This window comes from Neoarius graeffei, chromosome 3, assembly GCF_027579695.1.
Source record: "Neoarius graeffei isolate fNeoGra1 chromosome 3, fNeoGra1.pri, whole genome shotgun sequence".
In the NCBI taxonomy this organism is placed as follows: Eukaryota; Metazoa; Chordata; class Actinopteri; order Siluriformes; family Ariidae; genus Neoarius; species Neoarius graeffei.
In genome coordinates this window covers 97,877,022-97,929,380 of record NC_083571.1, presented here as the reverse complement: position 1 = coordinate 97,929,380, position 52,359 = coordinate 97,877,022, and the positions used below count along the sequence as shown (strand labels likewise).

General features: G+C 41.3%; 1 protein-coding gene across 1 annotated transcript; it reads right to left on the bottom strand.

Annotated features, from left to right (window-relative positions):
• Positions 1 to 10,202: 10,202 nt before the first annotated feature.
• Positions 10,203 to 24,220, bottom strand: LOC132882634 (opsin-5-like). Its single transcript, XM_060915721.1, is given in 6 exon segments — positions 10,203 to 10,236; positions 10,238 to 10,323; positions 10,326 to 10,574; positions 13,798 to 14,123; positions 17,175 to 17,468; positions 24,151 to 24,220. Coding segments are annotated over 6 exon segments (1,059 nt in total).
• Between the last annotated feature and the right edge of the window lie 28,139 nt (positions 24,221 to 52,359).

Below are 52,359 nucleotides of genomic sequence, written 5' to 3'. Positions count from 1 at the left end.
AGATGTCAATATTTTTTCATCGAAACAACTAGTTATATTCTAAAATGGTTATTTATTGACATGAATCAGTTTGATTTGAAAAAAATAAGTAGGTAAAGCTATGAAAACTCACTTCAAAGTCTCCCGTGAATCATAACATCAAAACTAGCTGACAAAAAATTTTGCTGACTACTTCATCAGAAACAGTGAGAGCGAGAGAACATCCCTATAAAAGTTATCTGATTTGATATTCACAAGTAATCCAGTCGGAAACTGATCAGAAGAGAGAGCGAGAGCCTGACCGCTTTCCCGTGATTCAGAAAGCACCGGCAGTTTCCCGACATCCTGTGAGCAGAGTGTACTCTGTTGTACCAACTTCAACCTGCCGTTACTCCCAAAGTACCGAACAGATCTTCTCATCTCATCTCATTATCTCTATCCGCTTTATCCTGTTCTACAGGGTCACAGGCAAGCTGGAGCCTATCCCAGCTGACTACGGGCGAAAGGCGGGGTACACCCTGGACAAGTCGCCAGGTCATCACAGGGCTGACACATAGACACAGACAACCATTCACACTCACATTCACACCTACGGTCAATTTAGAGTCACCAGTTAACCTAACCTGCATGTCTTTGGACTGTGGGGGAAACCGGAGCACCCGGAGGAAACCCACACGGACACGGGGAGAACATGCAAACTCCGCACAGAAAGGCCCTTGCCGGCCACGGGGCTCGAACCCGGACCTTCTTGCTGTGAGGCGGCAGTGCTAACCACTACACCACCGTGCCGCCCTCCGAACAGATCTTAACTAGATAAATTTCTTTGGAAAGCAGAGATTATAAGCTTTTTAATGATAGTATTCACCATAGAAAATATTCAAGAATTAAGTAATGGCGGATTTGGAAACTTAGATGAGCGTCTGCATGCAGAATTTTCACAGCATGGCCACCAAGCGTCTGATAAGCCTACAAATAGACCATGGTGTTGAAGAAGCAAGTCTCACTTTTTTGTGTATATCCAGGCTGGTGGTAGATCCAGAGCCTGTCCCAGAAACACTGGGTGCATGGTGTGAATATACCCTGAATGGGATGCCAGGCCAATTGGCAAAGCATCATGCACATGCATTAACAAATTCACCTAATGATAGGTTTTTGGGGAAGTGGAAAGAAAGCCACATGGGCACAGAGAGAACATGAAGAGAAACTCCACAGGGAATAACCTGAAGTCAGGACCAATCCGGGGACCGTGAGGTGGCAAGGCTACACACTGCACCCCACATGAAGATCAATAATGCACCAAGTAAAATGCCTGGTAAGACCATAAGCTTTTAAGCCACTTAAAAGGACTTGGACCTTCCCTCTAATCTCCCTTTCAATCAAAAAAGTCAATCAGTGTAATACCTTTCCTTTGAATTTCTCTTGGTATTGATCCGTCTGGAGTTAATTATAATGCCTGTAAAATAGAAAGGTCCGAGTAACAGTAGTTCTTCTGCTAAGCCTGTATGGAGTAGAAGCAACATGTTGCTGCATAAGGAACAAATGTCAATTGGGCTATTTGAATGTCACTCTGTTCTGGATGCTGAAATGCAGGTCAGCAAATTACTCTCACCCTCCGTCCATTCAGAGATGCAATCAATTTCAAAGATGAACCTGTCATGTGGACAATTTTGAATATATGGTTGATACGATGTTTAAGACGATGTTTTTCAGTAAAGGGTCCTGATTGGTTGCAATAATGTCAGACAAAAACTGTTCTTTAAAAGTATGAGAGCAAGACAAACCCTTTTCTGTAATTGAACAGAACATTATTTTAATATTTAACAGTTATTTTCACACAACACTAACTATGTAGACTTAATTTAACACCACACTAAACATCCGTTCGAGACACGTCTAGCTGATTTGTTTTGTTATTCCTCTAATGTGCACAGTAGATTACAGAAAGTAAATGTTTTCATGAAGCCTGCATAGCATAATGAAATTGAATCGGTGAGCGTACTGATAACACATCAGATGCATTCTCTTAACAAGCAAGCTCAAGGAAACTGAAGAGCTTTCACATTGTGAGCACAATAACTGCATGCAACAATAATGTATTTACATACATGAACACCACTGCTTATTTCTTGCTGTGTCAAAGAGAAGCCAAGCCAAGAAGCCTTTATTTGTCACATGTACACTACCGTTCAAAAGTTTGGGGTCACCCAGACAATTTTGTGTTTTCCATGAAAAGTCACACTTTTATTTCCCACCATAAGTTGTAAAATGAAGAGAAAATATAGTCGAGACATTTTTCTGGCCATTTTGAGCATTTAATCGACCCCACAAATGTGATGCTCCAGAAACTCAATCTGCTCAAAGGAAGGTCAGTTTTATAGCTTCTCTAAAGAGCTCAACTGTTTTCAGCTGTGCTAACATGATCGTACAAGGGTTTTCTAATCATCCATTAGCCTTCTGAGGCAATGAGCAAACACATTGTACCATTAGAACACTGGAGTGAGAGTTGCTGGAAATGGGCCTCTATACACCTATGGAGATATTGCACCAAAAACCAGACATTTGCAGCTAGAATAGTCATTTACCACATTAGCAATGTATAGAGTGGATTTCTGATTAGTTTAAAGTGATCTTCATTGAAAAGAACAGTGCTTTTCTTTCAAAAATAAGGACATTTCAAAGTGACCCCAAACTTTTGAACGGTAGTGTACACTCAAGCGCAGAGTGAAATTTAACCTCTGCATTTAACCCATCTGAAGCAGTTAGCAATGAACACACATACCCAGAGCAGTGGGCAGCTATACTACAGCACCCAGGGAGCAGTTGTGGGTTTGGTGCCTCGCTCAAGGCCGTCCCATATTAACCTAACCACGTGTTTTTGGGGGAAACCAGAGCACCCAGAGGAAACCCACACAGGGAGAACATGCAAACTCCACATAGAAAGGCCCCCGTCAGCTGCTGGGCTTGAACCCAGAACCTTCTTGTTGTGAGGCGACAGTGCTAACCACTACACCACCACTGTGTTCATCTATTAATTACAAAATGACATTCATCTAAGCAATAGTGTTTGATCAAAGTACAACAGGTGCTTACATTTAAAACATACAATTCATTAAAACTGATAAATAAATAGCAGTGATTGTATACTTCTCAGTAAAAAAGCAAAGACACATTGCCACAATATTAAATATACAAACACAATAACCAGATAATTTGATCAGCATATTTGATCTCATATACAGTACCAGTCAAAAGTTTGGACACACCTTCTACTTCTCCCCCCCCCCCTTATTTTATTAATTCAAAGACGCTTTATGTATTAAAGTAATGATGGATGTCATTTCTCTTTACTTAGTTGAGTGGTTCTTGACATAATATGGATTACTAAGTTGTGGAATAGGGCTATTTACTGTATGATCTCAAACACATTAAAAAGGCAAGAAATTGCATTAATTAACTTTTGACGAGGCACCTGTTAATTGAAAAGCATTCCAGGTGACTACCTCACGAAGCTGGTTAATATAATGCCAATAGTGTACAAAGTGGCATCAAGGTAAACGCGGGCTACTTTGAAGAATCTAAAAATGAAACCTATTTTGTTTTTTAACACTTTTTTTGTTCACCACATAATTCCATATACCCTCATAATATCCACGCCTTGTAGTGGTGTGAGGTAGGGTATTAGGCAGAAAAAGAAATTTACCAGTCAAAAATAATATTTTATATAATCCTGATAAGCGCCGCAGGTGCGAAGACGAGCGCCGCAGGCGCGAAGTCCCTCTAGGGGGGTCTGGGGGCATGCCCCCCCAGAAAATTTTTGAAATTTAGACTTCATTTCCTGCATTCTAGGACATTTTCAGGGTGAAATGGCGTGTAATTTTTGATCAGAAATATTGCATATTTTTACTTTGTATTTTTTTCAGTTTCACTCCTGAATGTATCAGATGTATGTATGGTGTCTGATTTGGTAACAAAAGTGAAAAGAAAATAAACAACAATGAATTGTATATAATCTTTTGATCTAGTTACAGTATTTAATAAAAAAAAAAACCAACAGTATTCTATTTTACCATACCCCAATGAACCCCCCTTGTTAATCAATGTATCACACATACCTTTTCTGTCTTTTTGTGGAAAAACGAATCAGTTTTTGTCACATTCAATTTGGGGCGTTTGTTGGGATTCATCTTGATCCAGAAGAGTGAGTCAGCAAAAAAAAAATGCGGTTCTCCCGCCAAGAAAGAGGAAACTACAACGCAGGGTGTTTGGCAATTTTCGACCAATCAGAATTCGCGATTTATTCAGTCCGCATGTTACAAGATTCAGTGCGGACCAAAATGGCGGAAACGATGAAATATTCTGATTTTTCATTTCAAGTTTTCAGTATTTTTCGTATTAAACTGTGTTTCTTACGATTTGTAAATGATGGCGGAACCACACACGGACTGGCCATCGGGAGTAGCGGGAGTTTTCCCAGTGGGCCGGTGGTTCAGTGTGGGCCAGCGGAGAAAAAAAAAAAAAAAACAGTTGCGCGCTGGCCTTTAATATGATAAGCAATGTTAACAGTTTCTTTAACAAACTGTTAACATTGCTTATCATATTAAAGGCCAGCGCGCAACTGTAATAAGCAATGTTAACAGTTTGTTAAAGAAACTGTTAACATTGCTTATCATATTAAAGGCCAGCGCGCAACTGTTTTTTTTTTTTTTTTTTTCTCCGCCGGCCCACACTGAACCACCAGCCCACCGGGAAAACTCCCGCTACTCCCGATGGCCAGTCCGTGTGTGGGCGGAACATAACTGGATTTATCGGACGACATGTGGGAGTATTCATGTGCGAAAATTTTCGGCATTATCGTCCGTTTCAGTATCCGTCTGTGTGTATACTTGCCCGTTGAAATCGGCAATCACCCGTCAAATTTACGGGTGGACGGGTCTCTGCCTAATACCTTAGTGTGAGGGCTTGAGTGCCTCAATGACCCGAGAGCTATGCCAGCCGGAGTGCATAGCACTCTTGGCAGGGTCACCCATGCTGGACAGGTCAAGGGGTAGAGGCCAGACGAAATGTGGACCACCTCATCCCTGAGGTAAAAAAGGGTTAGCGTAGGGCCAACTACTCTACCTAGAAAAAAGATGAGTTACAGAAGCACCGATGATAAGAATCTGAGAAAAACTCGTCATGGGAAAGGAAGGGACTCCACACAGGAGGCTTATGACGCAGGGCAGGGAAAGCCGGAAGGAAGTTGCAAGGCCGACTCCCCTTCTGATGCCCAAGACAACTATAAGGGCAGAAGAAAGAGAGGAAGGCCAAAAAACAGCTGGAGAAGGGACACAGAGGAGGAGATGAGGAGTATAGGCAATAGCTGGCACGACCTAAGGAAGAAGGCCCAGAGACGAGTGCAATGGAGGAACATCATCGGTGGCCTATGCTCCGATCGGGGCAAAGGGCCCAAGTAAAGTAAGTACATAATTCCATGTATGTTCCAGATTTCATTTCATAGCTCTGCAATGATGTGGCGACTTGTCCAGGGTGTACCCCGCCTCTCATCCATAGTCAGCTGGGATAGGCTCCAGCTTGCCTGCGACCCTGTATAGGATAAGCAGCTACAGATAATGGATGGATGTTATTTCATAGTTTTGATGTCTTCAGTATTGTTCTACAAAGTAGAAAATAGACCAAATATAGAAAAACCTATGAATGAGTAGGGGTGTCCAAACTTTTGACTGCTACTGTACTTTAGAATAACTACATCATCTAGCACAAAAAAATTAAAGAAAAAAATTCACGATTAATTATTTTCCAGTGTTCGTGAAGTGCAAAACCAATGACAATCATGCAGAACGTCAGTGTACAATAAAGTTAGGCAAACTCATGCATGAAATAATGAGGTTTAAAAAATTTATCAGTTTATTAGCAAAAAAGACAATCTCCTTCCTTGCAAATAAAACAGACTGAATTATATTTAGTGCTTCTAGTCCATTAAATTTTTTGATATACATAAATCTCTAATAATAGAAATAACTGTGCCAATGATGTCTATATCATCGTCAATTCAACTTCAATATAACTTTAACCTGTGCAGGTTTACACTAATGGACACCTGACCATCACACCCATATGTGCATTTTGAACATCCCACTGTTCTGGGAAGGCTTTCCACTAGATTTTAGATGAGGGTGAGGAGGTCTGGGGTGCAGCCAGGGTTCTGGTTCATCCCAAATGTATTCAGTGAGGTTGAGGCCAGGGTTTCTTTGCAAGCCACTCAAGTTCTTCCACAGCATGTCTTCATGGACCTCACGTTGCAATGCTGGAACAGGTTTGGGCCTCCAGTGAAAGAAATCTTAATGCTACAACATACAAAGACGTTCTAGACAATTATGTGCTTCTAACTTTGCGGCAACAGTTTGGGGAAAAAGTACATATGGCTGTGATGGTCAGGTGTCCACAAACTTTTGAACATATAGTGTGGATTTTGTAATATGAAAAGATGAAATTAATTAGATTAATAATAAGTGTATACCTCACATTATACAAACTGTAAATTTTTAAGGTTTTACCTGGAGATACAGTGCCTTGAAAAAGTATTCATACCCCTTGAGCTTTTTCACATTTTTCCACCTTACAACCACGAACTTAAAAGTTTTTTATTGAGATTTTATGTGATAGACCAACACAGAGTAGCACATAATTGTGAAGTGAAATGAAAATGATAAATGGTCTTCAAAATTTTAAACAAATCAAAATCTGAAAAATGTGGTGTGCATTAGTATTCAGCCCTCTGTACTCTGATACCTCTAAATACAATCCAGTGCAATCAATTGCCTTCAGAAGTCATCTAATTAGTTAATAGAGTCCTACTGTGTGTAATTTACTCTCAGCATAAATACACTTGTTCTGTGAAGGCCTCAGTGGTTTGTTAGAGAACACTGAAGAACAAACAGCATCATGAAGACCAAAGAACTCACCAGACAGATCAGGGATAAAGTTCTGGAGAAGTTTAAAGCAGAGTTAGGTTATAAAAAAATATCCCAAGCTCTGAACATCTCAAGAAGCACTGTTCAATCCATCATTCAAAAATGGAAAAAGTATGGCACAACTGCAAACCTACCAGGACATGGCCGTCCACCTACTGTAAACTGACAGAGCGAGCAAGGAGAGCACTGGTCAGAGAAGCAGCCAAGAGGCCCATGATCACTCTGGAGGAGCTGCAGAAATCCAAAGCTCAGGTGGGAGAATCTGTGCATAGGACAACTATAAGTCGTACACTCCACAAATCTGGCCTTTTTGGAAGAGTGGCAAGAAGAAAGCCATTGTTGAAAGACAGGCATAAGAAGCCATGTAGGGGACACAGCAAACATGTGAAAGAAGGTGCTTTGGTCAGATGAGACCAAAGTTGAACTTTTTGGCCTAAATGCAAAGCGCTATGTGTGGCGGAAAACTAACACTGCTCATCACCCTGCACACACCATCCCCACTGTGAAACATGGTGGTGGCAGCATCATGCTATGGGGATGCTTTTCTTCAGCAGGGACAGGGAAGCTGGTCAGAGTTGATGGGAAGATGGATGGAGCTAAATGCAGGGCAATCCTGGAAGAAAACCTGTTGGAGGCTGCAAAAGACTTGAGACTGGGAAGGAGATTCACCTTCCAGCAAGACAATGACCCGAAACATACAGCCAGAGCTACAATGGAATGGTTTAGATCAAAGAATATTCATGTGTTAGAATGGCCCAGTCAAAGTCCAGACCTAAATCCCATTGAGCATCTGTGGCAAGACTTGAAAATTGCTGTTCACAGATGCTCTCCATCCAATCTGGCTGAGCTTGAGCTATTTTGTAAAGAAGAATGGGCAAAAATTTCAGTATCTAGATGTGCAAAGCTGGTAGAGACATACCACAAAAGACTTGTAGCTGTAATTGCAGCAAAAGGTGGCTCTACAAAGTATTGACGCAGGGGGGCTGAATACTAATGCACACCACATTTTTCAGATTTTTATTTGTTTAAAAATTTGAAGACCATTTATCATTTTCGTTTCACTTCACAATTATGTGCTACTCTGTGTTAGTCTATCACAAAATCTCAATAAAAAACTTTTAAGTTTGTGGTTGTAAGGTGGAAAAATGTGAAAAAGTTCAAGAGGTATGAATACTTTTTCAAGGCACTGTATCCCATTATAAACTTACAGCTAAATGACATTTTTTGTCATAACTTATTATCAGCCAAATTTCATTTAGTTTGTCTGAAATTACAACTATTTGTACCAGATTATATCAAGTCTTTTAATGTATGGCTAACATCATAAATATGTTGAATTTACATGAACGTAGTGTTGTAGTCGAGTCACTAAACCTCGAGTCCGAGTCCAGTCTCGAGTCCCCAGTGTTCAAGTCCGAGTCAAGTCCAAGTCATTAAAGAAAATTTCAAGTCGAGTCTGAGAACAAAACTCCAACCGCACCATTTGACGGTGGCTGTTGCTGCCTTTATGTGAAAGCATTTCTGCTACTGTATTGGACTAACATTACTGCCTGACTGCCCCATTTTAGTTAATAGGCTACAGATAAAAAGCATGTCGATCACTCAGCAAGCCCCGCCCACTATCAAAAGGGCAAATAACATGAGAGAGGGTTAACACTAGCTAGTTCATCGCTCAGCAAGCAAGCCCCGCTATCAACAGAGCAATGAACATAGCGGGTCACTTCCTTCTCTGGGTGGAGTCTTGCCAAATGACGATTGAAGTTCGAGGTTGTCCCCGTCGTCTGCTCAATAGTTCTTCTACATATGGAACACGTAGCAGTGCATTTTTTTCCCCCACTGCACGAGAAGTCTGTATAAGCAAAGCGGAAAATCCTGGGGCGTTCTCTCCAGGCATTTTAATCCCATTAACATTAGTTTGTTCCTGAACACGACGTATGAACAGATGAATGTACATTTTCTTGCAGGAAATTAGTATAAAAATTAATGTAGATATAAATATCTTAGGCGGCACGGTGGTGGAGTGGTTAGCGCTGTCGCCTCACAGCAAGAAGGTCCGGGTTCGAGCCCCGTGGCCGGCAAGGGCCTTTCTGTGCGGAGTTTGCATGTTCTCCCCGTGTCCGCGTGGGTTTCCTCCGGGTGCTCCGGTTTCCCCCACAGTCCAAAGACATGCAGGTTAGGTTAACTGGTGACTCTAAATTGACCGTAGGTGTGAATGTGAGTGTGAATGGTTGTCTGTGTCTATGTGTCAGCCCTGTGATGACCTGGCGACTTGTCCAGGGTGTACCCCGCCTTTCGCCCATAGTCAGCTGGGATAGGCTCCAGCTTGCCTGCGACCCTGTAGAAGGATAAAGCAGCTAGAGATAATGAGATGAGATGAGATGAAAATCCGAGTCCTCGTCTCCAATTTACAAGTCTGAATGCAGTTAATGCACAAGTCTAAGTCCGAGTCAGTGCTCAAGTCCAAGTCAAGTCACGAGCCCTTAAAATCAGGGCACGAGTCGGACTCAAGTCCAAGTCCTGGCCTCGAGTACTACAAGCCTGCGTGCACATAATGCAATTTGATGCTTAAATTCTAATATTACAAATATTGAGTAAATCCTAACAATCTATATAAACTGATTACAGGTGTTTGGATTTTTCCTTTGAGAATCTCGCTTGGTGAAAGACCTAACAGACAATGGGGCGACCCTTTTAATGATTTTATGGTGCGTTACCCAAAAGTGTGTCCTTCTACTCTGCCAGAAAGCTTGACTGAAGCAACAACAGGCACATTCACTGTGATTTCTATGAACAAATCTTATTTTCCTGGACGGCTGTAACATGTTGACAATTATAATAATGGTAGTAAAATATAGCTTCTGCAATTTACAATCATACTGTCTTCTCATGATTGTGCAATTATATAATTATATACAAATTATACAGAATTATAATCATTAATAATTATTTAAATAAAGACATCTCATTTCGCACATCTTATTTTTTCCACATCTCTAAATGTCAGTGGTTTTTAAACTGGACACGTTTATCTATTAACAATTTTTATTTGACATTTTGATCTTGTGTCTTGGAGTATTTTATGGTAAGTATTTGGTTTAATGAATAATTTTAATGTTTATATTATTTTTATTTTATTGCTTGGCAACACTGCCAACCTCAGCATGTTACTGGTTCCAAGAAACAGCTGGTTAAACAGCAGACGTACAGGAAAATTAATAAAACCCACGAGTACATGTAAAAGAAATTCCAGAGTTATTGATAATCCAAAGGCATGAATTGTGTATCAGGATTTGGGCTTCTGAAATGAGTGAAGATCTTCTTTGATTGTGGTTCCTCCACACACCATGTAGTTTGTATTCTCTGTAAGGTTACTGTATTTGGCTGAGAGCCACGGCTTGCCTGGGATCTAATGCAAACATGAAGAACCTGCTTCACCTCCTGTTTAAAAGGCTTGCTGAAGGTGTAATAGATTAGCGGGTTGTACACAGTGGAAGTCTTGGCAAAGAGGCAGGGCAACATACTGACTTGGGGAGTGACGGAGGAAGCCGAGTAGATTGACCATAAGCTCACTATCCCATAGGGTGTCCAACAGCAAATGAAACCAGCACTGATCAGAACAGCAATCTACAAGAAACAAGGTAAAAAGTAGAATTTTATTTACTGTATATACAGTTTTATCACTTACATTTACCATGCATAGTACTTTTTGTTACAGAAACTTGCATTTGATTTCACAGCCCAAGGATAATTAAAAAGAAGATATCCTGCAATGTAGGGTGGCACAGTGGTGTAGTGGTTAGCACTGTCGCCTCACAGCAAGAAGGTTCTGGGTTTGAGCCCAGTGGCCGACGGGGGCCTTTCTGTATGGAGTTTGCATGTTCTCCTCATGTCTGCCCGGGTTTCCTCCGGGTGCTCCAGTTTCCCCCAAAGACATGCAGATTAGGCTAATTAGTGGCTCTAAATTGACCGTAGGTGTGAATGGTTGTTTATCTTTTAGCTCAGGAGTAATAGGGTTATACCCGGAACAAATTAGTAACAAGCTGAAAATTTCAGAATATGTTCAGAATACCTTTAGGAATAACATACTAAAAGTCCCCGGAAATCCCCCTTGTGCTCTCTGAGAAATTCAAGATGGCGTCCAAAATGGACACCAAATGGAGATCTGCCCATATCTCAGGCCCAAAACAAAATATTAATGCAATTAAAAGGTCAGAATATATGTTTTGTAGGGTAGGAGAGTAAATTCCAACATGTGTGTATTAATTACATTGTGTATTAACATTATATAATAACAATGTACACATTATTATAACAGTATATTTGTGTATAATGTGTTCGCTTGCCATGTCTGGTTAGATTGTCATATTTTTGGCACTTCACCAGTTCACATTTATGAATGTGCACAGTACTATGAATGTGTGTAGGTTTCATCCAGTCCGATCCTTGAATCAAGTATCAATCTTGAAACGCCCTGGCCCATAAATTCACATCCAAGAAGAAATAACAATGACTGTTATGACAAAATAATCGTTATGGTATCATGAAGATATCTCATATGTTTTTGAAATGGCTTCAGTTCTTAATGTTTAAGACTAATAATTACAGACTTATAATTGTAAATCTATACATGTGCTATTTAATGTACACTACCGATTATAGAGTGTGGATCCATTGGTTACTCGTTCACTCCGTATCATCCTATTCTGTTCACAAAACAACAAACACAATTACTAGGGGTTGGAGCACTTATTTTCATTAATATTAATTAAAGTAAATTGGTGGTGTAAAATGAAAAATGGCATGTTAAAAGGTCATGCTGAGTTCAGTCATTTTTAAAAGGTCATGCTGGGTTTAGTCATTTTTTGTCTGAACACACTGGCATTTCTAGTAGTAAAGACTGGCGCTAGAAACTCAAAGATTAATTTTTTCCACCCTTAAACAAGCTTGAATAAATTCCCTACTTCACTGATGGTACAACAAAGGTCCAAGCATTACAACTGAGGCACTGAGAAGTGTTTAAGTCTACTCATTGTTTATAAGCAAGAGCTTTTATTGAGGCAGACCTTTTTGTCATGAAAGTCGACAGAATGTTGAAGAAGTGTACTGAAACAGTTTGCCGTTGTAGTTTTAGAAGATAGAGTTCTGAAATTTAATTTCCCTTTAATATTTTATCAAAGCTTAAAGATGCACTAAATATTAAGGAAACTGATGTCTAATTGTTGTCTTACATTATGTTCATATATGTAGGTAGCCTACTAAGCTAATCTGTCAATCATGTCAACCATCAAATTCCATGTAATTTCCACATTAATGACCTTGTAATCTTGGTTAATTTTAATTTTAACAGTGTGACAATGGTGAATTTGCATTGCTTGTATGAGAGAACATATAATTTAACATTTTAATTGCATTTATATTATGTTTTATCCTTGAGATATTGAAAAATTTCCAATCGGTGGCCATTTTGGACGCCATCTTGAATTTCTCAGAGAGCACAAGGTGGATTCCCCGGGGACTTTTAGTATGTTATTCCTAAGGGTATTCTGAACATATTCTGAAAAATTCAGCTTGTTACTAATTTGTTCCGGGTTGGACTCAATTTTGAGCTAATGCTCTTGGGCTATTTATGTGTCAGCCTGTGATGATCTGGCGACTCGTCCAGGGTGTACCCCGCCTCTCACCCATTGTCAGCTGGGATAGGCTCCAGTTTGCCTGCGACCCTGCACAGGATAAGCGGCCACAGATAAAGGATGGATATCCTGCAATGTTAAATATTTTATTGGAAGGTGATTTATGTGATGCATGTAAATGATGCCTTTGGTGACATAGTATTATTTGCTAAATAAGATCATTATTAAATACCAGCACTGAGTATCAGTTACGGTATATCTACAGTACCAGTCAAAACTTTGGACTCACCTTCTAATTCAATGTTTTTTCTGTATGTTTATTAATTAAAAGACATGTCATGACTTAAAGTAATGATGGATGTCGTTCCTCTTTACTTAGTTCAGTGGTTCTTGACATAATATGGATTACTACAGTTGTGGAACAGAGCTATTTACTGTATTTTTATTATTTACTATTTACTGTTTGATCTCAAACGCGTTAAGAAGGCAAGATACTCCACTAATGAACTTTTGATGAGGCACCTGCTAATTGAAAAGCATTCCAGGTGACTACCTCATGAAGCTGGTTAAGATAATGCCAATGGTGTGCAAAGCGTCATCAAGATAAACGATGGCTATTTTGAAGAATCTAAAATACGAAACTTATTTTTGACACTTTTTGTTTACCACATAATTTCATATATGTTCCAGCTGTTATTTCATAGTTTTGATGTCTTCTGTATTGTTCTACAATGCAGGAAATAAGTCAAAATTCAGAAAAACCTATGAATGAGTTGGGGTGTCCAAACTTTTGACTGGTACTGTATATTGAGATCAGGTTGCAATCTGTTGCATGATAATAAAGTAAATATTTCAGTCTGGTACCAATATAGTTAATCCATCCATCCATCCATCCATCCATCCATCCATCCATCCATCCATTTATCCATTGTCTATGCTGCTTATTGTTCAGGGTTGTGGGGAAGCTGGAGTCAATCCTAGCTGACTTCAAGCTAGAAGTAGGTTTCACCCTGGACAGGTCACCAATCTATCGCAGGGCTACACAGAGACAAACAACCATTCACACTCTCATTCACACTCGTGGGCAATTTAGAGTACCCAAGTGACCTAATAAGCATGTCTTTGGACTGTGAGAGGAACCCAGAGCACTCGGAGGAAACCCACACAAATACAGCTAATACAAATGTAAATGAGATTTACACGTTTATATAACTCACCAACATGAGTCGGTGTTGCATCTTAACTTTATTCTGGATGACGCTGGCATTCTCTACAGACTTGAAGGAGAAATGGAGTCGGAGGGCGATGCCAAAGTAGCAGCAAATGATAATTATGGCTGGGATGATCAGGACCATGGCAAAAACGCTGATGACAAAGGATGGGCTGTGCTCCTTCATTTCTGCCCAGGCCAGTGTGCAGGACAGGCCGAAGGGCTCAGGTCCATATGCTCCCCAACCAATCAAAGGAAACATAGCCCATAAGAGAGCATACAGCCATGTGCCTGCCAACATCATCCACACGGTCCTTTTACTAATTTTCTCTGCTAAACACACAAACACAGACACATACATACATATGTACACAGTGAAGACTATGGACTGAAGAGTCTGGCTTTCACTGTCACCAGATCTCAAACCAAATGAACATCTATAGTGTTCGGGACTCAGACACAGTCTCAGCGTTTAAGTCTAGGCTGGAAACGTATCTGTTTAGTTAAGCCTTTTGTTAATGGTGTTTATAAGGTAAAGGAGTAGATCTGGAGGGTCCTCAGACATAGTGTTTGGTAAACTGGGATGTATGGATGTTGTCAGTCCCCACTCGCTTGCTCACTCGAGTTTGTTGTCGGTGTAGTGGCTGGCTGCTTTATGTCCCGGGGCTCCCTCATGCCTGTGTTACCTTCTGGCTCTCCCCTTTTAGTTATGCTGTCATAGTTAGTTGCCGGAGTCCCTGCTTGTACTCAACGCAAAATGTATACTGTTCCTACTTATTCAGGTGACATTGGGCATACCTAACAACCTGTGTCCCCCCCCCACCTAATCTGTCCCTCTGAGTTACATGTCAATCCTGAGATCGAGATGCTGACCTCTTCTGCTCCTCAGACCTGCCTGATCCATCCTGGTGCCCTGTGTCTGGTCGGAGTCTCATCACATCACTCCTGTGGAGGACGGCCCCATATGGACAGTTGAAAGTTACACTTGGAAGACGCTCTGGACACTTACAGTAATGCTTTTATGGCTGAGGACTACAGTTGACTTGCTAACTTTAGGACTGCAGTTGTCATGAACAGTTTCGCACTCAAGTTTCCATCAATGAAGAGTTATAACATCAACAAAACTGACTTCATGTTACAACTGTTAATGTTATAGTCATGTTGTCTGTTGTTGCCCAAATGAGGATGGGTTCCCTTTTGAGTCTGGTTCCTCTCGAGGTTTCTTCTTCATGTCGTCTGAGGGAGTTTTTCCTTGCCACCATTGCCACAGGCTCGCTCATTGGGGATAGATTAGGGATAAAATTAGATCATGTTTAAAGTCATTCAAATTCTGTAAAGCTGCTTTGCGACAATGTTTATTGTTAAAAGCGCTATACAAATAAACTTGACTTGACTAAGGACAGTTTTGGATCAACATATGCATGAGACAATTCTCTCAAAACAAACTGAAGAAATATATATTTTAAATTTTCACAATACAAACTCATTTCTTTTGGTCTTCAAAAGATCTTGGTAAGAGCAAATTTTGTTTGAGAATTGACTTTCTATGAGCACAAATGTGTGTTTTTGTAAAATAAAAATGTCCTATGAATCAGTACAGCACTGGATTCAGATTAATAGATTTTCCCCACAGCATCTATGCTTTTGTAATCTTTATTTATACAAGTTTGAATGGGGATACAGCTAACTGAGAATAAAATTCCTGTAAGATTTGTAAGAAGTTAGCCCCATTTACGAGTCTCTTCTAGCTATGAAAAATTAGCCTGTAGTTAGCAAACAGAAAATTATACATCAGGAACGAATATACTGTCAGCTGCTATTCTGAGTTGCAATGTACCTAATTTTTTCTCCTACCACAAACTTAATTCTGAAGTACCTAATGTTCACTTCGTAATGCAGTGTCTTGCAAAAGTATTCATCCCCCTTGGTGTTTCTCCTGTTTTGTCGCATTACAAGCTAGAATTAAAATGGATTATTGGAGGGTTAGCACCATTTGATTTACACAACATGCCTAAGACTTTAAAGCTGCAAATTGTTTTTTTTTAAATTGTGATAAAAACAATAAGATGAAAAAAAAAAAACCCCAAGACATCTAGTCAATACTTTGTAGAGCCACCTTTTGCTGCAATTACAGCTGCAAGTTTCTTGGGGTATGTCTCTATTATCTTAGCAGATCTACCCACAGGGATTTTTGCTCATTCTTCAAGGCAAAAACTGCTCCAACTCCTTCAAGTTAGATGGGCTGCATTGGTGTCCAGCCATCTTCAAGTTATGCCACAGATTCTCAATTGGATTGAGGTCTGGGCTTTGATTAGGCCATTCCAAGATATTTAAATGTTTCCCTTTCAACCACTCCAGTGTAGCTTTAGCAGTATGTTTAGGGTCATTGTTCTGCTGGAACGTGAACTTTCGTCCCAGTCTCAAACCTCTGGCTGACTCAAACAGGTTTTCCTCCAGAATTGCCCTGTATTTAGTGCCATCCATCTTTCCTTCAGTCCTGACCAGCTTTCCTGTCCCTGCAGATGAAAAACATCCCCACAACATGATGCTGCTACCACCATGCTTCACTGTAGGAATGGTGTTCTCAGGGTGTTGGGTTTACGCCATACATGGCATTGCCCATGATGGCCAATTTGTTGCATCTCTGATTAATGCCCTCCTTGCCCGGTCTGTGAGTTTTGGTGGGCGGCCTTCTCTTGTCAGGTTTGTAGTGGTGCCATATTCTTTCCATTTTGCTATAATGGATTTAATGGTGCTCCCTGGGATATTCAAAGTTTGGGATATTTTTTATAACCCAACCCTGATCTATACTTCTCTTCAACTTTGTCTCTGACCTGTTTAGAGTGCTGCTTGGTTCTCATGTTGCTTGCTTAGTAGTGTAGCAAAGTCAGGGTCCTTCCAGAACAGGTTGATTTATACAGACACCATGTGACAGATCATGTGACACTTTGATTGCACACAGGTGGATCTTAATCAACTAATTTTGTGACTTATGAAGTGAATTGTTTGGACCAGCTCTTATTTAGGGGTTTCATCAGAAAGGGGGTGAATACCTATGCGCACTCCAGATTTCTGTGGTTTTTTTTATCTTAATTATTGTTTGTGTCACAGTAAAAAAAAAAAAAAGCAGTTTGCAGCTTTAAAGTTGTAGGCATGTTGTGTAAATCAAATGATGCTCACCCTCCAAAAATCCACTTTAATTCCAGCTTGTAATGCAACAAAACAGGACAAAACACCAAGGGGGATGAATACCTTTGCAAGACACTGTAAATGATGCAAATTGGGTATTCAGCTGTTAATGTGTCATCTGATCCACTTGAAAAAAGTAGATGAATTTCCGATTTGTATAGTCCATCATTAAGAATGCACTGCTGCAGTACTCACTGTGAGACTGTAGTGTCATGGACACAGTGAAGCGCACTACAGCCATGACCGTCAGGGTTGCCACACTGGCTACACCAAAGAAGAACCCCATCCAGGCATAGTAGATACAGGTGGCATAACCCCCTATCCAGGAATGATTCCATGATGATGCTACAGAAAGTGGATACATTGAGACTGCTGCACCAAGATCTGTCACTGCCAGGTTCACGCTGAGGAGCTCTGCGGGCTTCATTTGAGAAGATCTCTTGTATGCCATGATAAGAACCAGGAGATTCCCCACAATGGACATAATTGCTAAACATGACATAGAAAGGAAAGAAAGAACAAAAGTCCATTTTGTTGCAGTAAAGTGGGCATATACTGTATAAACATCAAATTTTATAGTTACTAAAACATTAAAATGGTCTTTAGGTGGCATTGAGTTGTCTGTTGGACCCTAACAACTCCATCAAGAATAGCAAGTCATCTGCTGACCCCCTGAAAGTCCCAGATTATTACTCAGTTGAATTCATCAAACTTTGTTGAACCATTCATCTCATCTCATCTCATTATCTCTAGCCGCTTTATCCTGTTCTACAGGGTCGCAGGCAAGCTGGAGCCTATCCCAGCTGACTACGGGTGAAAGGTAGGGTACACCCTGGACAAGTCACCAAGTCATCACAGGGCTGACACATAGACACAGACAACCATTCACACCTACAGTAAATTTAGAGTCACCAGTTAACCTAACCTGCATGTCTTTGGACTGTGGGGGAAACCGGAGCACCCGGAGGAAACCCACGCGGACACGGGGAGAACATGCAAACTCCGCACAGAAAGGCCCTCGCCGGCCACGGGGCTCGAACCCAGACCTTCTTGCTGTGAGGCGACAGCGCTAACCACTACACCACCGTGCCGCCCCTGAACCATTCATTTCATCTTGAAAGTTCCTCTACCCCTGGCTCCCAAGAAGCACTCAAGCACACAGTGAAATTTAACCTCTACATTTAACCCATCTAAAGCAGTGAACACATACATGCACACACAAGTGAGCAATGAGCACACACACATACCCAGAGCAGTGGGCAGCCATGCTACAGCGCCTGGGGAGCAGTTGGGGGTTAGGTGCCTGACTCAAGGGCACTTCAGCCCAATCTCAGACCATGGCTGCCCCATGCATGAGAACATGCAAACTCCACACAGAAAGGCCCCCGTCGGCCACTGGGCTCGAACCCAGAACCTCCTTGCTGTGAGGCAACAGTGCTAACCGCTACACCACCAAGCTATATTCTACTCTCTTTATCTCTGTGTCCTTGAACATTATCTATTTTCCAGCAGTCAGACTTACAATTCTCTCCACCTTATCTATTGTACCATTGTAAGCCCTTTTCATTTCTGTTTTTATACAGTATGTGTCTTTTCATGACCAGTCATTCTGTTTGAAAGGTTCGTATTTCTTGACTGCCTGCACAATAAACTGGTTCTGGGATAAAAATATAAAGATAAAAAAAGAGATAAAGATTAAAAAATATATAAATATAAGGATTTTATTTTAAATCCCTGGACATGTTCTGTATGAAAACTAAGCTGTAAAAATAACCCATTAGTTTTTCCCAGTTGTGAGTCACGTTTACTCACTGCTGCCATTCCATCAATAGAAGTTTAAACCCACACATTTATGTTGAAGCGCCAAAGAATTTTTCATCCAACACTACAGTTTTATTGAAGTGCAATACAGGGCAATCAGTCAAAACAGAGGCCATTTAACATACTGATCTTAAAGGCACAGTAAAGAAACAGCCTGCTGAATTCAAGGATCAAGAGAGATTAGAAAATCATGTAAACATGAATTATGATATAATGGCACATAAAACCACACATTATAGCATTATACAGTGGTGCTTGAAAGTTTGTGAACCCTTCAGAATTTTCTATATTTCTGCATAAATATGACCTAAAACATTATCAGATTTTCACACAAGTCCAGTATTACATATCTGTGAGTGGCAAAAGTATGTGAACCTCTAGGACTAGAAGTTAATTTGAAGGTGAAATTAGAGTCAGGTATTTTCAATCAGTGGGATGACAATCAGGTGTGAGTGGGCACCCTGTTTTATTTAAAGAACAGGGATCTATCAAAGTCTGATCTTCACAACACGTTTGTGGAAGTGTATCATGGCATGAACAAAGGAGATTTCTGAGGACCTCAGAAAAGCATTGATGCTCCTCAGGCTGAAAAAGGTTACAAAACCATCTCTAAAGAGTTTGGACTCCACCAATCCACAGTCAGACAGGTTGTGTACAATTGGAGGAAATTCAAGACCATTGTTACCCTCCCCAGGAGTGGTCGACCAACAAAGATCACTCCAAGAGCAAGGCGTGTAATAGTCAGCGAGGTCACAAAGGTCCCCAGGGTAACTTCTAAGCAACTGAAGGCCTCTCTTACATTAGCTAATGTTAATGTTCATGAGTCCACCATCAGGAGAACACTGAACAACAATGGTGTGCATGGCAGGGTTGCAAGGAGAAAGCCACGGCTCTCCAAAAAGAACATTGCTGCTCGTCTGCAGTTTGCTAAAGATCACGTGGACAAGCCAGAAGGCTATTGGAAAAATGTTTTGTGGACGGATGAGACCAAAATAGAATTTTTTGGTTTAAATGAGAAGTGTTATGTTTGAAGAAAGGAAAACACTGCATTCCAGCATAAGAACCTTAACCCATCTGTGAAACATGGTGGTGGTAGTATCATGGTTTGGGCCTGTTTTGCTGCATCTGTGCCAGGACGGCTTGCCGTCATTGATGGAACAATGAATTCTGAATTATACCAGTGAATTCTAAAGGAAAATGTCAGAACATCTGTTCATGAACTGAATCTCAAGAGAACGTGGGTCATGCAGCAAGACAACGACCCTAAGCACACAAGTTGTTCTACCAAAGAATGGTTAAAGAAGAATAAAGTTAATGTTTTGGAATGGCCAAGTCAAAGTCCTGACCTTAATCCAATCGAAATGTTGTGGAAGGATCTGAAGCAAGCAGTTCATGTGAGGAAACCCACCAACATCCCAGAGTTGAAGCTGTTCTGTACGGAGGAACGGGTGAAAATTCCTCCAAGCCGGTGTGCAGGACTGATCAACAGTTACCGGAAACGTTTAGTTGCAGTTATTGCTGCACAAGGGAGTCACACCAGATACTGAAAGCAAAGGTTCACATACTTTTGCCACTCACAGATATGTAATATTGGATCATTTTCCTCAATAAATAAATGACCAAGTATAATATTTTTGTCTCATTTGTTTAACTGGGTTCTCTTTATCTACTTTTAGGACTTGTGTGAAAATCTGATGATGTTTTAGGTCATATTTATGCAGAAATATAGAAAATTCTAAAGGGTTCACAAATTTCAAGCACCACTCTCTGTGTATATATATATATATATATATATATATATATATATATATATATATATACACCTTCAAGGGAAGGTCAAGGGTTGCGTGGTCCCCGTGGTAGTGGGGGCACTTGGGGCAGTAACCCCCAAACTGGGAGAGTGGCTCCAGCAAATCCCAGGAACAACATCTGAAGCCTCAGTCCAGAAGAGCGCAGTCCTAGGAACATCAAAGATACTGCGCAGAACCCTCAAACTCCCAGGCCTCTGGTAGAGGACCCGAGCTTGAGGATGACATGGATACCACCCCCCCGCCAGGGGTGAGAAGGAGATTTTTTTATATATATATATATATATATATATATATATATATATATATATATATATATATATATATATAGTTGTTTATACATCACGTGATGCCATACATACAGCCACTCTCTAAAGTGACTGTGGCTTTTGGCCTGGAGCCGTTGTCGTCAGACGGTGCCCAACCTTCACGGGATGTTTCAACCCTTAACCGCTACACCCTCCAGCTGGCGGGTCAGCAGTGGTGGCCAGGTCACTGCTCATCAGCTCCAGGCCTCCAGCCCCCTCCTCCCTCTTAAACCACAACCAGCATGAGGCTCTCTCTGCTGCCTCCCCAATCCTGCGCACAGCTGTCTTCCTCTCCTTACCTGATATGCCGAGTGTAGTGAGCACCAACCATACAGACTGTGCCGGGAACCCTCTACACCCCACCTCCACTGGAAACAGCCATGCTTGCCAGCCTTTCTCCCTGCACTCCATGATGAGGTCCTGGTATTTTAGGCTCTTCCTCTCATGGGCCTCATCACAGCCTTCTTCCCAAGGCACAGTCAGTTCCACCAGGATGATTTTCTTTGCCTGCTCTGCCCAAATGACAATGTCAGGCCTCAAGGTGGTCTGGACGATGGGGGGAAAAATGAGTTTCTTCCCCAGGTCGACTGACATCTCCCATCCTTGTGCCCCCTGGAGGATGTTGGTCCTAGCTCTTTTTACAGAGGATGTCTTCTCTCCTGCCCTGACAAACTGCAATGATGGTACTTCTGGCTTAAGTGATTGTGGTCTTCTCCTGGCCTGCTCGAAGATGCCAGCAATCACACTGAGCACTTGGTCATGCCGCCACCTGTATCTCCCCTGGGCCAGAGCAGTTTGGCACCCTGCTAAAATGTGGGACAGTGTACCCTTCTTCCCACACAACTTGCAGAGTGGGTCCTCCCTCAGGCCCCACCTGGCTAGGTTCACTGGCAATGGGAGTGTGTCATATACAGACCTCAAGAGGAAGCTCACACGGAAAGGTTCCAGCCTCCAGAGTTCAGTCCATGTGACCCTCCTGTTTGGGAGGTCCCATCTAGTCCATGTCCCCTGGGTTGCTAGTTCAATAGCCTTTGCCTTCCTTGTTTCTTCCTCTTGGTGATGCACTTCCGCTTGCACCATCTCCCTCCTCTGCTGGACGCTTGCCTTCCTCCACTGGGTGAAGTGAGATGTTCCCAGTCCTTGCCGGCCAGTGCAGACATTGCCAATGATATCCCTCAACTCCAAGGAGCTTTCGGCTTGCCTGACTGCAGTGTCTGCTGCCCACTTACGGCCTGTTCTTATTACGACCCCCGCATTGCTGACTCACTCGTCTTTTGAGTCTCTGAGCATCATTGCCACCCTGCATTTAGCCACCTTGAACTCTTCTACCACAGAGGAAAATGGAAGTTGGAGCTGTCCCGATCGAATGTAGAGCCCCACTGCTGTGAAGCTGGGAGGGAGTCCAAGCCACCGCCTCAGATGTTTATTCACTTTCCTCTCCACCCCCTCCACTGCAGTCATTGGGACCTCATAGACTGTCAGCAGCCACATCAGCCTTGGTAGAAGCCCATGCTGGTATATCCAGGACTTGAACTTGCCAGGTAGGCCTGACCTGTCAATCCTCCTTAGCCACTCGTGCGCCTGATTTACAGTGTCGGAGATGTTGTTTCTGTCACTGAGGGTGTCGTCATACCACTTTCCCAGGCATTTAATGGGGTTCTCCCTGATTGTAGGGATCTGCTCACCTTGGACATGCAGTTTGAAAGCATCGGTCAGTTTCCCCCGCCTTATCACCATGCTCCGTGACTTTCTGGACTTAAAAGCCATTCTCACCCATGATGCTAAAGCCCCAAGAGTCTTCAGGATCCACCTTGCCTGCACATGTGATGTGGTTGTTATGGTGAGGTCATCCATGAATCTTCTCAGTGGGGGTTGTCTGCTCCCTGCTGCTGTGACTGGTCCCTTGGCCTCTGCTGCTGCTGCTGTTATCAGGAGATTCATCCCCATGATGAACAGGATGGGGGATACTGTACATCCTGTTACAATCCCCTTCTCCAGTGGCTGCCATGTGGTGGTAAACTTGGCAGTCTGGAACCGCAGCTTGAATGACCCCAGGTAGCTATTGATCATCTGCCTGATCTTGTCAGGGATGTGGTACTGCTCCATGGCCTTGTTGACGAGGGAATGGGGCATGGACCCATATGCATTAGCAAGATCCAGCCAGACAACTGTTAGGTTGCCCTTGCTCCCCCTGGCCTCCTGGATCAGATGGCTGAGGATGGTGGTGTGTTCCAGGCATCCAGAGAACCCTGGAATTCCCCCCTTCTGGATCGAGGTGTCGACATCCATTCTCTGTCATGTAGGTCGTTATTCGTCTTGCCAAGACTGAGAAGAAAATCTTGGCTTCTACACTCAGCAGGGAGATGGTGCGGAACTGGCTGATCGCAGAGGAGTCCTTCTCCTTTGGCACAAAGCAGCCCTCTGACACTCTCCAGGTGGTAGGTATGTTGCCCTTTGCCCAAATTGTCCAGAGGAGCTTCCAAAGTCTACGTAGTAGAAGTGGACACGTCTTGTAAACTTTGTAGGGCAAACCACTTGGTCCAGGGGCTGATGCTGTTCTTGACTTCTTCACCACCTCCTCCACTTCCTTCCAGGTTGGTTCTCTGGTCTCCAAAGGTCTCAAGGGGTGTGTGGCCCTGGTGATCTTTGGGTGGCTGCTCAGATGTTCATACCTGTGTGGGTCACAGTGTGTTGACCTCAGGACTTCTTCGACCTCCTCCTTAGAGCTGGTGAGTGTTCCTGATCTAGCTTCTCCTAATAAGGCTTTGGTGAACCTATATGGGTCTTTGATGAACTGCGCCCTCTTTGCCCCTTTCTTCTTTCTCTGCTTCCGTGTCTGCTCCGCCCTTCTCAGCCTGCGAAGCCGCTCACGAAGTCCTGATGTTCGGTCTCTAATCCCCTCTTTTTCCCCTTCTGTAGCATTCTTGAACTGCCTGGAGAGTATCTTTATCTCTTTCCGCAAGCTCTGCATCTCCTTCTCCCTCCGATTCGGCTGCCGAGCATTTGAAGTGATGGTCTTCCTCTCCTCCTTATATATATATATATATATATATATATATATATATATATATATATATATATATATAAAACAGTTATTCATCAAAAGGATTATTAGATCATTATAATAAATAAAATGAATAATGCAGAAAATAAAATAGACAGTAAAAACAGCTTAATATCTCAAATGTGACACTACTAAAAATACTATTCATTAAATAGTAAATTAGGTTTTACCTATTAGCAACAGAAAAGCCCCAGCCCCATAATCCACTGCGGGAGAAAGTTTGGAAGAATAAACATCCATAAGGAACTGGATTTGTGTCTCCAAAACCAGTGGCGCAGAGATCTGCCTGATGATCCAGTGATGTGATTCACCAACAGGTCGATTCTTTGAACCGGCTCTTTTAGGTCAAGCTGAGTATCCGACACACACTGAATCCATCTGATTTGTTCATTCACTATTCTCTCATGTATTTAAGACCTTATCTAATGAGTATTATCACCACATGTGTTGGAAACAGCATCGATTTAAAACCAGTTTTATTGGGTAAGAGGTGTGTGTGTGTGTGCGCGTGTGTGCAATTGCACTTCTGTTTGTTAAAATAATGTACTGTACCATATGTAGAAGGTGAACAACAGGGTAAAATTACGTGAAACCCTGTGCTTGTGTTATACAGAGACACAGCAACACAATAATATTAATGCAAGAATGCTGAATGCTTAGGCTATTGCACTTGAGACAACATCTAATGGCCTTGTTTTCACATTTTGTTTCAGATTTTATAATAAGCACGTTTTTTAATCAGAGCCTATAATAAGATTTTATTGCTCAGTTGAAACGAGACCTATATATTTTTGACTATCTATACTTTACTTGAGTATTATTTTTTTGGGAAACTTATGACTTTAACTTCACTACATTTGAAAGGCAAATGTCGTACTTTTCACTCCACTACATTTCTATCAAGATCCTCGTTATTATGAAGCAGCTTTGAAAGTGGATGTTTTTTCTTTTCTTTTCTAAAACATGATTGGTTTTTTCGCAGGTGACACTGAGACAGCCTATCAGTAATCAGTAGGGTCATGTCACATCTGTACGTAGACTGTATAAAATCAAGCTCAGTGATTTCTCAGCAGGGTTATTTGAACACGATCATTTGATAGCAGAATGGAAGGAGGCGATTCTTCTGGAGCATGCGTGCACACATGGCCCATGAACCCATGTTTCAGTTTTCTGAAAGGATTAAAGATTCATTTCATTTTAAATGTTTGCTTTGTTTGCCTAAAATGAGCCACATCACGGCCTACAAAAACTCGCCGTCCAACCTGCGGAAGCATATTGAGATATGTTAATGTTTTATTCCAAGAGAAAGCTTGCAATAAAGTTGTCTGTGCTTTTCGAGCTAGCGATAATGTTACAATAGCTATACAGTCTGGTTAGTCAAATGACTTTCTATGGATTTGCCCACTAAGTTGCCATCATCTTGTCCATGTCTAATGTTAACACATAGCTAGTTAACGTGGAAACAGTTAGCATGTAAAAATGGAGTTATGCCAACATGCATAACGTTAACTTATCTGAAGTCCTTTCAGAAATATGTTTTAGCATAATCTTGCCAAGGCGGCACGGTGGTGTAGTGGTTAGCGCTGTCGCCTCACAGCAAGAAGGTCCTGGGTTCGAGCCCCGGGGCCGGCGAGGGCCTTTCTGTGCGGAGTTTGCATGTTGTCCGCGTGGGTTTCCTCCGGGTGCTCCGGTTTCCCCCACAGTCCAAAGACATGCAGGTTAGGTTAACTGGTGACTCTAAATTGACCATAGGTGTGAAAAGAGTTTGCTAGCATGTCAGGTGGAGTTTCACTGACTAGCTGTTAAACCATCATGATGGCACAGCACGCGTTCATTTTGTAAATCCAGTCGGTTGCTTCAGAGGCATTAGCTTTTGTAATTGTTGTGGCAATAATACAACATTGACAGAAAATGTACTTTTAATACTTAAGTATTTTTAAAAGCAAGTACTTCAGTACTTTAACTTCAGTAAAAATTTGACTGGAGAACTTTCACTTGTATCGGAGTCACATTTGACCAGTGGGATCTGTACTTTGACTTCAGTAATGAAGTTGGGTACTTTGTCCACCTTTGATTAATACCAAGAATGGGTTTTAATAAAAAAAAGGGGGGGAAGATGAGCAATTTGGTGAGTCCATCCATCCATCCATCCATCCATCCATCCATTATCTGTAGCCGCTTATCCTGTTCTACAGGGTCGCAGGCAAACTGGAGCCTATCCCAGCTAACGATGGGCAAGAGGCAGGGTACACCCTGGACAAGTCGCCAGGCCATCGCAGAATTTGGTGAATCGGCTCTTATAAATGAGCAATGATTCCTCTGACTCAAATTCCCTTCAGTACACAGAATCCATTCATGGAGCACTTTATTAGGAACACCTGTCCTCCTAAAAATTATATGCATCCTAGGTATTCCTACCTTCATGCCAGAAAGAATCAAAATTGGTGAAGAATTAAGGGAGAAGAAGCGATTTTTGTGAAACGTGGACGATGCCAGACAGACAACGGACAACATGATGGCATAAGCTCATTGCCTATCAGCTGGATGAGCTAATAATCACAAATCCTTTATTCATAGGGTTTCAAATTAAGTGACTGACTTTGATATTCAAGAACATTGCACTTATAATTTCTGACAAAAATCCCATATTTACTTTAAGTGAGATGTACTAGGTTTGTCTGGAGGAACAGGAAGTCTGTCCATTTTGGTTAGAAGCCTCTGTACATTTCAAAATGTATCTACATGTTGGGAGTTAGCAGCTACATTGTCAATAAATACAAGTAGGTAGCTCAGTGGTTAAGGCTTTGGGCTGATCAGAAGGTTGTGAGAAGCAAGAACCTTAACCTTCAACTGTTCAGGTGTATCATTTCTCAAAAGTCACTTTGGATAAAAGTGTCAGCATCCTGTTGTAATTGCATGTATAATGCTTATCTTAACATAATATTTATCTCATCTGTCTCCAAGATTTTGCCTCAGAACCCTACAGACATTAATACTGACTTGACCCATATGTCAGATATCAGAAGTGGATGCAAATGTAGAACTTTTAATGAAAGAAAGACATACAAAATAAACAAAACAGGAATCAGTAATGCAGTGAAACAAGCTGTCGAGTAAAATGGCATGAACCATATAACATACTACACATAGCAATAGGGTAAATACAACAACAGAAGCTAAGCAACACTATACAGAAACCCCAAAATTTAAATAGTGGTGCTAATGAGGTGAAACACAAAGAGGTGCAGGTAATCTAGAAGGCATGTGACAGGGTCCCGTGATTTGTTGGGGCTAATGGGTAGTGTAGTTCAGCCCATTACCTCCACTGATATGACGTGGCCATGCCCCAAACTGTGGAATGTATATTTTTTTCAAGTTTTGTGTGAAAGCCATTATGCAAGCCATCATAAGTTAGAGCTGTTTGAATAAATTAGGCTCCATCCATCCATCCATCCATCCATTATCTGTAGCCGCTTATCCTGTTCTACAGGGCTGCAGGCAAGCTGGAGCCTATCCCAACTGACTATGGGCGAGAGGCGGGGTACACCATGGACAAGTCACCAGGTCATCACAGGGCTGACACAGAGACAAACAACCATTAGGCTCCATTTCATCTCATCTCATCTCATCTCATCTCATCTCATCTCATTATCTCTAGCTGCTTTATCCTGTTCTATAGGGCCGCAGGCAAGCTGGAGCCTATCCCAACTGACTATGGGCGAGAGTCAGGGTACACCATGGACAAGTCGCCAGGTTATCACAGAGCTGACACAGAGACAAACAACCATTAGGCTCCATTTCCTTAGAATTAATTGATATATGGTTGTGACATTGTTTAAAAATGTCAACATGTTTTCAATAATTATTGAGATTATTTTAATATCAAGAATGTAAAGCTTGCCCCAAAATTCTAAGACTAGTTTGGAAAAGTATGTTTAGCATATTATGCAAATTAGCAGAAAATCCATAATCCACTGAAATTTGTAGGCACAGCCTTAATTGGGCTTGAGCCACAGAATTAGAGGAAAAACTTTATGGGTTTAGGGCTTACAGTTCTTCAGATATGGGCCACAATGTAAATTCTTGCACTATAGTGCCACCATTAGGCTGATTGGGCCTATCTCACTTACATGTGTTTGGGTACAGAGTACTGTACTACTTTTTGACGTTTCACATCTATCTGACTTTTAATTTAGTCTGCAAGATTAATTTCAGTGGAGAAGAAGAAGAAGAAGAAGAAGAAAAAAGTCCTAACAAAAATAATGAGGTTCTAGCACCTTTGGGGCTTGGACCCCTAATAATAATCATACTGAAATTTCAAACATTTCAAAAATGCATGTTAATTAATATTGCCATTACAAATACTACAAAATCTACAATATTTGTTTTCTTCCAGTCAATCAGAAATTTACGGATGTTTGGAAGAATATTCGAAATGCAGGAAGTGCCAAGGTCGCAGCCCACAAGATTTTGGAGAGGGTTTTGGTGCCCAGTGGAATACTGTGGAATATCACAACTGATAGTACATGGGACAAAGAAAGTATATCCTCTTTCAATTCTATGTTTTCAGTTATCAGGACCTAAATAATAATTGTGTGGTCCTCACCAAATTACATAAACATCCAAATAACCTCAGGTGACCACAAACAAACAAACAAACAAACAAACAAACAAACAAACAGATTTCATTAGGTAGTAATTTTTCCCAAAAAGTAAAACAATATTCAGAAACCAAGTGGGGGAAAATAAATACATATTATAATTCAGTAACATGTAGAACCACCTTTAGTAACAATAACTTCAAGTAAGGATTTTCTGGAGGAGTTTATCAGTGTCTCACATCATTTTTGAGAAATGTTGGCCCACTCTTTTTTACAACATTGCTTTGATTCGTTGACATTTGAGGATGTTCATTTATGCACACACTCTCTTAAGATCATGTCACAGCATCTCAATGGAGTTGAGGTTTGGATTTTACCTTAACCATTCCAAGACCTTGAATTGTTTCTTCTATAGCCATTCAGATGTCAATTTGCTGGTGTGCTTGGGATCATTGTCCTGTAGCATGAGCCAATTTTGGCCCAGCTTAAGCTGCTGGACAGATGGCATTACAGTTGTCTCAAGAATATTCTGGTATAAAGTGAAGTTCATCGTTGTCTCAATCACTGCAAGTTTCCTAGGCCATGTGGCTTCAAAACAAGCCCAAATTATCAACCCTCCACCAACATGCTTGACAGTTGCTATGAGGTGTTTGTGGTGAGATGCTGTCTCTGGTTTTCACCAAACATCTCCACCTTGATCTCATCATTCCAAAAGATATTGTTCCAGAATTTTTGTGGTTTGTGCAGATGCAATTTTGAAAAACCTAATTCATGCTGCCATATTCTTTTTGGAGAAAAGTGCCTTTTTCTAGCCAGCCTTCCACGAAAACCATACTTATTCAATCTTTTCTGATTGTGCTGTCATGAACATAAACATTTAAGGTGCTTCCAGAGGCCGTCACATCCTGTACCACTGGGGTTTTTCTCTGAGCATTAAACAGTCTGACCTTAGACTGAATTTGTTGGGATGCTAACTCTTGGGAAGATTGACAACTTTCTTGAAGGTACTTGATTTGTAAACAGTCCTTCTCACTGTAGAGTGCTGAATTTCAAATTGTTTGGAGAGGGCCTGATAACCCTTCTAAGATTCTTCAGCTGCAACAATTGCTTCTTTGAGATCATGTTTGAAGATTGCTTGCCTTGGCATGATGTAGGCACACACCTGAGTGCTCCAGAACACCAAACTGCCAAAAGATAATCTTTTATTGAGGTCGTCACACTTCTTGATGATTAATTCAAGTCAAGTCAAGTTTATCTGTATAGCGCTTTTAACAATAAACATTGTCACAAAGGAGCTTTACAGAATTTGAATGACTTAAAACATGAGCTAATTGTATCCCTAATCTATCCCCAATGAGCAAGCCTGTGGCGATGGTGGCAAGGAAAAACTCCCTCAGACAACATGAGGAAGAAACCTCGAGAGGAACCAGACTCAAAAGGGAACCCATCCTCATTTGGGCAACAACAGACAGCATGACTATAACATTAACAGATTTAACATGAAGTCAGTTTCGTTGATGTTATAACTCTTCATTGATGGAAACTTGAGTGCAAAACTGTTCATGACAACTGCAGTCCTAAAGTTAGCAAGTCAACTGTAGTCCTCAGCATTAAAAGCATTACTGTATGTGTCCAGAGCATCTTCCAAGTGAGACTTTCAACTGTCCATATGGGGCTGTCCTCCACTGGAGCGATGTGATGAGACTCCGACTAGAAACAGTGCATCAGGATGGATCAGACAGGTCCGAGAAGCAGAAGAGGTTAGCATCTCGATCTCAGGATTGACATATAACTCAGAGGGACAGATGGGGGGGGAAGAGAGAGAAAACACAGGTTGTTAGGTATGCCCAATGTCACCTGAATAAGTAGAAACAGTATACATTTTGCGTTGAGTACAAGCAGGGACTCCGGCAAAACTAACTATGACAGTATAACTAAAAGGGGAGAGCCAGAAGGTAACACAGGCATGAGGGAGCCCTGGGACATAAAGCAGTCAGCCACTACACCATCAACAAACTCGAGTGAGCAAGCGAGTGGGGGACTGACAGCATCCATACATCCCAGTTTACCAAAACACACTATGTCTGAGGACCCTCCAGATCTACAGCTTTACCTTATAAACACCATTAACAAAAGGCTTAACTAAACAGATATGATTTCAGCCGAGACTTAAATGCTGAGACTGTGTCTGAGTCCCAAACACTACTTGGAAGGCTGTTCCGTAATTGTGGGGCTTTGTAAGAAAAGGCTCCGCCCCCTGATGTAGGCTTCACTATACGAGGTACAGTACCAGCAGATAGCCTGCACCTTTTGATCTAAGTAGGCGTGGCAGGTCATAAAGGACCAGAAGTTCACTCAGGTACTGTGGTGTGAGACCATTCAGTGCCTTAAAGGTCAATAGTAGTATTTTATAAACAATACGAAATTTGATTGGGAGCCAATGCAGTGTGGATAAGACAGACAGATTACCTAATCTTGTGCATTTCATTAGTAAGACCTAGCTGCTAATTACTATCTTAATGCTTTTGGTAGTAGGAAGGGTATAGTTATTTATTCCTACCTGATTTCTGATTGTTGTTGTTTTTTTAGGAAAAATAATACATGATGAAACCTGTTGAGTTTTGTTGTTGTTGTTACCTAAGATTATTTGTTTGTTTGTTCATAGAAGATGGTGAGGACCACACAATTGTGATTTAGGCCCTGATAAATAAAAACATAGACTTGAAGAAGGATATACTTTTTTTCCCCCATGATTGTATATGTGTTTACTAATTAACAATGGGATTGATGGAAGAAGTGTCCAATTGAAATAGACAATACACAAGTTGCAATACACAAAAGCATGTGCACATATCCACATCACATAGATATGTGCTTGTTATCAGTGTTGTAGACCAGCTGTGGGTGAAATGTGACTAAAGGACAGTCACGTACCATTATAGCTCATCATCCCAAAGATGGCTCTGTGCAGTTCTGTTCAACACCAAACTCTGCAAATAGGCCTTGCTTTATAAAGGGAGGCATTGTACAGTAATGGTGAAACAGGAAACATCCTTTCCTAAATTGTTGCAATAAAGTCAGAAGCACATGATTCCTTAAGACTGTATGTCACTGTATTTTAAATTAAAAGGAATGTCCACATGTTGTTGCCTGTGTAGCATAGCTCCATTTACAGTGGTGCTTGAAAGTTTGTGAACCCTTTAGAATGTTCTATATTTCTGCATAAATATAACCTAAAACATCATCATATTTTCACCCAAGTCCTAAAAGTAGATAAAGAGTATGGGGTGCCAAGTGTCACCGGGCCCATTTCATGGACGAAATGCATTTCGTCCATCACAGAATGCATTTCGTCATCACAAAATGCATTTCATCGGACGAAATGCATTTCGTCCATCATAAAATTCATTTCGTCGGACGAAATGCATTTCGTCCATCACAAAATGCGTTTCGTCGGATGAAATGGATTTCGTCCATCACGAAATGCATTTTGTGATGACGAAATGCATTCTGTGATGGACGAAATGCATTTCGTAACACGAAATGCATTTTGTCCCACAAAATGCATTTCGTCCATCACGAAATGAATTTCGTCCATCACAAAATGCATTTCGTCCACAGAATGCAGTATGGTAGATCACGAAATGAATTTAATCAATCACAGAATGCATTTCGTCGGACGAAATGGATTTCGTCCATCACAAAATGCATTTCGTCGGATGGAATGCATTTCGTCCACAGAATGCAGTATGGTAGATCTCATCTTCATCTCATTATCTCTAGCCGCTTTATCCTTCTACAGGGTCGCAGGCAAGCTGGAGCCTATCCCAGCTGACTACGGGCGAAAGGCGGGGTACACCCTGGACAAGTCGCCAGGTCATCACAGGGCTGACACACAGACAACCATTCACACTCACATTCACACCTACGGTCAATTTAGAGTCACCAGTTAACCTAACCTGCATGTCTTTGGACTGTGGGGGAAACCGGAGCACCCGGAGGAAACCCACGCGGATACGGGGAGAACATGCAAACTCCACACAGAAAGGCCCTCGCCGGCCACGGGGCTCGAACCCGGACCTTCTATCATACACCGTGCCGCCAGTATGGTAGATCACGAAATTAATTTTGTCAATCACAGAATGCCTTTCGTACATCACGAAATGCATTCCGTCCACACAAGACCTTTGATTGTGCCATTTTTCCATGGTTTGTTTACGTTCGGTGCACTGGCCATGTGGCAGCCATATCCCAGAGTGCAACGCGTGTGCCCGAGCCACATAAACGGTGATGGGGTAGGCCTATAGACATGTATAAACCTTGTACAACACTGCCACCTTGCGTAGCCTACTGGTCACGCAAAATGTGCAAACAGGTCATAAAAGATAATTTGGAAAAATGGCACAATCAAAGGTCTTGTGTGGACGGAATGCATTTCGTGATGTACGAAAGGCATTCTGTGATTGACGAAATTAATTTTGTGATCTACCATACTGCATTCCGTGGACGAAATGCATTCCGTCCGACAAAATGCATTTTGTGATGGACGAAATGCATTTCGTCCGATGAAATGCATTCTGTGATTGACAAAATTCATTTCGTGATCTACCATACTGCATTCTGTGGACGAAATGCATTTCGTGATGGACGAAATGCATTTCGTCCGATGAAATTCATTTTGTGATGACGAAATGCATTTCATCCACGAAATGGGCCCGGTGACACTTGGCACCCCATAAAAGAGAACCCACTTAAACAAATAAGACAAAAATATTATACTTGGTCATTTACTTATTGAGGACAATGATCCATTATTACATATCTGTGAATGGAAAAAGTATGTGAACCTTTGCTTTCAGTATCTGGTGTGACCCCCTTGTACAGCAATAACTATAACTAAACGTTTCCGGTAACTGTTGATCAGTCCTGCACACTGGCTTGGAGGAATTTTAGCCCATTCCTCCATACAGAACAACTTCAACTCTGGGATGTTGGTGGGTTTCCTCACATGAACTGCTCGCTTCAGGGCCTTCCACAACATTTTGATTGGATTAAGGTCAGGACTTTGACTTGGCCATTCCAAAACATTAACTTTATTCTTCTTTAACCATTCTTTGGTAGAACGACTTGTGTGCTTAGGGTCGTTGTCTTGCTGCATGACCCACCTTCTCTTGAGATTCAGTTCATGGACAGATGTCCTGACATTTTCCTTTAGAATTTGCTGGTATTATTCAGAATTCATTGTTCCATAAATGATGGCCCAGATGCAGCAAAACAGGCCCAAAACATGATACTACCACCACCATGTTTCACAGATGGGATAAGGTTCTTTTGCTGGAATGCAATGTTTTCCTTTCTTCAAACATAACACTTCTCATTTAAACCAAAAAGTTCTATTTTCGTCTCATCCGTCTACGAAACATTTTTCCAATAGCCTTCTGGCTTGTCCACGTGATCTTTAGCAAACTGCAGACGAGCAGCAATATTCATTTTGGAGAGCCGTGGCTTTCTCCTTGCAACCCTGCCATGCACACCATTGTTGTTCAGTGTTCTCCTGATGGTGGACTCATGAACATTAACATTAGCTAATGTAAGAGAGGCCTTCAGTTGCTTAGAAGTTACTCTGGGGATCTTTGTGACCTCGCTGACTATTACACGCCTTGCTCTTGGAGTGATCTTTGTTGGTCGACCACTCCTGGGGAGGGTAACAATGGTCTTGAATTTCCTCCATTTGCACCCAATCTGTCTGACTGTGGATTGGTGGAGTCCAAACTCTTTAGAGATGGTTTTGTAACCTTTTCCAGCCTGATGAGCATCAACAACGCTTTTTCTGAGGTCCTCAGAAATCTCCTTTGTTCATGCCATGATACACTTCCACAAACATGTGTTGTGAAGATCAGACTTTGATAGATCCCTGTTCTTTAAATAAAACAGGGTGCCCACTCACACCTGATTGTCATCCCATTGATTGAAAACACCTGACTCTAATTTCACCTTCAAATTAACTTCTAGTCCTAGAGGTTCACATACTTTTGCCACTCACAGATATGCAATATTGAATCCTTTTCCTCAATAAATAAATGACCAAGTATAATATTTTTGTCTCATTTGTTTAACTGGGTTCTCTTTATCTACTTTTAGGACTTGTGTGAAAATCTGATGATGTTTTCGGTCATATTTATGCAGAAATATAGAAAATTCAAAAGGGTTCACAAACTTTCAAGCACCACTGTAAATAAACCAACACCTGCACTTCACCAATCATAAATGCTGCAGGTCTGCCTGAAGTAAAGCAGGGTTTAGTGGCTCAAGGTTGCTTTGTCACAGAACAACAGCAGAAGTTGGCAATAATCAATGTTGTCCTAAGTCAGCTCTGTAACTGGCTAATGCATCTGTGTAACCCATCATGCTCCAGTACTTACAGTGAAGTGCAAGGGCTTTCTGCTACAGTGCACCCTGTACTTGTTTAGTCAAAAGACAATTTCTGAGTCCACCAAAGTGGTTCATTTCATTCACATTCTGATGGATAAAACACTCATCTGGGTGACTGCAGTATGGCAATAATGAGGTGAAGTCATGGGCATCGCCACCATTGAATGTGAAGGGGACATGTCCCCTTCCCATTTCATAATTCTTTGTTTGGAACCCCCACACACACACATTTAACATAAAATATTAGTTCACCCAGCGCCATTTCTATTGCTTCGTGAAAGAATCCATTCCACTTGATTGATAAGAGAATACACATACCACTGAAAATCCACTCCGGGTTTTCCGGGCATTACCTACAACAACTCACCGCACGCAAGTGAAGTGACTCTCAGTGCAAGCAGAGAAATTTTGGTGCAAGGTGCAGCTGCTCGAAAGTGGAGGAGGTGACGTTAGCCCCATTGCCACCTCACAATGTCTAGCTTTTGCTAAAACCTTATTCTTTTGTTATATGCCCTCAAAATTAACCCTAGGACACGTTAAATTAATGTTCAACTAAACAATGAAATAAGCTTAGCCTAATGGGGTATTCTTGGTTGATGATGAATTGTTTGCAGTATTTGCTCCCTCCCCAGACACAATGGACATAAGGAAATTCTTTACAAAGAAGTAGAAAGTAAGTCAAAATTTCCCCACAGGACAGGGTTTTTTTTTTTGTCCCAATGGAAATGGTAGTGCAGTTAGCTGGCTAGTCAATGTTAGGAGATGTATCAGCTAGCTTAACGTTAGCTATCATTTAATTCAAACCCAGTAGGCCTGCCTTACTGTAATGCCAAGAATGAGGTCAAGTCTGCTCTGATGATATTTACTGACTCTCTGTTGTGATCTGAAGAACTTGTTTTGTCTGGTCTTTGCCAGTTTTCTGGAAAGTAACATGGGAAATCAGTGTATGGGGAAGGAACAGTAGAAAGGAAAGCAATGGAGAGAGATGGATGTTATTCCAGGTGGATTGTGAAGGAAAGGGGGATAAAAGTTATGAAGTGGTAGAAATTGTGGTGGCACCAATGCAAGAAGGAGTTACGTATATCTATAAATCTATTTGTTATACTAATCTGTAAATGTTACTGTAGTACCACCATTGCATGTAGGTTGACAAAACTGCACTTGTTCATTGTGTGAAGTTCTCTTTTGTGTCGTTGCTTGACATACAGTGTAATTTTGTGTTATGAAGACTGCATGATGCCATGTCATTTTTGTTATATCACTAAATCGGAAAAAAGTAAAATGCACGCACTAAAGTCACTGTTGGTGGTTAACAAAATCGCACCTGTTCATTGTGTGAAGTTGTTTTTTATGTGTCACCGTTGCTTGACGCAGTGTGATTTTGTGTTATGAAGTTTGCATGATGCCATGTCATGCCTGTTCATTGTGTGAAATTATGAATATTCTTATTTTTAAACATACAGTTGAGTGTCACTATTGCTTGGCACAGTGGCATGTTGTGTTACATCTAAAACTAAATAAAAAAGGAAACAGAAAATAAAAAGTAAAATGCACCCATAAAGTCATTGTTGGTGATAAATTGTGTCACATTCGTCTCATTATCTTAGGCATAGCAGTGGGTTTAAAAACAGGCTGATGAATATATGGACTAGTTGAATGAGGACTTATTGTTGAGTCTCTAAAATAGTCATTGAATTAAGTGACTTTTGTCGGTAAAATTAGGTGTTTAACAACCTGTTAAAAATACACCAGAATGCAGGAAATGGCATCTAATTAATTAAAAATTTTCTGGGGGAGGACCCCCAGACCTCCCGCCATTGTGTCCCCCCCCCCCCCCACATTAAAAATGCTTCTGACACCCCTGGGTGAAGTTATCAGAGTTTATGTTCACTTCATTGCATTATTTTGACTGCTACTTGGCCTAGTGGTTAGCATGTCTGCCTCTCGACCAGGAGATCACGAGTTTTACTCATGGTCGGTTCATACCAAAGACCATCATAAAAATGGTACTTACTACCATCTGGCAAGACACCGCTGCAATACAGATGCGAGTGGGGAAGTCAAACCCTCGCAGTTACCCAAGGACCAGCCCCCCCCCACTGTAACCCCAGCTGTATAGGCAAGAGGCCGAGGGCTTTCGAAACGGAGATCAGCACTGCACCCATACGCCTTAAAGAGTTGGTTAGTACTGGGACAGGAGGCTGTCTGGGAAGACCAGATTCTGGTGTGAGAGGGACTTTGTTTTTTTTTTTACTCATTGCATTATTTTAGTGCATCTTTGATCACATGGCTGATGGCAAAGACATTGGAGAGCCACTTCTCCTTATCTCCCAAGAAAGATGCAGGATAGCTGAGTATGCTTTTGAATTCAGAGCACTTGCCATAAGCAGTAGATAAAATAAATCAGCACTGAACAAACTTTTCATCTGGGCACAAATCTAACATTACTAACCACAATTTAATATCCAAGGTAACTTTTGAAGGTCAACCACCCAGTAGAACAGAAACAATGATTGCTGTAGGTTCCTGTGATTTCTTTTTGCTAAGGAAAGTGTGTGTGCTTATAAATAACATCAGATACACACAGAAAGTGTGCGCGTGTGTGTGTGTGTGTGTGTGTGTGTGTTTTAATAGAAGCAGGCAACCACATCGTACTGTGAATTTTGGTCCAAAAATGCATGGTCTTGGAAACTTGAAAACCTTTCAAATTCTTCTGAGCTTCTGTGGGTCAGTTGGACATAACGAGAGGACATGGTCTTTGTCAGGGGTTTTATTTATTTATTTATCTTCTTTTTTAAAAAAAAATATTTTAAAGCTGTGGTTTAGAGCCTTTTTAGTTTTTCCTCCCACCGTTATGGGAGGTCCTGCAAAAAAAAGTGGAAAAAAAAAATCAGTGACCTTCCTCAGGTTATAAAGTGATTAGATGAACTGATACAATCCAAACTACTCTGTGCTTTTGTCACTGTACGACAGTATGTTTCCTTACATTTAAAATAGAGCACTTCTGAAGGTGATATGCCATACACCTTTTACATGTATGGTATGGTGATATGCCATACAACATTTACTTTTGTTGAACTATACCAATGAAAAGATAATGTTAACGTGTAAAACACAAAAATCTAAGAGTACATTAAAAAATAAAATGTTAAATGGATTGCTCAAGTCAAGTCAAGTTTATTTGTATAGCGCTTTTTGTCGCAAAGCAGCTTTACAGAATTTTAGTGACATTAAACATGAGCTAATTTTATCCCTAGTCTATCCCCAATGAGCAAGCCTGTGGCAACGCTGGCAATGAAAAACTCCCTCAGACAACATGAAGAAACCTCGAGAGGAACCAGACTCAAAAGGGAACCCATCCTCATTTGGGTGATAACAGATAGCATGATTATAACATTTTTAACAGTTTTAACATGAAGTCTGTTTTGTTGAAGTTATAAATTGTTCATTGATGGAAACTTGAGTGTAAAACTGTTCATGACAACTGCAGTCCTAAAGTTGGCAAGTCAACTGTAGTCCTCAGCCATAAAAGCATTACTGTAAGTGTCCAGAGCGTCTTCCAAGTGTGACTTTCAACTGTCCATATGGGGCCATCCTCCACAGGAGCAATGTGACAGGAGACTCCAGCCAGACATCAGGCATCAGGATGGATCAGGCAGGCCCGAGGAGCACAAGAGCAGAAGAGAATTGCTCATGTAGTACAGTCATCTAATGAAACACAAAGAGGTTGATGTTTGTAGATGAAAAGTTTAGTAAAGTTGGATTCCACCACAAGACTGTATGAAAATGCTATAAAGTTGCAAGAAGAACTGGGCGCTTCAGTGGAGTCATTTCTTCAGGAATGTAGACGGAAAAAGACAGTTGGTCATACTTTAAGTACTGTAAGACATTCATGTGTAGACTCATCTGTGTTGGTAAACGACATTATAGAGACTAAACTTTTGTTCCAACACATAAGGACTCCGACTTACCCAAATTTTCTAAACAAAGACGGGGGGAGGTTCCAGTTACCTTTGATCCTCTGCTCCAATCGCATAAAGTCACGTGCCGGGAGCCGAGGGTCATTCCTTGACAAGGACTGGAGTAAGCCAGTTGAAAATTCAGGTAAGTCCAAGTCCTTATGTGTTGGAACAAAAGTTTAGTCTCTATAATACCATAAGACATAATAGGTTATGAAATATCTCATCTTATCTCATTATCTCTAGCCACTTTATCCTGTTCTACAGGGTCGCAGGCAAGCTGGAGCCTATCCCAGCTGACTACGGGCGAAAGGCAGGGTACACCCTGGACAAGTCGCCAGGTCATCACAGGGTTGACACATAGACACAGACAACCATTCACACCTACGGTCAATTTAGAGTCACCAGTTAACCTAACCTGCATGTCTTTGGACTGTGGGGGAAACCGGAGCACCCAGAGGAAACCCACGCGGACACGGGGAGAACATGCAAACTCCGCACAGAAAGGCCCTCGCCGGCCACGGGGCTCGAACCCGGACCTTCTTGCTGTGAGGCGACAGTGCTAACCACTACACCACCTTGCCGCCCGGTTATGAAATATGTATGTATGTATGTTGAAAATTACATTTTCAAAGTTTGTGAAATAATTTGAAATTGAGCTTGAATCTGTTAAAAGCATATTTTAACTTAATGCTGTTAATGCTGTCTGAAAGCAATAATATTACGGTTTGCACCGGTAAAATAAATTTCATGCAAATAACTATTTGCCAATTAGCTACTCATATTAATATTTTAGAGGGGAAAACCTTACCTTAAAACCACAATCCAATGAAGTTCAAAATAACAAATCTCTAAAAAAAAAATTTAACTGAAGCTATAGCGTAACATTTGATCATAACTGAATTTTTATCATGACTTTAACAACAACGTTCCACAAACACTTCTTGGGTCTTGGGCTTTTTCTGGACTTCCCTATTATATCATATTTGAAAGCTTTCAAAGTCATGAAACTATAGATGGTTCTTTGCACCATGTCAGAGACATGAAAGTGGTCATTTAGGTTACTTACTACCTGTGGTTTACAGAAATTACTGTGAAATTAAGTGTATTTATGAGGTCAGATGAACAGTAATTGCATTTCCTGTTTGTCTTTGAGCTGTGACGTGCTTCCAAGCCAAATAGTGATTTCCTCTTCTCGCCTTCATTTATAGAAAATATTTGGATGAATTTAATGTACAACATTATATTGACAGTCGGAAATTTTCAGCCACGTGCCAGAAGGCTACAAATATTTTGGCTCATACCTGGGGCATCCCAACATCCCTTTCTATTTCTATCTGCCTTGTTGAGACGTTAAAGAAAACATGTGGCAAGTGTGGCTTTTGTGATGCTCAGAGAAATGACTGGGACATTTTTTTTTTGGTCAGTCGGAAGTCTTCAGGAATGCTGAAGTCAGCCACCCGTCATTCAAATAACTAAATATGGGGTTATGTTCTGTCACTGTACTATCTATAAACTCTAAAATCATGTCTCTTTGGCAAAGTATGCTAATGAATCGAGAAACCAAAAAAAAAACCAACACATAAATACATCCCTGCTTTCCATTTCAACATCTGGCAGACTTCTACAGGAGTAAAGCTTAGCATGATGCTGAAAGCTTTCAAAGGTTGTAAAAAATATTGTTACTTTGTTGACAAAAGAAACCACAGTTGCTGGAAATTTTGTATCCTGGGAAACCAATCAAATGCTTCGTCTTTCTGGTTATCGATGGGATACGGAAAAGACTAGAAGACACATTTATTCCTTCATTGTCATTCCAGCTCATTTATACTTTCTTGCCTTTTGTAGTGAATGCGTCTGTCTGGCGTCACTTGTCTGTCTTCTGAGGAAAGACAGACGGTTGATGAATGCAGTGGTGCATACCTGATTAAATTGTAATGGTTGTAGAAGAGCCAAAGTATGATTTTAAGACCTAGTGCTGCACACCACACTGTAATGTCCTTGATATTTAAGCAGGATATGGTCACGTTCTTATTTTGATTTTTTTCTTTCCTCTGCCCAGAAGAAGCTTGCTTTGGATTCATATGCTTGAACAAATTTGATTATAATAATATCCATGATGAATATCCAAGAGGCTCTACTGCGTCTCCATAAAATATTTTAAGTCATACTTTTTGGGTTATTTATTAATTATGCATGTACTGTGCTATATTTAATGTGGCAAAACAAATGAACATAATTAAGATTTTGTTTATTGTACCAAGAGTAACATTTGGCAAAGGTCAAAACAAGTGTATCTCATTTGTGTTTGCTCTAAATGCAGAAGCAAGCTCCTTGAAATCCAGCGGTTCTGTAGCTGCCAATCTCGTGTGCCAGTTCAGTGGTTCAGAAATGTAAAGCCAAAACAAAGCAGAACCCTGAGTCAGAACATCTGGCCAGTATCTGTGCAGTGCAGTGCCTCACTGATCTGACTGGATTTAAAAAAAAAAAAGCCTGTATCATTACACCTCTCATTCACAGCTTCTGATTGGTCTTGTCAAGTAAATGTACAGAAACATAATTATTCATGGATACTTACAACATGCATTCACTTCATTACATTACATTACATTTAGCAGACACTCTTATCCAGAGCGACGTACAATGTGTGCAAAAGTCAGGTACACGAAGTGCTGAACTTCTAGACGACAAAGTTCTAGTGCCAACTGAACAAGTGACAGCAATACCTAGTGTACTATGCTGTTGAAGTACCAATACTCAAATAGCCAAGGAAACAAGGCAGCCATATAAAGTATAACTAAAATAGAGAACTCAAAACAGCTAACCCCAGGCTAGACAGTACACAGCTTGGGTTGGTCTAGACCAAAATGCAGTGACACAGTGGGCAGCGAAGAAGGGAAGAGGTGCAGCCTGAAGAGGTGAGTCTTCAGTCTGTGCTTGAAGGTGGTCAGGGAGTCGGAGGTTCTGACCTCAATGGGAAGGGAAGGTCATTCCACCAATGGGGAACCAGGACAGACAGCAGTCTTGAGCGGGCTGGGTAGGAGTGGAGAGGAGGAGGGGCCAGGTGGAGTGTAGGGATCTGGCTGGCGTGTAGGGGTGGATCAGACTCTGGAGGTAGGCTGGCCCTAACCCCTTGAGAGCCTGGTAAGCCTAGTCTGACTTCAAAACACTCTCTATTAAGAAATAAATTAGTTCAACACACTGACACATATTGAAGCAGGTCAAACTGACAGTATGTACAGTAATGTCACAGTCTGAGGGCATGTCTCAGAAGGGTGACAAACTTTCAGAAGAAACATCACCAGCAAAACAATGAGGCACATTTTGAGAAGAATATAGAATTATAAGAAAAGAAATAAATATTAATGAATTGCACACTACTGAAAATCTGAATACGCACAGAACTGGAATACATTATAACGATAATCACGGATGTAGGTCAGAGACAGGACTGAATATTGATATTGCAGGATGAAAGAAAATGTGTGTGTGTATATATTCCTGGACAGATTGTAATGTGAAATAGGCTACAGGGCTTTTCTCAAACAGGGTAGTGATTGTCTCATCTCATCTCATTATCTCTAGCCGCTTTATCCTTCTACAGGGTCGCAGGCAAGCTGGAGCCTATCCCAGCTGACTACGGGCGAAAGGCGGGGTACACCCTGGACAAGTTGCCAGGTCATCACAGGGCTGACACATAGACACAGACAACCATTCACATTCACACCTACGGTCAATTTAGAGTCACCAGTTAACCTAACCTGCATGTCTTTGGACTGTGGGGGAAACCGGAGCACCCGGAGGAAACCCACGCGGACACGGGGAGAACATGCAAACTCCGCACAGAAAGGCCCTCACCAGCCCCGGGGCTCCCAGGACCTTCTTGCTGTGAGGCGACAGCGCTAACCACTACACCACCGTGCCGCCCCCGGTAGTGATTGTTTTGTTTTTAATATAAATGTACCGGGGAAAATCAAAGATGATGTTATATTCCATTTTGATACATTTATGAAGGCTATGAGCAATCTTCTTTAAAATGTCAATCTAAAATGTCCCCCGAATTCAAAATGCAATATTTTATTTATTTAGTTAGTTAGTTTCAGTGTCATATGACATTTCATCTAATCTTCATTTAATGATGTACAGTTATTTAACAGTTATTCCATGAAATCGAGTCGTACATGAGCTGATAGCCGACTAGGTGCTGTAAGCCATGTACAACGAGATTGAGTGGAATAACTGTTTTATTCTATCCACATTCACTGGATTTTGAGAAACAGATTTTTTTTTTTTCAAATTTGATAAATAAAAACTTTACACAAAACCTCAGACAAAATCATTTCCACTTAGAAAGTAAACAAACTGGCGAAATGACAGGAGCAATTTGTGAAAAATGCTATAATAATAATTCTTGAAAAATATAAAAAGATATGTTTTTACCAGGCGGCACGGTGGTGTAGTGGTTAGCGCTGTCGCCTCACAGCAAGAAGGTCCGGGTTCGAGCCCCGTGGCTGACGAGGGCCTTTCTGTGTGGAGTTTGCATGTTCTCCCCGTGTCCGCGTGGGTTTCCTCCGGGTGCTCCGGTTTCCCCCACAGTCCAAAGACATGCAGGTTAGGTTAACTGGTGACTCTAAATTGACTGTAGATGTGAATGGTTATGTGTCAGCCCTGTGATGACCTGGCGACTTGTCCAGGGTGTACCCCACCTTTTGCCCGTAGTCAGCTGGGATAGGCTCCTGCGACCCTGTAGAACAGGATAAAGCGGCTAGAGATAATGAGATGAGATGTTTTTACCATCAAATACTTTTATTCCATTTTTGTTGCTTTTTGTATTTTTTTTTGGGGGGGGGGGTGTCTGTTTCTTCTTCTTCTTTAGGGTTTTTTTTGGCTGTTGGCCAACCAACTTAAAGGTGCATTACCGCCACCAACTGGGCTGGAGTGTGGAACAGGAGCTACTGGAGAGAGAAAAAAAACTATGTTCTTTTAGCTATTTCTGTTTCTTTTAAATACTTGATAACAATTGTTGGGGTTTTGTTTTGGAGTAGAGCTTTTATTTCCCCCTCGGTTGGTTCAGCAACACGCTCCGCCATTTTGTTTTTCTCTACTCATGGTATATGAGCTGATAGCCTAATAGTAGAGTAGCCAATCAGAGCATGCAATTCCTCATATCCAGTGAATGTGGATAGAATAAAATATACTTTTCCTACCAATTCACTGATAATGCAGGTAATTAAGTCAGTAATATTGTCATGTTCATATTGTTATAACATTTTAGACATTATCTCCATCACCATTATCAAAACATTGTTGAAGAATGTATACTGTTCTTGTGACAACGGGCATACCTAACAACCTGTCTTTTCACTCTCTCCCTCTTTCCCTCTCTCTGTCTTTCTTTCTCGGTCTCTCCCTGTTGAGTTACACCTCAATCCTGAGATACTATTGATGCTGGCCTCTCTTGCTCTTTGGACCTGTCTGATCCATCCTGATGCCCTACTTCTGGCTGGAGTCTCATCGCTTCACTCTTATGGAGGACGGGCCCATATGGACAGTTGAAAGATACACTTAGAAGATGGCTCTGGACACTTACAGATTTACTACGATGGTTTAGGACTGCAGTTACCATGATAACTTTAGGACTGCAGTTGTCATGTACAGTTTTGCACTCAAGTCTCTGTCAATGAAAAGTTGATAGCATCAACAAGAGAGACTTCATGCTAAAACTATCATGAATTTCCTGGTTACACAGTTGTACTTTGTGACTATATAGGAAACACTTATACGGTAGAAGTGAGTTCTTTATAATAATGCTGTCTGTTATCATCCAGATGAGGACAGGTTCCTTTTTGAGTCTGGGTCCTCTCAAGGTTTCTTCCTCATGTTGTCTCAGGGAGTTTTTCCTTGCCACCATTGCCTCAGGCTTGCTTATTAATAAATTTATTAGGGATAAAATTAGTTCATATGGTTCAAGTTTTTATTTTTCTCTCAAGCTAGTTTGTGACAATGTCTGCTGTTAAAAGTGCTTTACAAATAAACTGACTTGACTCGACGATTTGAGGGAATATCTTTTGAAGTAATGGTATCCATACCGCCACATACTGTAGTTCCAGAGCTTTATGGTGACGTTTCTGTCAGCTGATGTTGTTCCAACACCTTAAAACACTATGTTTTTTTAAGTTTGTCTTTAATTTGTCATCCATTGGTAGCTTACTATGTTCACTTATTTTTACTGCCACTTTGTATGTTGCATTTTGAAAATCGGTGATGTGCAACTGAACATGTGAAACCATCACATTACATTTCTATTCTTCTATTTCTTGGAAGGCATCATTCAAAGTACATTTTCCACTTTCCTTTATCGCCATTGTCCTTAACTACATTTTGGCAAAAGAAAATGAGAGGGAAAATTCTCATTCTCATTATCTCTAGCCGCTTTATCCTTCTACAGGGTCGCAGGCAAGCTGGAGCCTATCCCAGCTGACTACGGGCGAAAGGCGGGGTACACCCTGGACAAGTCGCCAGGTCATCACAGGGCTGACACATAGACACAGACAACCATTCACACTCACACCTACGGTCAATTTAGAGTCACCAGTTAACCTAACCTGCATGTCTTTGGACGAAACCGGAGCACCCGGAGGAAACCCACACGGACACGGGGAGAACATGCAAACTCCACACAGAAAGGCCCTCGCTGGCCCCGGGGCTCGAACCCAGGACCTTCTTGCTGTGAGGCGACAGCGCTAACCACTACACCACCGTGCCGCCGAAAGGGAAAATTAATTTTCTCAAATGTAATTTTATTAGACTTCATTTTTGTGTTTATAAGCAACTACATAATCATGGATCAGTTCACAAATTCTGTACATTTGCAGTTAGTGGACATTTAAGTGGCCAGTCTCTAAATTGCTAAAGTTTGATGTTCTTCTGGATGGCATGGTGGTGCGGTGGTGTACTGTTTAAGGTGTACTGTCACCTTGCTGCTAGAAGATTCTGGGTTCAAACCTTGTGACTGACCCAGGTGTGGAGTTTGCATGTTCTCCCTATGCCTGTGTGGGCTTCCTCTGGGTGATCTGGTTTCCTCCCACAGTCCAAAGACATGCAGATTAGGCCAAACTGCTACTCTAAGGCTACATCCACACGACAACGGCAACGAGATTTTATAAAAAAAAATATCGCGTCCACATGGGCAACGGATCAGTAAAATATCAGGTACATGGCAACGCAACGCTTGGTGAAAACGATGCAATACACATGCCACACCTCTACGTGCGCTGTAAGACGGTCCATCGGAGACACCAGAACAATAGAAGAAGTAGGACGCATGCGCATAAACCCCTTCTTCTACCCGGCGTGAAGCACTCACAGGAACAAGCACACAACAAGAAGAAGAAGAAGATGGCTGCGACTACGCGAGGAAATCGTGCCTTCTGTGTGTACAAATTAGTTTTATTAGTGTGCATAGTTTTATATAACTTAATTTTCTTATTGTGTGTGAATATTTTGAAAAGCATTTTTATATAATTTATATAACTTTTTATATTGTGTGTGAACATTTTGAAAAGCAGTCTTATCCAATAAAAAAAAGAAATTCAAGAAATGGTTCAGTTACTTGTTTATTTAAAAGAAAAGCTGTATACAAAAGCGAATGCAATGCAGTGGTTCATACAAAACAGCGAGAGTGCTGCTTGTTCTAGTCGTGTGGTTGTGACATCATCGTAAACAAATCTGTTCTACTCATCCAGACGACTTCGCAATGGCGCCATTGCCAGATTTTTCCACTCTGGAACCTGTTCTTGTTTTGGGGCACCCAAAACGCCGGTGCTGTGTGGACGCCAGGCCGAAACGATAAACAATTTTATCAGATTCACCTGAATCCGTTGCCATGTGGACGCCTCTTAATTGCCCATGGGTGCGAATTGTGAATGGTTGTTCATCTCTGTGTTAGACCTGTTATAGATTGGTGACCTGCCTAGGGATGGGATTTACTTGGATGGAACGTCAGTCCAACGGAGGTCACCAAATACACACACACAACCACACAAATACTAGTGCATCTCAAACAATTAGAATATTGTGAAAAGTTAATTTTTTTGGTAATGTAATTCAAAAAGGTAAACTTTCGTACATTCTGTATTCGTTACATGTAAAGTGAATTATTTCAACCCTTTTTTGTTTTAATTTTGATGATTATGGCTTACAGCTCAGGAAAATCAAAAATCCAGTATCTCAAATTATTAGAAGATTTCCTAAGATCGATCAAAAAGGATTCACAATACAGAAATGCCCAACTTCTGAAAAGTATGTTCATTTATACATTCAATACTTGGTTGGGACTCCTTTACCACAAATTACTGCATCAATGTGGCGAGGCATGAAGGTGATCAGCCTGTGGCACTACTGAGGTGTTATTGAAGCCCAGGTTGCTTTGATAGCAGCCTTCAGCTAATCTGTATTTTAGGATCAGGTGTTTCTCATCTTCCTCTTGACAATACTCCATAGATTCTCTCTGGGGTTCAGGTCGGGTAAGTTGGCTGGCCAATCGAGCACAGTAATATCATGGTCAGCAAACCATTTGGTAGTTTTGGCACTGTGGGCAGGTGCTAAGTCCTGCTGGAAAAGGAAATTGGCATCACCATAAAGCTTGTCAGCAGATGGAAGCATGAAGTGCTCGAAAATCTCCTGGTAGACAGCTGCGTTGACTTTGGACTTGATAAAACACAGTGGACCAACACCCCAAATCATCACAGACTGCAGAAACTTCACACTCAACTTCAAACACCTTGGATTCTGCGCCTCTCCACTCTTCCTCCAGACTCTTGGACCTTGATTTCCAAATGAAATGCAAAATTTACTTTCATCTGAATAGAAGACTTTGGATCACTGAGCAACAGTCCAGTTCTTTCTCCCCTTGGCCCAGGTAAGACATTTCTGACGTTGTCTCTGGCTCAGGAGTGGCTGAATTAGGAATGTGACAGTTGTATCCCCTTTCCTGAAGACATCTGTGCATGATGGCTCTTGATGCACTGACACCAGCCTCAGTCCACTCCTTGTGAAGCTCTCCCAAGTTCTTGAATCAACTTTTCTTCACAATCCTTTCAAGGTTGCAGTCATCCCTGTTGCTTGTACACTTTTCCAGCCAGTCTTTTCAGCAATGACCTTCTGTGGCTTACCCTCCATGTGGAGGGTGTCAGTGGTCATCTTCTGGACAACAGTCAAGTCACCAGTCTTCCCCATGATTGTGGTTGCATGTACTGAACTAGACTGAGAGACACACGGTATTTATACTGTTTTACTCAAACTCAAAATAAAATGTTATAATATTTTGAGATTTTTAAAAAAAATTTGCATTTTAGGCCATAATTATCAAAATTAAAATAGAAAATGCTTTTTAAGAATGCATTTTAGGTTATGTGTAATGAGTTCAGAATATATTAAATTTTCACTTTTTTAAATAACTGATAGAAAATATTGAACTTTTTCACACATCCACAAAAACAAAACAAAACACCAAAAAACACTATAATTTTGAACCAGTTGACCATTTTGACAATGTGCATCAAGTCAGTGGAAAAACACTGGGAGTGACATCATCGGAATGAAATATCTAGAAATATGTCACTCAGATCCGTGATGTATTTCATATGAAAAATACATGTTTTTCAACACGAGAAGATAAACGTCATATCTTCAAGCCAAGGTGTGATTTTCTTTTTATTATATAGAAAACATACAACAAATTTATCAAAACAAAATATACCTAAATTTATCAAAACTATTAATTTATATCCTCACAAGTGACATATTGAAAAATATATCACTCAATGTCCTGGATATAGTTTGTATGAAAAATATGAGTGGTGTATTTCCCAGTAAAGCACTCATGCCTATTGTGTGTGTGTGTGTGTGTGTGTGTGTGTGTGTGTGTGTGTGTGTGTGTGTGTATGGTCATTGTTGCATCTTCTATAGATAATAGCCGAGATGATGTAGAGCAGGGGCCACCAAACTACGGCCCGCGGGCCGACTCCGGCCCGCCACCCCCCTTTGACCGGCCCCCCAGCCCCTCTGCCCCCCACCACTTGAACCAGCCCTATGAGGCAATCCCCAAAAGTGGTCATGGCCTATTTTTTTTTAAATTGCTTTTTGACAAATAATAACGTCTGCATCTTGTATTTTGTTGATTTTATCAATTAAAATTGATATTTCGTTATAAAATGAACTATTCATATTTTCCGAATTTTCGTCATATGCTCGCAATCAAGCAGTGACAGGCAGCGCATGCGCAGAGAACTGTCAGTGTTCAGGACAGTAAAATGGCTAGCGGTCAGCAAAAAGCTGACAGAGAGTGCAGAGTTTTTAAAGAACAGTGGACCACTGATTATTTTTTCATTCAGTGTAAGGACCGTGCAGTTTGTCTTGTATGTAAAGAAAGTGTGTCGGTTTTCAAAGAATATAATCTGCGTCGTCACTACGAAACCCGCCACAAAGAGTATGCTAGTTTGCGAGGGAAAACAAGAGAAGACAGGATTGAAATGCGGACTGGCTGCACAACAGAATGTATTCCTTCGCCAAACCCAGATCAACCAGGCTGCTGTCCGAGCTCGCTATAAGGTAGCTCACCTACGAGCTACCCATGGAAAGCCGTTTACTGATGGGGACTTTGTTAAAGTATGCATGCTTGCTGTGGCCGAGGAGGTTTGTCCCGACAAATAGGATGCGCTCAACGCAGTGAGTCTCTCCGCACCTGCTATGACCAGGCGAACCGAAGATTTGGGGGACAACGTGTATGACCAGCTGAATGAGAGAGCGTCAGAATTCGAGTTTTTTGCTTTGGCCATGGATGAGAGCAATGACGTGCAGGACACAGCACAACTGCTGTGATCTATTGATCTACTGCTCATATTATAATTTCACTGTTTTTTTAATGTATTTATTTTATAGGCCTATTTATTTGACCTTTATGAAGTGCTGCACACAATTATTATTAATAATATCAACAGGCCTACCTACAATTTATAATTTTCCACTCACCTTTGCCAGTGTCAATCACCTCAACTAGGCAGATGTTTCTTACCTTGACAGCTTTGATGTTATTTTTATTAGAAAATAAATAAATGGAATATCTGTGGTATTTCAAATTAAAACCAAGTGTGAAGATCTCGATTGCTACTTTTGCAAACCACTAGTAAAGATAAACAAATATATGCCAGGAATTAAGTGTTGATATAGTAGTGTTGATATAGTAGTATGGATATAGTAGTGGGGATGGCTGTGCCAGGCTAGTAATCTCTACTACACAATGAGGCCTGCTGGTGGTCATATTTGTCTGGGTCATACAATTCTATGTTATATAGCTGACCCGACCCCGGCCCCCCATCACAGTCAGGAACGACAGTGTGGCCCCCAGAGCAAAAAGTTTGGTGACCCCTGATGTAGAGGCATCTATACATCAGTGGATTGTAGTGACAAACGCTTGTACAACATGAGTGCCACTCTCTCAGTCTCCGTGATTAGTATCTAGTGACAAGCCACAGCAAGATAACTAGTAATCACTTCACCCGCAGGTTTTTCTGAGTTTCCCTCTCACCAGATGTCATCAGTCAACTTGTCATAGCACACAAAAAAAGAGATTCCAACTATCCATCTACTTTGGGCACTGCCCAGGGAATATACTGTCCCTTACTTGGTCCCTGAGATAACTTTCTGTTTAAAACAGGTGCACCATGAGAAAGTAGTTATCCAGGAATTAGGTGACCAAAGTCGTGAAGATTAGCCACCTTTAGCATGCACGCACACACACACACACACACACACACACAGTGGTATGCAAAAGTTTGGGCACCCCAGTCAAAATTGCTGTTACTGTGAACGGTTAAGCAAGTCGAAGATGAAATGATCTCCAAAAGGCATAAAGTTAAAGATGACTCATTCCCTTTATATTTTAAGCAAAAACATTTTTTTAATTTTTATCTTTTACATTTTCAAAATGACAAAAAAGGAAAAGGGCCTGAAGCAGAAGTTTGGGCACCCTGCATGGTTAGTACCTAGTAACACTCCCTTTGGCAAAGTATCACAGCTTGTAAACACTTTTTGTAGCCAGCTAATAATCTTTCAGTTCTTACCTGGGGGATTTTCACACACTCGTCCTTGCAAAAGGTTTCCAGTTCTACAAGTTTCTTGGGCTGTCTTGCATGCACGGCTCTTTTGAGATCTATCCACAGATTTTCAATGATGTTTAGGTCAGGGGACTGTGGGGGCCAGGGCAAAACCTTCAGCTTGTGCCTCTTGAGGTATTCCATTGTAGATTTTGAGGTGTGTTTTGGATCATCGTCTTATTGTAGGACCCATCCTCTTTTTAACTTCAACTTTTTTATAGATGGTGTGATGTTTGCTTCCAGAATTTGCTGGTATTTATTCAAATCCATGCTTCCCTCGACCAATGAAATGTACCCCGTGCCACTGGCTGCAACACAACCCCAAAGCATGATCGATCCACACCCATGCTTCAGAGTTGGAGAGGTGTTCTTTTCCTGGAATTTGGCACCCTTTTTTCTCCAAACATACCTTTGCACATTGTGGCCAAAAAGTTCTATTTTGATTTCATCAGTCCACAGGACTTGTTTTCAAAATGCATCAGGCTTATTTAGATGTTCATTTGCAAACTTCAGACGCTGAATTTTGTGGCTAGGACGCAGGAAAGGTTTTCTTCTGATGACTCTCCCATGAAGGTCATATTTGTTCAGGTGTTGCTGCATAGTAGAACAGTGCACCACCACTCCAGGGTCTGCTAAATCTTTCTGAAGGTATTTTGCAGTCAAACGGGTTTTTTTTAATTTGCCTTTCTAGCAATCCAACGAGCAGTTCTTTCAGAAAGTTTTCTTCATCTTCCAGACCTCACCTTGATCTCCACTGTTTCTGTTAACTGCCATTTCTTAATAACATTACAATCTGAGGAAACAGCTACCTGAAAACACTTTGCTACGTTCTTGTAGCCTTCTCCTGCTTTGTGAGCATGAATTATTTTATTATTCAGAATGCGAGGGAGTTGCTTAGAGGAGTCCATGGCTGTTGATTTTAGGGACAAGTTTGAGGAGTCAGAGAATTTATACAGCTTTGAAATCTACATCATCTGACCTTTCCTAACAAATAATTTGAACAAGCCACAGCTCAATAAGCTAATTAAGGTCTGGAACCTTGGTAAAAGTTACCTGAGAACTTCCCAAGTGCAGGACGAACAGACTCAAAAACTCCTTGTCCCTCACGCCATCAGACTGTATAACTCCTCTCTGGGGGGGAGGAGGGGTAACAGGAGGACAGAGGATGGGAAGGAGCAGTAGCCTAGCCTGACAATAAGCAATACCGGACAATGTGCAATATAATGTGCAAT